The sequence below is a fragment of the Hordeum vulgare genome, chromosome 4H (genome assembly GCF_904849725.1).
Source record: "Hordeum vulgare subsp. vulgare chromosome 4H, MorexV3_pseudomolecules_assembly, whole genome shotgun sequence".
NCBI lineage: Eukaryota > Viridiplantae > Streptophyta > Magnoliopsida > Poales > Poaceae > Hordeum > Hordeum vulgare.
Window position 1 is genome coordinate 538,345,681 of NC_058521.1, and position 72,089 is coordinate 538,417,769.

The window sequence follows — 72,089 nt, forward strand, 5'->3', positions numbered from 1 at the left end:
ACGTATTCTAGCTAGATCTTGTGAGTTCTCTAGTGACTTTATTCTTCATATAACCCTGGATTGTATCCGGTGGACACTCTCTCTTGGTTATCCTTGATCAATAAAGCACGATATTCATCAAAGAAAATATGCAGTCCGAAAGTCGGTGTGTTCAAAATTTGCAGCGCAGGCGCTCACGATTTTTATGCGTGCTATATTTTACAACGTCTGCTAAAACGCTTTTTTTGTCTGTGACGCAAAAAAAAAGTCGGTTTTTAGCCAGCAGGGTCTTCTTTTGAAGCCTGATGGAGATGACCTTACATGTTGTGCTAGCTTGCACTACAAGTCAAAGGATGTCGCTGCCAGTTGGCTGTTGGGTGCATGTCTGGGTATGTCTACATGTGTGCATGTCCATGTAAGCATGCTCCTCATATTTTTATTATTATTTTTTGCTTTCAGTCTGTGGATATGACACTAGTTACCACATCTTCTTTCTCACACCACCTTGTCGTCGTCTCCGCCCTTGGCATTCCTTTTATGCAAAGCACACCAAAACTGATTCCCACCTCATTTGCAGCATCCTTAAAAGGTTCATTTTGAGGGGTAGGAGCCTCCCAATATAGGATATTATACATGGTGCTTGCACTACTACATGAAATCTTAACACGTGCAAAAGCTCGATCAACGACGAATGGGGGACGTCTGACGATAGTAACTTGTCACTGGTACTTAGTTACCAGTGACAGACAAGCTATTCACCACTAATAACGCAATACATGTGACGGTGATCGGACTAAAGGCAGTCGTGATTGATTCTCCATAAAGGCCAGGCCTATTGGCCTTACCTATGACACTGGTGTTTTTTTGGGTTTGAAAATGTAAAATATTGCATAAGTAAACTTAAGATCATATCACTGGCACCACTGGAAGGTTTCCTCTCTGGTTTGTGATGGTCATGGATGTGTGAAGGATGAGAGCCTCCCCCAAGGTTGGATTTAACTCTCATGGAGTAATTTCTGGATGGTTCCTTGGCCTTTTAGTAGAGCAATTTCTAAAAGGCCAAGGAAATATAACAAGGAGGATGTCTCTCTTCCCTCTCTTCTGCTGGCACCAGAGCACTGTCAGAGGAACCATCATCGCCATCATCGTCTTCATTTACTCAACCACCATATTTCGCAAAATCCCTCATTTATAAAGTGGTCCACTCACCCACAAATCTCTCGAGCCCCCTACTTAAATATGGTGTTTTATGTGATCATTTTTTATCCAAAGATTTTTTGCACTACCATTATGTCTGAGTTTTGTCTTTTGCCTCATGGCATTGGTGATCGATTCTCTCGAGCCCTCTACTTAAACGTGGTGTTTTATTGATGATTTTTTTATCCAAAGATTTGTTTCACTATCATTATGTCTGCGTTTTGTCTTTTGCCTGGTGGCATTGGTGACCTATTATTGGATATGACTTGTATATAAGTGTTATCCTCTTGTGCTAATGTATAAGTGTGCCTGTATGTTGGATCACACTTGAGGGTTAGTAATGTGTTGCGATGAATATATACATAGGGTGGCCAAAGTGATAGATATTATTGTACTTGAGTATAGGAGTCAAAGCATATGGGATAAAAAGGACGAGTGCGAAGTTTGTGTGACCGCGCACCTCGGTGCTCTGAATCCGTGACGTCCAGCAGCACATTGGGATGGTAAGCTGTCTGCTGGCTGTCCCCTGCTAGCTTGTGTTAGGTTGAGGATCTAGGCATCATAGACGTATTGGTTTCGCACACATGTTTCGTAATACATGTGTCTACTGTTCTATTATGACCTCGGTTGAGAGACTGAACGATTAAATATCTAGTTGGAGAAAGGGTGACTGATGAGATAGAAAAGACAAGTCGTGATGGGTGGCCCCGGTGAACGATTAATGAATTTGTGGGCCTCGGCACCACCGCTTGCATGCATACGCAGCCTACAGTCATGCAACGTGGCCGCATTTTTTAATGGGCTAAACCTAATTAGCTTTTAGTGATGCATTAAGGTTTATGTGAGGGTGTGCATGTTTAATTGTTTTCACCCTATTTTAAGTTTAATGTCATCTACGATATCAGATGAATACGTCTCACAAAATATTTTCATATTTAATACATATGCGTCGATACCTCATTAAAAGCTTCATTTATTTATTTCAATACGCCACGTGTATATTTTGTTAGCGCAATATATTTTTTATGCGTTGCATCGATATTTCTCACCAAGGATGGAACAAGGGCTTCATTTACCATACGGTCGATATTTCGAAACTACTATGATTTTATGTAGATATTCGACACCCGCCGTAGTTGGCGGCGTGCATGGATGAACGTTATGTGTATTTGAATATGCATTATTATCCGAGTGTGTCATTTTAATTAGGACAAAAGTAAATAGATGCTCACATAATATTAACAGGGTTGCCACACATAATATTTTCTTCAAAACAAAATTTGAGAATGGCATGCCTCCAGTTTGTTTAACATAAAAAAATAAATTTGATTTCTTCTGTTGGATTTTTTAAGGCCTACACAATTTGGTTGAGTCATCCATTCCTAATTAATTTATTTTCCAGGAGCACTTGGAGAAATGGCGTTTTGGCTCTTGGGTGGAGGCCAATTTTTGAAAATTTGAAAATTTTGGTTTCAATAAAACCTGAAAATATTTTACAACTAAACAAGGATGTGAGCCGTATGTGTGCAAAATTTTAGGTTGAAATACTTTGAAACACGGCCTGTGTAAAAAACACAAATTCATGGTGTGGAAAAATAAATAGTATCATGTGTTAAAAAACCTTAAATTTGTTTTTTTACACAACCCTCATTTTTAACGTATTTAGTCCTGAAAATTTACACGCTTGTACATTAAACCTTCATCTATTAATGTACAATACTTAAAAAAAAACTGAAAACGTAAACATACAATTTTTTGCGAAATTTAAAAAAAAACTGAAACGCTTGCTGATTGTTGTGCACAAGTGGAGGAGGAAGAAGGCGATGTTGCATGCAGGTGGGATGGACGCTTGGGGATAAATGCATTCCCTCGTGAATGGCCTAATAAAAAATAGAAAAGTATTATTGATTTGACCTGACCACTCTGTTGGACCGGATTACACACACTATTTCCACGATGTACACTATTTGGACCTGCGCATTGGTACTGCTCACATGCATGTGCAGATCGTCGATCGTCCTGTTGATGATATGGGCTAGATTCTGCACCGGATTCTCTCCTCTGCTCTAACCCGTAATACAAGGAAAACTGCCTCCTATACGGGGGACAGGCCAAAACAATACGATGACGGCGCGGATCCCTAGCGGGTGTGTATGGACAGGATGCCGAGCACCGACGTGCTCGTCCTCAAATCCGAATTTTCGTCATATATAGGACTTCTCTATGGTTGGGTTACCTTCATAAATTATTAGTATTTGTGGATGACTACGATGGTTTCAATCATAAGTACATGTTACTCAATTGATTTTGCAGTATCCGAGTATATGCCTCTCCCACATATAAACCGTAAGTGTCTATATCTACTATTTTATTTTATTATAGCCAATGGTCTAGGGACAATTCCGCACCACCTTCGCCACTACTTCCACGCTCTCACTCTTTTATTTTATTTGCAACTTGAAACTATACTCCCTCTCTCCCAAAATATTTTGGAACGGATGGAGTAGTGCCTAACTCTTATTTACTTGATCTTTGTAATCTTGCACACTACCTCTTTCGCATTACAAATTATCTCTTTTTCCTTACATGTGTTTTTAGAGAGTCTAGGTAAAGCAAACTCTTGGTGTGTAAAAGGTTGTATCAGTGCAAACAGAGGCTGAAAGAATGGGATTCTTACCTGGGATATTGATGCTTGATACTTCCACATTGAAAAGTGCTACAAAAATTCCATACACTTGGGAATTACCAAGCTCGTTTGTGGTGTTTTTTTACGGAAAGCATAACGCTAGGTTTTAATATTCTCGTGTGCATTTGTGTGAAAGGTTGACAACACAAATGCACACGAGAATATTCAACCTAGCGCTATAGTATGAAGAGCAACAAACTATATCATACTTTTACACAAAACACCATTTGTTTGCTTAGAGAATGGGATGAAAAATTTATGACATAATTTTTTCCTCTTGAAAACATACAGAGCACGTTGCATTGCAGTGTTAGCATAATGTTAATGACACACTAGCATCTCATGTTAAGGATATTATGATACTATGGAGATGCTAGTTAAGGCTATTATAATACTATGGTATAGTATGAATTGAAGAGTTTGTTATCTTTATTGCTATCTACGAGATTCTGACTGTGAGAGAAAATCCTTTTGAGATCCGGAGACATTTTCTAAATCATGATTTTTCCTTTTAAAATTAGCGAACATTTTTAAATTCACAAATATTTCTAAATTTATGAACAATCTTAAAACCCGTGAAGATTTTCGTTCAAATGCGTAAAGATTTTTTATTATTTAAAACGTTTTTAAAACTTTGCAAACATTTTATTATTATTTTGGAACATTTTAAATATTCTCTCTACTTTTAGAAAGAATACTTTCCTTTTTTCATCACTTCCCTGGATGGGCCGAGGACCAATAGGATGAGTGGCCAGCCATCTGAGGCAAGCATCTTGGGGCGTGTGATTTTGGCCATCCTTTGACGCATTGCACGCTATATAGAACCTCCTCTCCATGTGGGTTGTTTTGTTGTCGGGTGAGAGCATGGTTAATAGTATAGCCAACTGTCGGCTATAAGGAGTTTTCATGTCATATATTGCCGACCTAAGAAGTATTACTTTATCACTACATGGTCCATCTTAAATCCTCACAATGTTTCTTGAAGCTCGTGCTACAACCGACTGTTAATATGTAACCCGCTTCTCTTCTCTCTCCTCTTCTCTTTCAACAAACTCACAAAAATATAATGCTTCAATCCTTACAGCCTGCTGCCTGTACCTTATTATACTTGTTGTGGCGGGAATTGGTTTTCTACTTCATGAGTTTGTGAGGGGGTCAACTGATACTTGTGATATACGTTGGGTTTTCTGTGAAGAAGGACGGGTTATCACGACATAATACGGGTAAGTATTTCCCTCGATTAAGAAACCAAGGTTTATCGAACCAATAGGAATAGCAATCATCAACCGTCTTCAGCAGTTGCACACAAAAGAGCAAATAACTTGGACCCAACGCGGGAAAGAGGGTTGGCAATCCCCTTGATCTCGTTATTTGCAAGTGAATGAGGTGTGTAGATAATTGTAGATAGTTGTGACTTGCAAAATAAAATAAAAGACAAATAATAACAATGAGGAAATTATAAGTTTTCTAAATATATAAGTGAATAGACCCGGGGGCCATAGTGTTCTCTTGTGGCATCTCTCATGGAAGCAACATATGATGGGTAAACTAATTATTGTTGGGTAATTGGTGGAAGAATGGATAGTTATGTGATTCTCATGGAAATGATAATGTATATTAATAGTTATCTGAGAGAGTGTAAGCTGCAGAGAGATGTTTAATCTGAAGAGAGATTCGGAGTATTTTTATCTGAGAAATACTATTTTGTTGCGGTATATGGACAATATTTTTATCTTAGAAAGTATATTTTTTTTCTGAAGAAAGATTTAGAATATGGACAGTATTTTTATCTTAGAAAGTATATTTTTTCTGAAGAAAGATTTAGAATATGGATAGTCTTTTTTATCTTAGAAAGTATATTTTTTCAGAAGAAAGATTTAGAATATGGACAGTATTTTTATCTCAGAAATTATAAGGACAGTATTTTTATCTCAGAAATACTATAAAAGTATGAATGTTGCAGTATATGGACATTATATGGACGTCATAAGTCCCACATAAAAATTAACTGGGCTACCACTAAATCCCACGTAAAAAGTGATGGGCAATGTGGCCAAGTCCAAGAGCGTCCAGCAAACAGCCCACTTACATACTGATAATAGTAAAAGCAGTAATATGATAGTTTTGATAGCAGTGGTAATAGTAGCAGTAGTAATGGTAGGAGTGATAGAAGTTTTGTAGCAGTTGTAACAACAGTAGCAACAGTAGTAACTTCACAAGAACAATATGTGGAAAACTCGTAGGCACTGGATCGGTGATATTTCTGGATAATATTCATCATATAACAGTCACAACATCGAGTGTCACATAACGAGCTCCCGTTAATCAGTATCATGTAGGCATGTATTCATTAAATAGTCATACGTGTTTATGAAAAAGAACTTGTGTGACATATTTTATCCTACCCTCATGTGGCAGCGAGGTCCATAACGAAACTAAGGGATATTAATGCCTCCTTTTAATAGAGAACCAGAACAAAGCATTAACACATAGTGAATACATGAACTTCTCATACTATGGTAATCACCGGAAATAGTCTCAATTATTGTCATTTTGGGGTATGCAGGTCCTAACACGTAGTAGGTGCATATAACTTGCAAGATCGAATCAGGAACATAGATATAATGGTGAAAGCATAAACGGTTCAGAGCTGAAATCATGGTACTCGAGCCCTAGTGACAAGCATTAAGCATAGCAAAGCCATAGCAACATCTATCTCCGAACATAGTGGATACTAGGGATCAAGCCCTAACAAAACTAAATCGATTACATGATGAATCTCATCCAGCTCTTCACCGACCAGCAAGCCTACGAAGGGATTACTCACTCCCAGTGGAGAGTATCATGGAATTGGCGATCAAGGAGAGTTGGTGATAACAAAGGCCAAAGATTCCCCTCTCTAGAGCCCCAAATGGACTCCAGATTAGGCCTCCCGATAAAGAAGAGGAGGTGGTGGCGGCTTCGTATCATGAAACGCGATGAAAGTTCCTCTCAGATTTTTTTCTTCGAAAAGAGGATTTTACAGCACTGGAATTTGGGTTAGCGGAGCCACTTGGGCCCCACTAGACACGAGGTCGTGCTAGGAGGGCCTCGCGTGCCCTGATGTCTACCGAGCGCCTATGGCCTCCCATTCGGTGGGTCTTGGTTCTAGTATTTTTCATTTATTCTAGAAAAAATCTTCAAAAAGTTTCGTTCCATTCCGAGAACTTTTATCTCTGCACAAAAATCTCCATGGTAATTGTGCTGAAAACAGCGTTAGTACGGGTTAGTTTCATTCAGATCATGCAAATTAGAGTCCAAAACAAGACAGCAAAAGCACTAGGAAAAGTAGATACGATGGAGGCGTATCAAGCTCCTTCTTCTTCCTTTCTTATTCTTCCATAGCTTTTGTTGTTGTGGTGGGATTTGGGAGTGAGGGACTAGATCACTTCATGTGTTCTTTTCATTGCATTAGTTGCATCGCTCTGCGTTCTCCATGGTGATACATGCAAGTAAAAAGTTGTCAAGTTTATTACTCTTGGGTGTTTGGACACCCTAGAGCTTGTGTCTCTTGGGTGTTTTTGAGTCCTACATGGTTGGTTGTAGCTCGGAGCTCAATCATTGTGGTGTAAAGCTCCGGGCAATCGTCGGGGTCTCTAATTAGGTTGTGGAGATTGCACCGAGCAATTTGTACGGGTTCCAGTGACCGCCCTAAGAGTTACCAAAGTGTTCGTGTCCGGTGACGGCCCCCAAGGGTTGCCATTTGTACGGGCTCGGTGACCACCCTCAAGGGCCCTTTAGTGGATTCATGACATCTTGCATTGTGCGAGGGCCTGAGGAGATCACGGTGGCCCTAATGCCTTCTTGGGGAGCATTATGCCACCACACCGCTCCAAACGGGGATTAGCATGCGCAAGATTGTGAACTTCGGGATACATCATCGTCTCCACGTGCCTTGGTTATCTCTTATATGAGCCCTTTACTTTGTGATAGCCATATTGTTTCATGTTATATATCTTGCTATTACTTAGTTGTTTATCTTACTTAGCATAAGTTGTTGATGCACAAATGTGAGCCTAGTTGTTTTAGGTTTTGTGCTTCGCAAATTAAAAGCTACTTTTATTCCGTATTTGTTCAAGCAAAATCGTAATTATTTCAAAGCGTCTATTTACCCCCTCTAGGCGACACCCGCATCCTTTCGCCTTCGCTTCACATGCCTACTTCTGCCCCGCGCATCCACACCTGCGACGAGGCCAACAGGCATGGGGCGCACGAGCTCCGTGCAGGCCCGCGGCATCAGATGCGACCGTCCGCCCGCGGCATGCAACTCCAGCAACAACGACATCCAACACGCACGCCCGCACGCGGTGGCTTCGGCTGCAGCGGCCAACACACAAGCAAGGCTGCGACGAGGACGCACGAGGTAACCTAGCGCGAAGATGAGGGCGACAGGCATGGGGCGTGCGAAGTCGTCGGCGGCCTCCCCTGATGCGTGGCTTCAGGTGGGACAACCTAGGATGGCTATGACGTGGAGTGTGGTGGCCGGGCGTGAACCCGGCAGCCTCATATTTGAGCCGGGTTTGAAGGGTGCCAGTGAGTCCGGTCGTATAGGGAGCAAATAAGGTGTGTGGTTGGGTCACTTTTTTTTACCAGACGGGCGCTCCGGGCGTTTAGCGATGAAATAGGGGGTCCATAGATAATCTAAGAAGAAAATATGGAATAAGATCAATAGAATTTTCAGAAATAAATTTCTTAATTTTTTGGTAATGTTAATAATATAAATAATATGTTTTGTATGTAAAATAAAGGTCAGAGATACACCTATAGAAATGTATCACTGTCCAAAATGTCACGTATTATGCAATGAAGAGGGTAAATATGAGTAAAAATAACTACATGGTAAAAAATAAATACTTAGCACATTTGATGCATGCCCTAGCAACTCTTGTAGATTAACAAAAGAACATATATAAAAGGGCAATGGTGCTGATATATATAAAATAGGACTGATTTACAAGATGCTCAGTTTGAAGGAGATCATCTCCAAGCAATTACATAGCTAGATGGACATGGGTGACGACAAACCCTTTCCAAAAGAGCAGTAGTACAAGGTTTTAAAAAGTCAGCAGAAAGACAACCACCACCGTACATGGAGTTCCGCATACTATGATTTGCACCGTAGGTGAAGCACACATGCTAGCAAGCATCTAGCTAGATTAAGAAAAGAACTTATGCAGAAGGGCAATAATGAAGATATATATTGTATTGAACATGACCGATTTACGACATATGCTCGACATTATCTTCAAGCAATTGGAATACATACACAGCTAGATGGACAAGGACGACAAGCCCTTTCCAAATGAACAGTACACAAGGTTTCAAAAGGTCAGAAGAAAGACAATCACCAAAGTACGTGGAGCTCCGCATGCTATGATTTGCACAAGCACACATGCAAGCAAAAGCATCTAGATATAGCTAGCTACACAGCTACATGGCTTGTTCCAAACCGCAAGTTGTATTTTGAGCACGTTCTTCATCTATGGTGTTGGTGTCGCTGGTGGGATGACCTTGATCCGCTGCAGGTTCTTCTTCGTTCCTGGCATCGCTGGCGGGGTGACCTTGATCTGCCCGACGTTCTTCTTGGGTGTCGCCGGAGCGAATTTGATCCGCAGCACAGTCTTCTTCTTCAGTGTCCCCGTCTGAACGATCTTGATCCGCAGTACGTTCCTTCTTGACGGCAGCTCTGGCACGTCGTCGTCGGTGTGGAGCTTGGGCGCGAACCACGGGAGTTGGAGCGCAGCGGCCGCCGTGAGCCGCTTAGCTGGGTTGCACTCGAGAAGCCCTTTCAAGACTTGGAAGCCGTCCTGGGACAAGGTCTCCCGGGGGAAGAGGTTTCCCAGCGTGTTGTGCTGCTCCTGCTGCGCCTTGGCCGCGACGAACTCCGGCCAAGGTAACCCAAGAACGCGGAAGATAGCCGAGAGCTGGGCGATCCTGTCGTCCTTTTTGTCGGCCTTAAACAGCATCTCGCCGGTTAGCATCTCGGCCATGACGCATCCCAGCGACCACGTGTCGACGCGCTCGGCATAGTCCGGCTTGCCCAGGAGGATCTCGGGCGCCATGTAGGGCATGGTGCCAGCAAATTTGTACGGCAACTTGGCGGTCTCCAAGGACATGGCTAGCCCGAGGTCGCAGATCTTGAGGATCTTTCCTCCTTCGCCGACGAGGATGTTGTGCGGCTTGATGTCGCGGTGGATGATGTGATGCATGTGCATCTTGCTGGTGCCGGTCAGGAGCTGCCACATGAAGCCTTTCACGATGGCCTCCGGGAGCGGCGGCCTCTCGGACAGGAAGGCGCGGAGGTTCGGCCCGACGTAGTCCATGGCGAGGCAGAGGTTGCGGGTGATCGGGTCGCGGAAGAGTCCACGGGTGCCGACGACGTAAGGGTTCGGGGCGCAGGCCTCGAGGAAGCCGGCCTCCTCCTCGATCTCTCTGTTGGCGACGGCGGGATCGTCGGTGGAGCGGAGGACCTTGATGGCGACGGTCTTGCCGGTGACGCGGTGGCGCGCCTTGAGGACTGCGCCGAAGCTGCCCTCGCCGAGGCAGGGCGTGTCCTGGAACTCGAAGGCCGTCGTGGTGCCGATGCGGACGCGCCTCCTCTTGCAGAAGGTTGCTTCTGGTTCTTGATGCGTCACGTGGCCGGCGTCGAGGACGGCAGCTGGTCGCTTGCCGGCCACCATGGCGCTCGAGGACTGGTTGCCGGCCGGGGTGCGCGATGGATCGGAGGTGGAAGGAGACGAGATCGATCGAGGAAGGCGTGGAGGGAGCTAGGGTTGAGGCGTTGAGCTCTAGCTAGACAAACACATTTCTCTGCATGGATGCGTACGTATATATTGATGCGGGAGCTCGTTTTCGACTAGGCTATGGACACGAATGCACAACTTTTTTCCTTCTGAGGATCCGAAACCCACTCGGATTCCATCTACCAGGCATGCACGCGTCTTCTTTAAGCAAAGCGCGACACATGGAGCAAGCTATGCTATCCCAATTGTGAGTGTAATCGGACTAAATCGAGTCAATTGCATGGCTTAGAGCATCTCCAACACACGCCGCACATTAACAAAATTTTACAGCGTCGAAATAACGTTCTTGCGCATGGCAGCGATGAAGAGGTTTTTTATATACACAAAAATAAGATGCCCAATCCAGCGGCGCCATCTACGGTCAGCACGTACAATCCGGCGAGGATTTTCAAGGGCTGTTTTCGAAGACTGTTTGTCTATTATCCAGAGAACCAATGCTTCGACGGTTAATCGCTCGCCAGTGGGCCTCATTACTGCTAGTATCAAGGAGTTGGCATCGGTCTTCTTGTATGTTCGTTTTAAAGCATCTCCAACAGGCGCACAACCGTGCAACGCGTTAAAATAAGTTTACAGCATCAAAATATTATTTTTTTGCGCATCGAAGAGCGTTAGTTCCAACGGTCGCTGAGAAAAATTGCGCGCGCGCCGCTCCAATAGAAACGCTAAAATTTCAAATGCGTGATATAGATACTACGCAAAAACAAGATGACATAGATAAATTTAAATAAAAAATAATACAAAGGATAGCATTGCATAGATATAAAATACTCATCGGAGATAGATAAAACATACATAATAAATAAAAAATAATAAACTACTACTTATCGTGTCCTACTCCTTCGTCGTGATGAAGGCGTCAGGCCACCGTTCATCGTCGGGGTCCCAAGTCGACGCTCCCTTCATGGCACGGAGGGGGCGAGGCGAGCAGAGACGAGAAAGAGCGTCGGAGAGAACGGCAGAGGCCGCGTGACGAGGCACACAGCGGTGGGAGGGCACGTCGAGGGGCGCTGGATTTATAAAGTGTGTCTGACGCCACACGCCAAAGCTAGCGCGCGTCGGGCCGCTTTTTCACCCCCGTGATCTTTTCCCGCGCGTCAGAATCTCCCGTGTCCGCTGGAGCGCTCGAAACCGCTCCACGTGCGCTAAAACCCATGTTTCCTCGCACACACGTTTTTTACCGTCATTGTTGGAGATGCTCTTAGTCATGTAAATCGTTTGTCGAATGTTGCTGCACGTGATTAACCATGCAAATGACCAATTCCCGTTGACTCTCTAAATAGATATAAGTGAAGCATGAGAGTTTAATTCTTTCTATAAAAGATCATGCTCTAATAAGTATAAGTCAAGCAATAGAGCATTCTACAAACAACGGTTTTCTATGTGAAGAGAAATAGGCAATCCAAACTTCAAATGAAATAAGTGAGGCACATGAAACATTCTATAAAGCCATACTCAAAAGGTATAAGTGAAGTGCAATGAGAATTATATAAATCAACCATGGACTATCTCATATCTGCATGGTGCATAAAAGAAAAAATTAAAAACTAAATGCAGAAGACGCTCCAAGATTTGCACATAACACATGAACGAAGCAAAGACGAAAACATACCGATACTTGTTAAAGAAAGATGGGATGCCTTCCGGGGCTTCCCCAAGCTTAGACGCTTGGGTCTCCTTGAATATTTACTTGGGGTTCCTTGGGCATCCCCAAGCTTGAGATCTTGCCTCTCCTCCTTCTCCTCATATCGAGACTTCCTCGATCTTTGATCACTTCATCCACACAAAACTCAACAGAAAGCTTGGTAAGATCCGTTAGTATAATAAAGCAATTCACTATTCTAAGTACTGTTGCAACCAATTCATATTTTGTTTTCGCATTGTAGATACTGTAATATAACTTTTCCATGGCTCATACCACCGATAAAAATTGATAGTTTTATCAAAATAAGCAAAACAAGGCATAAAACAGAATTTGTCTTAAACAGGACAGTCTCTAGTAATCTTTACATCTACCATGCTTCTGGTACTCCAAAAATTCTGAAACATTTAGACGAAATAACAAATTCGTATAGCAAGAGTGTGCAAAACGTTTTAGAACCTTTTTACGTTCCAGTAAAAAATTAAAATTCACGTGCTATAGCCAAAGTTTCTGTTTCTGCACCGCACATACCAACAAGCAATCTACCCATCCTGAAGGCAAATCTTGGCACATTATTTTTATAATACAATGGATTTGTACAAGGGGATAATTATTTTTGTGAGAATCTTCATGAAAAATTCTACATTGTTTCCATGAACACAAGTGTTCAAGGTCGACCCTCACTTCACCAATGCATCACCTTTTAATCGCTTCTATTTTTGTGAAGTTTTAAGTTCCCCTCAACAGAATTAAATGACTCTCTAAAACTTCCGGGCTGTCTCCCTGGCAGCGTTTCTTTAAAGCCATTAAGCTAGGCATAAAGTTCTCAAGTAATGGATCCACCCGGATCCCAAGGTATATCAAAGCCAATTTTAATTAGCAATGATTTGGCATTTAGTAGTGAGCACAAAGCAACATATATCAAGCAATGAATAAGTCTAACTCTCTTCCTATGCATCGGCATGTCATACAAGAACAATTCATGTACATCAAGTAAAGGCCAATACATAGCATAAGCAGTTTCTTGCAATTTTGTCGTGTTGGAAACATAGAGAGGCGGAGATGTAGTTCCTCTCTCATAATAATTGCAAGTAGGAGCAGCAAGCACATGCATATTATATTCATCAAAATCATCATGTATAGTGGTAAAAGGCAACCCATCAATACAATCCTTAACAAGTGCAAACTTCTCCGATATAGTGTAGTTTGGAGAATTCAAAACGATAATAGGACTATCATGTGTGGGTGCAATAGCAACAATTTCATTCCTAATATAAGGAACAATAGCAAGTTAATCTCCAATAGCATAATTCATATTGGCATCCTGGCCACAAGCATAACAAGCATCATCAAAACGGGATATTTCACACGAATCAACGGGATCATAGCAATTATAATAGCATTCATCCTTCGGTAAGAACGAAGGGACGTTAAACAATGTATGAGTTGAAGAGTTACTCTCATTAGAAGATGGGAACGGGTGATCAATCCGCTCTTCCTCCCTTTGTTCTTCGCTATCCTCATCATCTTTTTCATCAAATGAGCTCACAGTTTCATAAATTCCTTCTTCCATAGGCTCGTGCAAAATATTAGTCTCTTCTTGGACAGCGGAGACTTTCTCAATAAACGCATCAATATCAGAATTTTATTTATAAATATCATAGCAATATTTAAGGATAGCAAAATTTTCAGGTCTATAAATTGAATCATCAAAATCTTCAAACTTTTCAAACAAAGATTCAATTTCATAAGCACCCTTAAAAGCAACAAATTCTTCTATTCGTTCCACATCATAGTAATCATATATACCATTAGCATAAGAAGCCAAGGTTTCATTATCATTGAATTTGCACGAAAAGGGAAGGTGTGGAGCATTCATCCTAGAGCAACAAGTAAAATCATATCTATCGCATAAATTCCAAGCATACCAATGCAACATATCAATTTGATCCCATAACAGTTTCCCTTTTTGTAATCCCTAAAGTATTCACGTTGATCCAACATGTCTCCCATTATCATGTTGAATGGGGTTTTTTCAGGATTATCAAAGTAGTGCATAATATTTTTCACATAACGAGCATCGAGGGTTTTAGAAGGTTCCTCATATCCATGAGTAGCAAGTACCACTATTTTTTTTAGTGTTTTGTGTTCCATATCCATAACTAAAGATAGAGAACAACTTAGAACGGGAAATAAAAACTACTTAGTCATAAAGCAAACAAGCACACACGAGAATATTCACCCCACGCTATTGCTCCCCGGAAACGGCGCCAGAAAAAGGTCTTGATAACCCACAAGTATCGGGGATCATTTGTAGCCTTCTTCGATAAATAAGAGTGTCGAACCCAACAAGGAGCTAAAGGCAGAACAAATATTCCCTCAAGTTCTATCGACGGCCGATACAACTCTACACACTCTTGACGTTTGCTTTACCTAAAAAAAGTATGAAACTATTTTGCAAGAATAAAACTACGAGTACTTTGCGAGAATAAAACTACGAATAAATTGCGAGGTAATAAAAGTTGATAGCTTTTATCAACAAGAAAGTCATTTGTCCCTAGGCAATCGATAACAAGTACCGGTAATCATTCTTGCAATTTTATATGAGGGAGAGGCATGAGCTAACATACTTTCTCTGCTTGGATCATATGCACTTATGATTGGAACTCTAACAAGCATCTGCAACTACTAAAGACCATTAAGGTCGTGAAACCCAATCATAGCATTAAGCATCAAGTCCTCTTTACACCTATACGCCATAACCCACTTATCCGCATTTAGGCTGTTGTCACCCCCGCAACACCGACAATAAGCAAACCATGAACATATTGCAACACCCTACAACGGGGGGCCCTCATGTTCGCGCGACACGGAGGGCACCGTAGGACAACACCATAAATAAAATATGCAATCATACCAACCAAGATCACGATTAACCCATAGGATAAAACGGATCTACTCAAACATCACAGGATAGCCCAATATCATTGGGAAATAATATATGAAAATGAGCACCATGTTTAAGTAGAGATTACAGCGGGGAGAAGGTGTGTTACACCGCTGCATAGAGGGGGAGAAAGTTGGTGTTGACGGTAGCAAGGTTGTTGATGTAGATCGTCGTCACGATCCTAGCCCCGGCGGCACTCTGGCGCCACCGGGAGAGAGGGGGAGAGAGCCCCCCTCCTTCTTCTTCTTCCTTGGCCTCCCCCCAAGATGGGAGGAGAGTTCCCCCTCTGGTCCATGGCCTCCATGGTGGCGGAGGGGCGGGAGCCCCTCCGAGATCGGATCTCCCTCTCTGTTCTCTTCTGTTTCGCCCTTCTTCTCTGTCCCAGATTCTGGCGTTTCACCATTTCTTATATTCCTGGAGATCCGTAACTCTGATTGCGCTGAAATTTCTACACGATTTTTTTTCCATAAACTATCTTTCTTGCGCCAGAAGAAGGGCTTCAACCGACGTTCGAGGAGGGCACAAGACACCAGGGTGCGCTTGGGGCCTATAGCGCACCCTCGTGGGTTGTGAGCTGTGTGGGGCCCCACTTGCATTGATTCCACCTCACAAAAATCACATAAATTCCAAAATAATTCTTCGTAAATTTTTATCACGTTCGGACTTCGTTTGACATGGATTTTCTGCGATACAAAAACATGCAAAAACAGGAACTGGCACTAGGCACTAGATCAATAGGTTAGTCACATAAAACATATAAAAAGTTGCCAAAAGTATGTGAAAGTTGTATAATATTGGCATAAAACATTCTAAAATTATAGATACGACGGAGACGTATCACCTCCCCTCGTCCTAGAGGGAACAATCTTGGTTCTTGGATCTTTAAGATTCTTCATAGTGATCAATAAATAGATATCCCAAGTGACTCCGCGAATATAGCTATGCTCCCCACCAATGACGTCAGAAAACGTTCTCGGTAACCCACAAGTATATGGGATCGCGATAGTTTTTGAGGGTAGAGTATTCAATCCAAATTTATAGATTCGACACAAGGGGAGCCAAATAATATTTGTAGGTATTAGCAGCTGAGTTGTCAATTCAACCACACTTTGAGATTTAGTATCTGCAACACATTGATCAGTAGCACAGTAATATGATAGTTTTGATAGCAGTGCTAATAGTAGCAGCAGTAATGGTAACAGTGATAGAAGTTTCGTAGCAGTTGTAACAACAGTAGCAACAGTAGTAACGTCACAAGCACAATATGCGGAAAACTCGTAGGCACTGGACCAATGATATTTCTGGATAATATTCATCATATAACAGTCACAACATCGAGTGTCACATAACGAGCTCCCGTTCATCGATATAATGTAGGCATGTATTCATTAAATAGTCATACGTGTTTATGAAAAAGAACTTGTGTGACATATTTTATCCTACCCTCATGTGGCAGCGAGGTCCATAACAAAACTAAGGGATATTAATGCCTCCTTTTAATAGAGAACCAGAACAAAGCATTAACACATAGTGAATACATGAACTCCTCATACTATGGTAATCACCGGAAATAGTCTCAATTATTGTCATTTTGGGGTATGCAGGTCCTATAACGTAGTAGGTGCATATAACTTGCAAGATCGGATCAGGTACATAGATATAATGGTGAAAACATAAACGGTTCAGAGCTGAAATCATGGCACTCGAGCCCTAGTGACAAGCATTAAGCATAGCAAAGCCATAGCAACATCTATCTCCGAACATAGTGGATACTAGGGATCAAGCCCTAACAAAACTAAATCGATTACATGATGAATCTCATCCAGCTCTTCACCGACCAGCAAGCCTACGAAGGGATTACTCACTCCCAGTGGAGAGTATCATGGAATTGGCGATCAAGGAGAGTTGGTGATAACAAAGGCCAAAGATTCCCCTCTCTAGAGCCCCAAATGGACTCCAGATTAGGCCTCCCGATGAAGAAGAGGAGGTGGTGGCGGCTTCGTATCATGAAACGCGATGAAATTTCCTCTCAGATTTTTTTCTTCAAAAAGAGGATTTTACAGCACTGGAATTTGGGTTAGCGGAGCCACTTGGGCCCCACTAGACACGAGGCCGTGCTAGGGGGGCCTCGCGTGCCCTGATGTCTACCGGGCGCCTATGGCCTCCCATTCGGTGGGTCTTGGTTCTAGTATTTTTCATTTATTCTAGAAAAAATCTTCAAAAAGTTTCGTTCCATTCCGAGAACTTTTATTTCTGCACAAAAATCTCCATGGTAATTGTGCTGAAAACAGCGTTAGTACGGGTTAGTTTCATTCAGATCATGCAAATTAGAGTCCAAAACAAGACAGCAAAAGCACTAGGAAAAGTAGATACAATGGAGACGTATCAAGCTCCTTGTTCTTCCTTTCTTATTCTTCCATAGCTTTTGTTGTTGTGGTGGGATTTTAGAGTGAGGGACTTGACCACTTCATGTGTTCTTGTCATTGCATTAGTTGCATCGGTATGCATTCTCCATGGTGATACGTGCAAGTAAAAAAGTTGACAAGTTTATTACTCTTGGGTGTTTGGACACCCTAGAGCTTGTGTCTCTTGGGTGTTTTTGAGTCCTACATGGTTGGTTGTAGCTCGGAGCTCAATCATTGTGGTGTAAAGCTCCGGGCAATCGTCGGGGTCTCTAATTAGGTTGTGGAGATTGCACCGAGCAATTTGTACAGGTTCCAGTGACCGCCCTAAGAGTTACCAAAGTGTTCGTGTCCGGTGACGGCCCCCAAGGGTTGCCATTTGTACGGGCTCGGTGACCACCCTCAAGGGCCCTTTAGTGGATTCATGACATCTTGCATTGTGCGAGGGCGTGAGGAGATCACGGTGGCCCTAATGCTTTCTTGGGGAGCATTATGCCACCACACCGCTCCAAACGGGGATTAGCATGCGCAAGATTGTGAACTTCGGGATACATCATCGTCTCCACGTGCCTTGGTTATCTCTTATATGAGCCCTTTACTTTGTGATAGCCATATTGTTTCATGTTATATATCTTGCTATTACTTAGTTGTTTATCTTACTTAGCATAAGTTGTTGATGCACAAATGTGAGCCTAGTTGTTTTAGGTTTTGTGCTTCGCAAATTAAAAACTACTTTTATTCCGTATTTGTTCAAACAAAATCGTAATTATTTCAAAGCGTCTATTTACCCCCTCTAGGCGACACCCGCATCCTTTCGCCTTCGCTTCACATGCCTACTTCTGCCCCGCGCATCCACACCTGCGACGAGGACAACAGGCATGGGGCGTGCGAGCTCCGTGCAGGCCCGCGACATCGGATGTGCCCGTCCGCCCGCGGCATGCAACTCCAGCTACAACAACATCCAACACGCACGCCCGCCCGCGGTGGCTTCGGCTGCAGCGGCCAACACACAAGCAAGGCTGCGACGAGGACGCACGAGGTAACCTAGCGCGAAGACGAGGGCGACAGGCATGGGGCGTGCGAAGTCGTCGGCGGCCTCCCCTGATGCGTGGCTTCAGGTGGGACAACCTAGGATGGCTATGACGTGGAGTGTGGTGGCCGGGCGTGAACCCGGCAGCCTCATATTTGAGCCGGGTTTGAAGGGTGCCAGTGAGTCCGGTCGTATAGGGAGCAAATAAGGTGTGTGGTTGGGTCACTTTTTTTTACCAGACGGGCGCTCCGGGTGTTTAGCGATGAAATAGGGGGTCCATAGATAATCTAAGAAGAAAATATGGAATAAGATCAATAGAATTTTCAGAAATAAATTTCTTAATTTTTTGGTAATGTTAATAATATAAATAATATGTTTTGTATGTAAAATAAAGGTCAGAGATACACCTATAGAAATGTATCACTGTCCAAAATGTCACGTATTATGCAATGAAGAGGGCAAATATGAGTAAAAGTAACTACATGGTAAAAAATAAATACTTAGCACATTTGATGCACTGAGGATGATGCCCTAGCAACTCTTGTAGATTAACAAAAGAACATATATAAAAGGGCAATGGTGCTGATATATATAAAATAGGACTGATTTACAAGATGCTCAGTTTGAAGGAGATCATCTCCAAGCAATTACATAGCTAGATGGACATGGGTGACGACAAACCCTTTCCAAAAGAGCAGTAGTACAAGGTTTTAAAAAGTCAGCAGAAAGACAACCACCACCGTACATGGAGTTCCGCATGCTATGATTTGCACCGTAGGTGAAGCACACATGCTAGCAAGCATCTAGCTAGATTAAGAAAAGAACTTATGCAGAAGGGCAATAATGAAGATATATATTGTATTGAACATGACCGATTTACGACATATGCTCGACATTATCTTCAAGCAATTGGAATACATACACAGCTAGATGGACAAGGACGACAAGCCCTTTCCAAATGAACAGTACACAAGGTTTCAAAAGGTCAGAAGAAAGACAATCACCAAAGTACGTGGAGCTCCGCATGCTATGATTTGCACAAGCACACATGCAAGCAAAAGCATCTAGATATAGCTAGCTACACAGCTACATGGCTTGTTCCAAACCGCAAGTTGTATTTTGAGCACGTTCTTCATCTATGGTGTTGGTGTCGCTGGTGGGATGACCTTGATCCGCTGCAGGTTCTTCTTCGTTCCTGGCATCGCTGGCGGGGTGACCTTGATCTGCCCGACGTTCTTCTTGGGTGTCGCCGGAGCGAATTTGATCCGCAGCACAGTCTTCTTCTTCAGTGTCCCCGTCTGAACGATCTTGATCCGCAGTACGTTCCTTCTTGACGGCAGCTCTGGCACGTCGTCGTCGGTGTGGAGCTTGGGCGCGAACCACGGGAGTTGGAGCGCAGCGGCCGCCGTGAGCCGCTTAGCTGGGTTGCACTCGAGAAGCCCTTTCAAGACTTGGAAGCCGTCCTGGGACAAGGTCTCCCGGGGGAAGAGGTTTCCCAGCGTGTTGTGCTGCTCCTGCTGCGCCTTGGCCGCGACGAACTCCGGCCAAGGTAACCCAAGAACGCGGAAGATAGCCGAGAGCTGGGCGATCCTGTCGTCCTTTTTGTCGGCCTTAAACAGCATCTCGCCGGTTAGCATCTCGGCCATGACGCATCCCAGCGACCACGTGTCGACGCGCTCGGCATAGTCCGGCTTGCCCAGGAGGATCTCGGGCGCCATGTAGGGCATGGTGCCAGCAAATTTGTACGGCAACTTGGCGGTCTCCAAGGACATGGCTAGCCCGAGGTCGCAGATCTTGAGGATCTTTCCTCCTTCGCCGACGAGGATGTTGTGCGGCTTGATGTCGCGGTGGATGATGTGATGCATGTGCATCTTGCTGGTGCCGGTCAGGAGCTGCCACATGAAGCCTTTCACGATGGCCTCCGGGAGCGGCGGCCTCTCGGACAGGAAGGCGCGGAGGTTCGGCCCGACGTAGTCCATGGCGAGGCAGAGGTTGCGGGTGATCGGGTCGCGGAAGAGTCCACGGGTGCCGACGACGTAAGGGTTCGGGGCGCAGGCCTCGAGGAAGCCGGCCTCCTCCTCGATCTCTCTGTTGGCGACGGCGGGATCGTCGGTGGAGCGGAGGACCTTGATGGCGACGGTCTTGCCGGTGACGCGGTGGCGCGCCTTGAGGACTGCGCCGAAGCTGCCCTCGCCGAGGCAGGGCGTGTCCTGGAACTCGAAGGCCGTCGTGGTGCCGATGCGGACGCGCCTCCTCTTGCAGAAGGTTGCTTCTGGTTCTTGATGCGTCACGTGGCCGGCGTCGAGGACGGCAGCTGGTCGCTTGCCGGCCACCATGGCGCTCGAGGACTGGTTGCCGGCCGGGGTGCGCGATGGATCGGAGGTGGAAGGAGACGAGATCGATCGAGGAAGGCGTGGAGGGAGCTAGGGTTGAGGCGTTGAGCTCTAGCTAGACAAACACATTTCTCTGCATGGATGCGTACGTATATATTGATGCGGGAGCTCGTTTTCGACTAGGCTATGGATCAACTTTTTTCCTTCTGCGGATCCGAAACCCACCCGGATTCCATCTACCAGCCATGCACGCATCTTCTTTAAGCAAAGCGCGACACATGGAGCAAGCTATGCTATCCCAATTGTGACTGTAATCGGACTAAATCGAGTCAATTGCATGGCTTAGAGCATCTTCAACACACGCGCAAGCTAAAAAAAATTACAGCATCGAAATAACTTTTCGTGCGTGGCAGCGATGAAGAGGTTTTTCAGATGCACAAAAATAGGACGCCCAATCCAACGACGCCATCTACGATCAGCGCGTACAATCCGGCGAGAATTTTCTAGGGCTGTTTTTCCAAGACTGTTTGTCTATTATCCAGAGAACCAATGCTTCGACGGTTAATCGCTCGCCAGTGGGCCTCGTTACTGCCGGTATCAAGGAGTTGGCGTCGGTCTTCTTGTATGCTCGTTTTAGAGCATCTCCAACACGCGTGCAACCGTGCAACGTGTTAAAATAAGTTTACAGTGTCAAAATATCAATTTTTTGCGAGTCGAAGAGCGCTGGCTCCAACGGCCGCTGAGAAAAATTGCGCGTGCGCCGCACCGGCACCGCTCCAGCAAAAGCGCTAAAATTTAGAATGTGTGATACAGATTCTACTCAAAAACAAGATGACATAGATAAATTTAAATAAATAATAATACAAAGGATAGCATTGCATAGATATAAAATACTCATGGGAGATAGATAAAACATACATAATAAATAAATAAACGATAAACTACTCCTTATCGTCTTCCTTCGACTCTCTCATATCCTGCTCGTCCGTTGTGATGAAGGCGTCAGGCCACCGTTCATCGTCGGGGTCCCAAGTCGACGCTCCCTTCATGGCACGGCGGGGGCGAGGCGAGTAGAGACGAGAAAGAGCGTCGGAGAGAGCGGCAGAGGCCGCATGACGAGGCACAGAGCGGTGGGAGGGCACGTGGGGGGGCGCTGGATTTATAAAGCGTGTCAGACGCCACACGCCAAAGCTAGCGCGCGTCGGGCCGCTTTTTCACCCCGTGTGTGATCTTTTCCCGCGCGTCAGAATCTCCCGCGTCCGCTTGAGCGCTCGAAACCGCTCCGCACGCTAAAACCCATGTTTCCTCGCACACGCGTTTTTACCGTCATTGTTGGAGATGCTCTTAGTCATGTAAATCGTTTGTCGATGTTGCTGCACGTATTCTAGCTAGATCTTGTGAGTTCTCTAGTGACTTTATTCTTCATATAACCCTGGATTGTATCCGGTGGACACTCTCTCTTGGTTATCCTTGATCAATAAAGCACGATATTCATCAAAGAAAATATGCAGTCCGAAAGTCGGTGTGTTCAAAATTTGCAGCGCAGGCGCTCACGATTTTTATGCGTGCTATATTTTACAACGTCTGCTAAAACGCTTTTTTTGTCTGTGACGCAAAAAAAAAGTCGGTTTTTAGCCAGCAGGGTCTTCTTTTGAAGCCTGATGGAGATGACCTTACATGTTGTGCTAGCTTGCACTACAAGTCAAAGGATGTCGCTGCCAGTTGGCTGTTGGGTGCATGTCTGGGTATGTCTACATGTGTGCATGTCCATGTAAGCATGCTCCTCATATTTTTATTATTATTTTTTGCTTTCAGTCTGTGGATATGACACTAGTTACCACATCTTCTTTCTCACACCACCTTGTCGTCGTCTCCGCCCTTGGCATTCCTTTTATGCAAAGCACACCAAAACTGATTCCCACCTCATTTGCAGCATCCTTAAAAGGTTCATTTTGAGGGGTAGGAGCCTCCCAATATAGGATATTATACATGGTGCTTGCACTACTACATGAAATCTTAACACGTGCAAAAGCTCGATCAACGACGAATGGGGGACGTCTGACGATAGTAACTTGTCACTGGTACTTAGTTACCAGTGACAGACAAGCTATTCACCACTAATAACGCAATACATGTGACGGTGATCGGACTAAAGGCAGTCGTGATTGATTCTCCATAAAGGCCAGGCCTATTGGCCTTACCTATGACACTGGTGTTTTTTTGGGTTTGAAAATGTAAAATATTGCATAAGTAAACTTAAGATCATATCACTGGCACCACTGGAAGGTTTCCTCTCTGGTTTGTGATGGTCATGGATGTGTGAAGGATGAGAGCCTCCCCCAAGGTTGGATTTAACTCTCATGGAGTAATTTCTGGATGGTTCCTTGGCCTTTTAGTAGAGCAATTTCTAAAAGGCCAAGGAAATATAACAAGGAGGATGTCTCTCTTCCCTCTCTTCTGCTGGCACCAGAGCACTGTCAGAGGAACCATCATCGCCATCATCGTCTTCATTTACTCAACCACCATATTTCGCAAAATCCCTCATTTATAAAGTGGTCCACTCACCCACAAATCTCTCGAGCCCCCTACTTAAATATGGTGTTTTATGTGATCATTTTTTATCCAAAGATTTTTTGCACTACCATTATGTCTGAGTTTTGTCTTTTGCCTCATGGCATTGGTGATCGATTCTCTCGAGCCCTCTACTTAAACGTGGTGTTTTATTGATGATTTTTTTATCCAAAGATTTGTTTCACTATCATTATGTCTGCGTTTTGTCTTTTGCCTGGTGGCATTGGTGACCTATTATTGGATATGACTTGTATATAAGTGTTATCCTCTTGTGCTAATGTATAAGTGTGCCTGTATGTTGGATCACACTTGAGGGTTAGTAATGTGTTGCGATGAATATATACATAGGGTGGCCAAAGTGATAGATATTATTGTACTTGAGTATAGGAGTCAAAGCATATGGGATAAAAAGGACGAGTGCGAAGTTTGTGTGACCGCGCACCTCGGTGCTCTGAATCCGTGACGTCCAGCAGCACATTGGGATGGTAAGCTGTCTGCTGGCTGTCCCCTGCTAGCTTGTGTTAGGTTGAGGATCTAGGCATCATAGACGTATTGGTTTCGCACACATGTTTCGTAATACATGTGTCTACTGTTCTATTATGACCCCGGTTGAGAGACTGAACGATTAAATATCTAGTTGGAGAAAGGGTGACTGATGAGATAGAAAAGACAAGTCGTGATGGGTGGCCCCGGTGAACGATTAATGAATTTGTGGGCCTCGGCACCACCGCTTGCATGCATACGCAGCCTACAGTCATGCAACGTGGCCGCATTTTTTAATGGGCTAAACCTAATTAGCTTTTAGTGATGCATTAAGGTTTATGTGAGGGTGTGCATGTTTAATTGTTTTCACCCTATTTTAAGTTTAATGTCATCTACGATATCAGATGAATACGTCTCACAAAATATTTTCATATTTAATACATATGCGTCGATACCTCATTAAAAGCTTCATTTATTTATTTCAATACGCCACGTGTATATTTTGTTAGCGCAATATATTTTTTATGCGTCGCATCGATATTTCTCACCAAGGATGGAACAAGGGCTTCATTTACCATACGGTCGATATTTCGAAACTACTATGATTTTATGTAGATATTCGACACCCGCCGTAGTTGGCGGCGTGCATGGATGAACGTTATGTGTATTTGAATATGCATTATTATCCGAGTGTGTCATTTTAATTAGGACAAAAGTAAATAGATGCTCACATAATATTAACAGGGTTGCCACACATAATATTTTCTTCAAAACAAAATTTGAGAATGGCATGCCTCCAGTTTGTTTAACATAAAAAAATAAATTTGATTTCTTCTGTTGGATTTTTTAAGGCCTACACAATTTGGTTGAGTCATCCATTCCTAATTAATTTATTTTCCAGGAGCACTTGGAGAAATGGCGTTTTGGCTCTTGGGTGGAGGCCAATTTTTGAAAATTTGAAAATTTTGGTTTCAATAAAACCTGAAAATATTTTACAACTAAACAAGGATGTGAGCCGTATGTGTGCAAAATTTTAGGTTGAAATACTTTGAAACACGGCCTGTGTAAAAAACACAAATTCATGGTGTGGAAAAATAAATAGTATCATGTGTTAAAAAACCTTAAATTTGTTTTTTTTACACAACCCTCATTTTTAACGTATTTAGTCCTGAAAATTTACACGCTTGTACATTAAACCTTCATCTATTAATGTACAATACTTAAAAAAAAACTGAAACGTAAACATACAATTTTTTGCGAAATTTAAAAAAAAACTGAAACGTTTGCTGATTGTTGTGCACAAGTGGAGGAGGAAGAAGGCGATGTTGCATGCAGGTGGGATGGACGCTTGGGGATAAATGCATTCCCTCGTGAATGGCCTAATAAAAAATAGAAAAGTATTATTGATTTGACCTGACCACTCTGTTGGACCGGATTACACACACTATTTCCACGATGTACACTATTTGGACCTGCGCATTGGTACTGCTCACATGCATGTGCAGATCGTCGATCGTCCTGTTGATGATATGGGCTAGATTCTGCACCGGATTCTCTCCTCTGCTCTAACCCGTAATACAAGGAAAACTGCCTCCTATACGGGGGACAGGCCAAAACAATACGATGACGGCGCGGATCCCTAGCGGGTGTGTATGGACAGGATGCCGAGCACCGACGTGCTCGTCCTCAAATCCGAATTTTCGTCATATATAGGACTTCTCTATGGTTGGGTTACCTTCATAAATTATTAGTATTTGTGGATGACTACGATGGTTTCAATCATAAGTACATGTTACTCAATTGATTTTGCAGTATCCGAGTATATGCCTCTCCCACATATAAACCGTAAGTGTCTATATCTACTATTTTATTTTATTATAGCCAATGGTCTAGGGACAATTCCGCACCACCTTCGCCACTACTTCCACGCTCTCACTCTTTTATTTTATTTGCAACTTGAAACTATACTCCCTCTCTCCCAAAATATTTTGGAACGGATGGAGTAGTGCCTAACTCTTATTTACTTGATCTTTGTAATCTTGCACACTACCTCTTTCGCATTACAAATTATCTTTTTTTTCCTTACATGTGTTTTTAGAGAGTCTAGGTAAAGCAAACTCTTGGTGTGTAAAAGGTTGTATCAGTGCAAACAGAGGCTGAGAGAATGGGATTCTTACCTGGGATATTGATGCTTGATACTTCCACATTGAAAAGTGCTACAAAAATTCCATACACTTGGGAATTACCAAGCTCGTTTGTGGTGTTTTTTTACGGAAAGCATAACGCTAGGTTTTAATATTCTCGTGTGCATTTGTGTGAAAGGTTGACAACACAAATGCACACGAGAATATTCAACCTAGCGCTATAGTATGAAGAGCAACAAACTATATCATACTTTTACACAAAACACCATTTGTTTGCTTAGAGAATGGGATGAAAAATTTATGACATAATTTTTTCCTCTTGAAAACATACAGAGCACGTTGCATTGCAGTGTTAGCATAATGTTAATGACACACTAGCATCTCATGTTAAGGATATTATGATACTATGGAGATGCTAGTTAAGGCTATTATAATACTATGGTATAGTATGAATTGAAGAGTTTGTTATCTTTATTGCTATCTACGAGATTCTGACTGTGAGAGAAAATCCTTTTGAGATCCGGAGACATTTTCTAAATCATGATTTTTCCTTTTAAAATTAGCGAACATTTTTAAATTCACAAATATTTCTAAATTTATGAACAATCTTAAAACCCGTGAAGATTTTCGTTCAAATGCGTAAAGATTTTTTATTATTTAAAACGTTTTTAAAACTTTGCAAACATTTTATTATTATTTTGGAACATTTTAAATATTCTCTCTACTTTTAGAAAGAATACTTTCCTTTTTTCATCACTTCCCTGGATGGGCCGAGGACCAATAGGATGAGTGGCCAGCCATCTGAGGCAAGCATCTTGGGGCGTGTGATTTTGGCCATCCTTCGACGCATTGCACGCTATATAGAACCTCCTCTCCATGTGGGTTGTTTTGTTGTCGGGTGAGAGCATGGTTAATAGTATAGCCAACTGTCGGCTATAAGGAGTTTTCATGTCATATATTGCCGACCTAAGAAGTATTACTTTATCACTACATGGTCCATCTTAAATCCTCACAATGTTTCTTGAAGCTCGTGCTACAGCCGACTGTTAATATGTAACCCGCTTCTCTTCTCTCTCCTCTTCTCTTTCAACAAACTCACAAAAATATAATGCTTCAATCCTTACAGCCTGCTGCCTGTACCTTATTATACTTGTTGTGACGGGAATTGGTTTTCTACTTCATGAGTTTGTGAGGGGGTCAACTGATACTTGTGATATACGTTGGGTTTTCTGTGAAGAAGGACGGGTTATCACGACATAATACGGGTAAGTATTTCCCTCGATTAAGAAACCAAGGTTTATCGAACCAATAGGAATAGCAATCATCAACCGTCTTCAGCAGTTGCACACAAAAGAGCAAATAACTTGGACCCAACGCGGGAAAGAGGGTTGGCAATCCCCTTGATCTCGTTATTTGCAAGTGAATGAGGTGTGTAGATAATTGTAGATAGTTGTGACTTGCAAAATAAAATAAAAGACAAATAATAACAATGAGGAAATTATAAGTTTTCTAAATATATAAGTGAATAGACCCGGGGGCCATAGTGTTCTCTTGTGGCATCTCTCATGGAAGCAACATATGATGGGTAAACTAATTATTGTTGGGTAATTGGTGGAAGAATGGATAGTTATGTGATTCTCATGGAAATGATAATGTATATATAGGCATCACGTTCAGAAGCAAATAGGTCGACTCCTGCCTGCACCTACTACTGTTACTCCATCCAAAGACCGCTATCGAGCATGCATCTAGAGTATTAATTACAACAGAGTAATGCTTGGAGAACAATGACATGATGTAGACAAAGTAAACTCAATCAATATGAATAAACCCATCGTTTTATCCTTAATGGCATCAACACAAAGATGCAACTTGTCCCCTTCTGTCACTGGGATATAGAAACTCTTCAGGTTGAACCAACAACAACGCACCCCTCTCATTGAAGAAATACCAAACTACTTGGCCAAATAAATTGAATAAACCGGGGAGAATTACGAAGCTATGATGATCATGCAAATAATAATCATAAAAATCAGAGAAGACTCAAATACTTTTCATGAATAATCTGAACATAAACCCATAATTCATCGGATCCCAACAAACACACCATGTAAAAGAATTGCATTGATAGATCAAAGCGAAGTTGCGATGGTCATTGTATTGAAGAGAGAGAGAGAGAGAGAGAGAGAGAGATAAAGAAAGAGAGAGAGAGACATCTAGATACTAACTACAGACTCATAGGTCTGTGGTGCACTACTCACACATCATCACGAGGGAAGCAAGGTTGATGAAGAGGCCCTCCGTGATTGCCCCCCCCTTTCGGCAGGGTACCGGAATGGAGCTCCAGATGGGGTCGCCATAGAATAGAGACCTACGTCGGCGTAAAAAGTGTTTGCGTATGATATTTAGGTTTTCTAGAACATTTGGCAGTTTATAAGCCACAAAACGAGGCAAGAGGGGCCACAAGGGCGTGCCAAGTCATCAGGGCACTGCCACCCCCGGCCCTGGCCAAGCCCTGTTGCCTTAGGGGCCGATGTGTGGCTTCTGGTTTCCTCCCGAAGCTTCTAGGTCTTATTTTATTCTAGAAAAAATCATAAAAAAGTGTCATAGCAATTGGACTTCGTTTGGTACTCAAAACCTAAAAATCAAACAAAAAAACACGCAGAAAACAGCAACTCGCACTAACAATTGGTTAATAGGTTAGTGCTCAAAAATAATATAAAATGGTAAATTATGACCCAAAAATGCCTAGGATGTTAATATAACATCATGGTACAATAAAAATTTATAGATAGATTGGAGACGTATAAAGCATCTCCAGGCTTAATTCCTGCTCGTCCTCGAGTAGGTAAATGATAAAACAGATTTTTTTTATATGACATGCTATCCAATATGTAATCTTTTTAATGTATGCTCCTTAAAAAATGATGAATCAACAAACATCAACATAGTAATAATTATAAGCATAAGCAAAAATATCATCAATCTTTCAAAGTATACGATCCCAAAAAAATGTTTACCCCCATTAATCTTTCATATTAGCAAAGCATGGCTCCGTCTTCACCACATTAATGCAAATGTTAAGCACCATGTTGTCCAAGTCAGGCAATTAGATCATACTTTTTCATAGTGAGTCAACGTTTTATTCTTCGCACAATACATGAGCGTGAGCCATGGACATAGCATAAGGTGGAATACAATATGGTGGTAGGTATCAAAGGGGTAAAAGTGGAGAAGATAGTCTCACATCAACTAGGCGTACCAACAAGCTATGGAGATGCCCATCGGTAGATGTCAATGCAAGGTGTAGGGGTTGTCATGTAAATGATGCACTAGAGCTATAACTGTATGAATCTCAAATGAAGCTAAGTGGGGTGTGCATCAAACTTGCTTGCTCATGAAGACTTGCGGCATTTGAGGAAGCCCGTGATCGGAATATGCAAGCCAAGTTTTTAATAATGATAATATGATTCCCACTAGCATATGAAAATGACATATCATGAGACTCGCTATATGAGGAACATGTTGCCACTTTGAGGCACAAGTGTGGTAAAGGATAGTAGCAAAGTCCCTTCCCTCTTTTTCTCTCATTCATTATTTTCATTTTTTATGGTGGGCTCATTTGGCCTCCTCCATTTTTATTTTTCTTCCGGAGTATCTTCCCGACTTGTGAGGGGATCATAATCTCCATCATTCTTTCCTCACTCGAACAATGCTCTAATAAGTATGATCATCACGTTTTTATTTACTTACAACTCATGAATGCTTGATATGACTCAATATGAATGCCTCTGGAAGTGTACCAAGATGTGCAATGATCTAGCATGACATGTATGAGCAATATAATGAATGGTGTCTTTGCCAAAAATGCTATGTCAGCTCTATATGATCATGCAAAGCAATATGATGATGAATAAACTAGTCATATGATGTAACGATGGAATTTGCATGGCAATATATCTTGGAATGCCTATGAAAATGCCATGATAGGTAGGTATGGTGGTTGTTTTGAGGAATATAAAGAAAGGTTTATGTGTGACAGAGCATATCATGCCATGGGGTTTGGATGCACTGGCGAAGTTCGCACCAATCCTCGAGGTGAGAATGGGCAATGGACGTGTGACAGCCCGATGCCGACGTTCCAGAAGATTCCTCTTTATTTCCGTTTCCGTCGTGTAGTTATTTTTTTTCGTTCGTTGCATCATCGCATCATGCATGGCATCATGTCAACTGTGTTTTGTCGGTGTTGCTTGTTGCCGTGTTGTTGGGTGTTAGTGCTTTGTGAGTGGCGTTGTTTTGGAGTGATGAGAGTGGGTGCGTGAGAGCCACCTCAAAGCCCTATTGCACCGCGGACCTAAAACCTTCTCTCCCCTCTTATTCCGTTTTTGTGGTTTTCCTTAAGTCTTCGTTTAAACCCCTAATTAAAAAAGGGTTCGTCTTCTTTTAATAAAAGTCCTTTTATTAAATGTGGGGGCCACCCCTTGGGTTTTCTTTTATTTCTCCTCTTGTTTTATTTTAAAAACAGTCTCATTTTATTTTCTTCTTTATAGAGCCTTTATTTTATGATTTAAATAAAAAAGGGGGTTTATATTATTCTTTCGTAAAAGGGTTTATTTTAATTCTTCAAAAGGTTCTTTTATTCGTTTTAAAAAAAAGAAAGCCCAATCTATTTTTAGAGCTGGGGTTTATTTTTAAAGGAGCAAAGGCATTCTCTTTATTTTATTATTTATTTGTTTTCCTTTTCTTTGTTAAAAGCCTTTCTTTAGTTAAAATTTTCTGTTTTAAAAGTTTTTAAAGAAAAAAAAACAAAACTATTGGGGGAGGGAGCCCAGCCAAGCAGGCCAAGGCCGAGCGCCCCCCCCTGCCCTAGCGCCAAGCCCCGATGCCTCTCCTCCTCCCCATCTCCCCGAGCACCGTCATCCCCTCTTCTGCGCGTTCCCTCGCCCGAACCCCTCGCCATGGTCGCGCCGCGAGCCCCGCGCCTCGCCGTGCTGCGCCCCTCGAGCCGCCACCTGCAGCAGGCCCAGGCGCCGCCACCTCCCTCTTCCCCGTTGTGCCACGGCCTCCCGCGCGCCCCGGCGTGCCGCTCGCCAGGCCTCGCCGCTGTTCCCCTCAGCTGCGTCGCCTCCGCGCGTGGCCCCGCGCCGCCATGCTTGCCTGGCCGCCGGTTGCCCTGCTGCTCCACCTCGCCGTTCCTCCTCAGGAGCTGCCCGCCGCCGACAGCGCCCCCGCGCGCCAAGCTGCGCCTCGCCGGCCTCCCGGGCGCCGCCTCGCCGCCAGGCCCAGACCGCCTCCTCGCCGTTCTCCGGGCTTGCCTTGCTGCCGCCTTGCCGGCGTCAGCCCGTGCCCTGCCCGCCGTGGTCGCCAAGTCCTCCAGGCTCAGCCTCCTGCTCCTCCTGCCGAGCTGTTGCTATTGTTGTGCGAAACTGTTGTGCCTGATTGCATTGCCTGCTTGCTGCTGCACTTGTTGTTGCTATTGCCTGTAGCTGCTGCGTTGCTTGCTGCTATGGCTGTGCCCGCTTGCTTTCTGTTGCTGTCAGTAGTATGGCCATTGCATATTGCTGTTGATGAGCTTGCCTGCGCGAGATGTGCTGCCGCCTTGGCCTCTCCCATGCCTGCCGATGCGGTTGCTTGCCGTTGCCTGCCCTGCTTGCTGCTGCTTGTTGTTTGCCTGCTTGGTGAATGCTAGGATAGGTTGCTGCCTGCTTGCTGCTTGGTGCCTTGCTAGCTTGCTCCTGCTTGTGTTTTGTTGTTGTTATTGTGGTAGCTTAGTGTTGTTGCTTGCCTGATGTTAGTTGCCATGCGTAGTTTGCTGTTTGTTGCTAGGTTAGTTGCTTGCTGCCGTCACCGACGAGTGTTGCTGTTGTGTCGCCTGCCGTCGCCGCGTGCACCATCCCCGCCTGTCGGGAGTCATCGACTAGTTCGCCGAGTACCACGACGTCCTCGACGACCCCCGGAAACGAGTTTGACTTCCTCGACGTCGCCGAAGACACGTGATCGACTACCGACGCCGAAGACCGTGAACCACGACGCCGAGCGAACGACTACCATCGACGAGACCGAGTACCTCGACTTCCATGACGACCACGACCTCCACGACGTCCGCTTCGACCGAACCCCTCTGATTCGCACGCGTCGAAGGTATACCGATGAGACGAGTCGTGTAACGAACGAATGTGATGTATGAGTTGTATCATGTGTTGCACTGTATGTTGCCCGTGGCACGTTGTGTTCCTCTTATGTTGTGCCCCGACACATGGGAACCCAGTATCGGGATCACCCCATTCTTTAATTACCATTACTATCATTGCCATGCTAGTTTTACCGTTGCTACCGTTTATGTCTCGTTGCCTACCACATGTTAAATATCAGCCTCTCAACAATGCCATGATTACCTTCAACATGTTCGACCTAGCAAACCACTGATTGGCTATGTTACCGCTTGCTTAACCCTGTTGTTAGCGTTGCTAGTTGCAGGTGCAGATGCTTCCATGTGAAAACATGGGTTCTTTGTTATATCACCATATTAAATGCTATTTAATTTAATGCACCTATATACTTGGTAAAAGGTGGAAGGCTCGGCCTTTCTAGCCTGGTGGTTTGTTCCACCTTTGCCCCCTTAGTTTCGGCTACCGGTGTTATGTTCCATAATCGAGCGCTCCTAACACGATCGGGGTTGTTATGGGGACCCCCTTGATAATTTGTTTTAGATTAAAGCTGGTCTGGCAAGGCCCAACATTGGTACTACATTTTCCCAACATAATAATTTTGTTAATACTGAAAGCATAGGGCGTCATGAACCCGAGGAGTAATTTCACATAATACAGGGGGGCAGTGCTGTTGGTGCTGGTCCAAAACTAGAGCCATTTGCGGGGCCAACCCAGGGCAAGTCGGGAGATTTATATCAGGCCACCGTACGCTGTGCTTATCCGTCGTGTCCTGAGAACGAGATACGCGTCTCCTATCGGGATCGTCGACACGCCGGGCGGCCTTGCTGGATTAGTTTTACCTTTGACGAGATATCTTGTGCATCGGGATTCCGGTGATGCTTTGGGTAATCTCAGAGTTGAGGTTTTCCACTAGGGAATCCGACGAGATCGCGAGCTTCGTGATGGAGGATTTCTATGCGGCTTGTGGTAATTTGTGATGGACTAGTTGGAGCACCCCTGCAGGGTTAAATCTTTCGGAAAGCCGTGCCCGCGGTTATGTGGCAATGTGGAAATTTTGTTTAACACTGGTTCTAGATAACTTGAAGTTAACTTAATTAAAATATGCCAACTGTGTGCGTAACCGTGACTGTCTCTTTCGTGAGTTCTTTCTCCGATCGAGGACACGGTGGGGTTATGTCTGACGTAGATAGGTGTTCGGGATCATTCATTTGATCATCAGTAGTTCACGACCGGTATGCGTAGTTCACCCCCCCCCCCCCTCATTTCTGGTACTCGTAAGTTTAGCCACCAAATATGTGCTTAGCCGCTGCTGCAACCTCACCACTTAACCATGCCTCACCCATTAAGCTTTGCTAGTCTTGATACCTTTGGAAATGAGATTGCTGAGTCCCCTGTGGCTCACAGATTACTACAACGCCAGTTGCAGGTACACGTAAAGGTTACTTGACACGAGCGCGTTGATTCTTCATTTGAAGTTGCTTCTTCTTCTTCTTCTTCATCGATCTAGGATGGGTTCCAGGCCGGCAGCCTCGGGCTCGCGGCGGGGTGGAGCGGGCACTCGGTCCAGATCGGGCCTGGGGCGGGCCAGATCTGGGTCCGGCGGGCCAGATCTGGGTCCGGCGGGCCATGGCTAGGAGGTGGGAGAATGGAGCTCCGGGCAATCGTCGGGGTCTCTAATTAGGTTGTGGAGATTGCACCGAGCAATTTGTACAGGTTCTAGTGACCGCCCTAAGAGTTACCAAAGTGTTCGTGTCCGGTGACGGCCCCCAAGGGTTGCCATTTGTACGGGCTCGGTGACCACCCTCAAGGGCCCTTTAGTGGATTCATGACATCTTGCATTGTGCGAGGGCGTGAGGAGATCACGGTGGCCCTAATGCTTTCTTGGGGAGCATTATGCCACCACACCGCTCCAAACGGGGATTAGCATGCGCAAGATTGTGAACTTCGGGATACATCATCGTCTCCACGTGCCTTGGTTATCTCTTATATGAGCCCTTTACTTTGTGATAGCCATATTGTTTCATGTTATATATCTTGCTATTACTTAGTTCTTTATCTTACTTAGCATAAGTTGTTGATGCACAAATGTGAGCCTAGTTGTTTTAGGTTTTGTGCTTCGCAAATTAAAAACTACTTTTATTCCGTATTTGTTCAAACAAAATCGTAATTATTTCAAAGCGTCTATTTACCCCCTCTAGGCGACACCCGCATCCTTTCGCCTTCGCTTCACATGCCTACTTCTGCCCCGCGCATCCACACCTGCGACGAGGACAACAGGCATGGGGCGTGCGAGCTCCGTGCAGGCCCGCGACATCGGATGTGCCCGTCCGCCCGCGGCATGCAACTCCAGCTACAAGAACATCCAACACGCACGCCCGCCCGCGGTGGCTTCGGCTGCAGCGGCCAACACACAAGCAAGGCTGCGACGAGGACGCACGAGGTAACCTAGCGCGAAGACGAGGGCGACAGGCATGGGGCGTGCGAAGTCGTCGGCGGCCTCCCCTGATGCGTGGCTTCAGGTGGGACAACCTAGGATGGCTATGACGTGGAGTGTGGTGGCCGGGCGTGAACCCGGCAGCCTCATATTTGAGCCGGGTTTGAAGGGTGCCAGTGAGTCCGGTCGTATAGGGAGCAAATAAGGTGTGTGGTTGGGTCACTTTTTTTTACCAGACGGGCGCTCCGGGTGTTTAGCGATGAAATAGGGGGTCCATAGATAATCTAAGAAGAAAATATGGAATAAGATCAATAGAATTTTCAGAAATAAATTTCTTAATTTTTTGGTAATGTTAATAATATAAATAATATGTTTTGTATGTAAAATAAAGGTCAGAGATACACCTATAGAAATGTATCACTGTCCAAAATGTCACGTATTATGCAATGAAGAGGGTAAATATGAGTAAAAGTAACTACATGGTAAAAAATAAATACTTAGCACATTTGATGCACTGAGGATGATGCCCTAGCAACTCTTGTAGATTAACAAAAGAACATATATAAAAGGGCAATGGTGCTGATATATATAAAATAGGACTGATTTACAAGATGCTCAGTTTGAAGGAGATCATCTCCAAGCAATTACATAGCTAGATGGACATGGGTGACGACAAACCCTTTCCAAAAGAGCAGTAGTACAAGGTTTTAAGAAGTCAGCAGAAAGACAACCACCACCATACATGGAGTTCCGTATGCTATGATTTGCACCGTAGGTGAAGCACACATGCTAGCAAGCATCTAGCTAGATTAAGAAAAGAACTTATGCAGAAGGGCAATAACGAAGATATATATTGTATTGAACATGACCGATTTACGACATATGCTCGACATTATCTTCAAGCAATTGGAATACATACACAGCTAGATGGACAAGGACGACAAGCCCTTTCCAAATGAACAGTACACAAGGTTTCAAAAGGTCAGTAGAAAGACAATCACCAAAGTACGTGGAGCTCCGCATGCTATGATTTGCACAAGCACACATGCAAGCAAAAGCATCTAGATATAGCTAGCTACACAGCTACATGGCTTGTTCCAAACCGCAAGTTGTATTTTGAGCACGTTCTTCATCTATGGTGTTGGTGTCGCTGGTGGGATGACCTTGATCCGCTGCAGGTTCTTCTTCGTTCCTGGCATCGCTGGCGGGGTGACCTTGATCTGCCCGACGTTCTTCTTGGGTGTCGCCGGAGCGAATTTGATCCGCAGCACAGTCTTCTTCTTCAGTGTCCCCGTCTGAACGATCTTGATCCGCAGTACGTTCCTTCTTGACGGCAGCTCTGGCACGTCGTCGTCGGTGTGGAGCTTGGGCGCGAACCACGGGAGTTGGAGCGCAGCGGCCGCCGTGAGCCGCTTAGCTGGGTTGCACTCGAGAAGCCCTTTCAAGACTTGGAAGCCGTCCTGGGACAAGGTCTCCCGGGGGAAGAGGTTTCCCAGCGTGTTGTGCTGCTCCTGCTGCGCCTTGGCCGCGACGAACTCCGGCCAAGGTAACCCAAGAACGCGGAAGATAGCCGAGAGCTGGGCGATCCTGTCGTCCTTTTTGTCGGCCTTAAACAGCATCTCGCCGGTTAGCATCTCGGCCATGACGCATCCCAGCGACCACGTGTCGACGCGCTCGGCATAGTCCGGCTTGCCCAGGAGGATCTCGGGCGCCATGTAGGGCATGGTGCCAGCAAATTTGTACGGCAACTTGGCGGTCTCCAAGGACATGGCTAGCCCGAGGTCGCAGATCTTGAGGATCTTTCCTCCTTCGCCGACGAGGATGTTGTGCGGCTTGATGTCGCGGTGGATGATGTGATGCATGTGCATCTTGCTGGTGCCGGTCAGGAGCTGCCACATGAAGCCTTTCACGATGGCCTCCGGGAGCGGCGGCCTCTCGGACAGGAAGGCGCGGAGGTTCGGCCCGACGTAGTCCATGGCGAGGCAGAGGTTGCGGGTGATCGGGTCGCGGAAGAGTCCACGGGTGCCGACGACGTAAGGGTTCGGGGCGCAGGCCTCGAGGAAGCCGGCCTCCTCCTCGATCTCTCTGTTGGCGACGGCGGGATCGTCGGTGGAGCGGAGGACCTTGATGGCGACGGTCTTGCCGGTGACGCGGTGGCGCGCCTTGAGGACTGCGCCGAAGCTGCCCTCGCCGAGGCAGGGCGTGTCCTGGAACTCGAAGGCCGTCGTGGTGCCGATGCGGACGCGCCTCCTCTTGCAGAAGGTTGCTTCTGGTTCTTGATGCGTCACGTGGCCGGCGTCGAGGACGGCAGCTGGTCGCTTGCCGGCCACCATGGCGCTCGAGGACTGGTTGCCGGCCGGGGTGCGCGATGGATCGGAGGTGGAAGGAGACGAGATCGATCGAGGAAGGCGTGGAGGGAGCTAGGGTTGAGGCGTTGAGCTCTAGCTAGACAAACACATTTCTCTGCATGGATGCGTACGTATATATTGATGCGGGAGCTCGTTTTCGACTAGGCTATGGATCAACTTTTTTCCTTCTGCGGATCCGAAACCCACCCGGATTCCATCTACCAGCCATGCACGCATCTTCTTTAAGCAAAGCGCGACACATGGAGCAAGCTATGCTATCCCAATTGTGACTGTAATCGGACTAAATCGAGTCAATTGCATGGCTTAGAGCATCTTCAACACACGCGCAAGCTAAAAAAAATTACAGCATCGAAATAACTTTTCGTGCGTGGCAGCGATGAAGAGGTTTTTCAGATGCACAAAAATAGGACGCCCAATCCAACGACGCCATCTACGGTCAGCGCGTACAATCCGGCGAGAATTTTCTAGGGCTGTTTTTCCAAGACTGTTTGTCTATTATCCAGAGAACCAATGCTTCGACGGTTAATCGCTCGCCAGTGGGCCTCGTTACTGCCGGTATCAAGGAGTTGGCGTCGGTCTTCTTGTATGCTCGTTTTAGAGCATCTCCAACACGCGTGCAACCGTGCAACGTGTTAAAATAAGTTTACAGTGTCAAAATATCAATTTTTTGCGAGTCGAAGAGCGCTGGCTCCAACGGCCGCTGAGAAAAATTGCGCGTGCGCCGCACCGGCACCGCTCCAGCAAAAGCGCTAAAATTTAGAATGTGTGATACAGATTCTACTCAAAAACAAGATGACATAGATAAATTTAAATAAATAATAATACAAAGGATAGCATTGCATAGATATAAAATACTCATGGGAGATAGATAAAACATACATAATAAATAAATAAACGATAAACTACTCCTTATCGTCTTCCTTCGACTCTCTCATATCCTGCTCGTCCGTTGTGATGAAGGCGTCAGGCCACCGTTCATCGTCGGGGTCCCAAGTCGACGCTCCCTTCATGGCACGGCGGGGGCGAGGCGAGTAGAGACGAGAAAGAGCGTCGGAGAGAGCGGCAGAGGCCGCATGACGAGGCACAGAGCGGTGGGAGGGCACGTGGGGGGGCGCTGGATTTATAAAGCGTGTCAGACGCCACACGCCAAAGCTAGCGCGCGTCGGGCCGCTTTTTCACCCCGTGTGTGATCTTTTCCCGCGCGTCAGAATCTCCCGCGTCCGCTTGAGCGCTCGAAACCGCTCCGCACGCTAAAACCCATGTTTCCTCGCACACGCGTTTTTACCGTCATTGTTGGAGATGCTCTTAGTCATGTAAATCGTTTGTCGATGTTGCTGCACGTATTCTAGCTAGATCTTGTGAGTTCTCTAGTGACTTTATTCTTCATATAACCCTGGATTGTATCCGGTGGACACTCTCTCTTGGTTATCCTTGATCAATAAAGCACGATATTCATCAAAGAAAATATGCAGTCCGAAAGTCGGTGTGTTCAAAATTTGCAGCGCAGGCGCTCACGATTTTTATGCGTGCTATATTTTACAACGTCTGCTAAAACGCTTTTTTTGTCTGTGACGCAAAAAAAAAGTCGGTTTTTAGCCAGCAGGGTCTTCTTTTGAAGCCTGATGGAGATGACCTTACATGTTGTGCTAGCTTGCACTACAAGTCAAAGGATGTCGCTGCCAGTTGGCTGTTGGGTGCATGTCTGGGTATGTCTACATGTGTGCATGTCCATGTAAGCATGCTCCTCATATTTTTATTATTATTTTTTGCTTTCAGTCTGTGGATATGACACTAGTTACCACATCTTCTTTCTCACACCACCTTGTCGTCGTCTCCGCCCTTGGCATTCCTTTTATGCAAAGCACACCAAAACTGATTCCCACCTCATTTGCAGCATCCTTAAAAGGTTCATTTTGAGGGGTAGGAGCCTCCCAATATAGGATATTATACATGGTGCTTGCACTACTACATGAAATCTTAACACGTGCAAAAGCTCGATCAACGACGAATGGGGAACGTCTGACGATAGTAACTTGTCACTGGTACTTAGTTACCAGTGACAGACAAGCTATTCACCACTAATAACGCAATACATGTGACGGTGATCGGACTAAAGGCAGTCGTGATTGATTCTCCATAAAGGCCAGGCCTATTGGCCTTACCTATGACACTGGTGTTTTTTTGGGTTTGAAAATGTAAAATATTGCATAAGTAAACTTAAGATCATATCACTGGCACCACTGGAAGGTTTCCTCTCTGGTTTGTGATGGTCATGGATGTGTGAAGGATGAGAGCCTCCCCCAAGGTTGGATTTAACTCTCATGGAGTAATTTCTGGATGGTCCCTTGGCCTTTTAGTAGAGCAATTTCTAAAAGGCCAAGGAAATATAACAAGGAGGATGTCTCTCTTCCCTCTCTTCTGCTGGCACCAGAGCACTGTCGGAGGAACCATCATCGCCATCATCGTCTTCATTTACTCAACCACCATATTTCGCAAAATCCCTCATTTATAAAGTGGTCCACTCACCCACAAATCTCTCGAGCCCCCTACTTAAATATGGTGTTTTATGTGATCATTTTTTATCCAAAGATTTTTTGCACTACCATTATGTCTGAGTTTTGTCTTTTGCCTCATGGCATTGGTGATCGATTCTCTCGAGCCCTCTACTTAAACGTGGTGTTTTATTGATGATTTTTTTATCCAAAGATTTGTTTCACTATCATTATGTCTGCGTTTTGTCTTTTGCCTGGTGGCATTGGTGACCTATTATTGGATATGACTTGTATATAAGTGTTATCCTCTTGTGCTAATGTATAAGTGTGCCTGTATGTTGGATCACACTTGAGGGTTAGTAATGTGTTGCGATGAATATATACATAGGGTGGCCAAAGTGATAGATATTATTGTACTTGAGTATAGGAGTCAAAGCATATGGGATAAAAAGGACGAGTGCGAAGTTTGTGTGACCGCGCACCTCGGTGCTCTGAATCCGTGACGTCCAGCAGCACATTGGGATGGTAAGCTGTCTGCTGGCTGTCCCCTGCTAGCTTGTGTTAGGTTGAGGATCTAGGCATCATAGACGTATTGGTTTCGCACACATGTTTCGTAATACATGTGTCTACTGTTCTATTATGACCCCGGTTGAGAGACTGAACGATTAAATATCTAGTTGGAGAAAGGGTGACTGATGAGATAGAAAAGACAAGTCGTGATGGGTGGCCCCGGTGAACGATTAATGAATTTGTGGGCCTCGGCACCACCGCTTGCATGCATACGCAGCCTACAGTCATGCAACGTGGCCGCATTTTTTAATGGGCTAAACCTAATTAGCTTTTAGTGATGCATTAAGGTTTATGTGAGGGTGTGCATGTTTAATTGTTTTCACCCTATTTTAAGTTTAATGTCATCTACGATATCAGATGAATACGTCTCACAAAATATTTTCATATTTAATACATATGCGTCGATACCTCATTAAAAGCTTCATTTATTTATTTCAATACGCCACGTGTATATTTTGTTAGCGCAATATATTTTTTATGCGTCGCATCGATATTTCTCACCAAGGATGGAACAAGGGCTTCATTTACCATACGGTCGATATTTCGAAACTACTATGATTTTATGTAGATATTCGACACCCGCCGTAGTTGGCGGCGTGCATGGATGAACGTTATGTGTATTTGAATATGCATTATTATCCGAGTGTGTCATTTTAATTAGGACAAAAGTAAATAGATGCTCACATAATATTAACAGGGTTGCCACACATAATATTTTCTTCAAAACAAAATTTGAGAATGGCATGCCTCCAGTTTGTTTAACATAAAAAAATAAATTTGATTTCTTCTGTTGGATTTTTTAAGGCCTACACAATTTGGTTGAGTCATCCATTCCTAATTAATTTATTTTCCAGGAGCACTTGGAGAAATGGCGTTTTGGCTCTTGGGTGGAGGCCAATTTTTGAAAATTTGAAAATTTTGGTTTCAATAAAACCTGAAAATATTTTACAACTAAACAAGGATGTGAGCCGTATGTGTGCAAAATTTTAGGTTGAAATACTTTGAAACACGGCCTGTGTAAAAAACACAAATTCATGGTGTGGAAAAATAAATAGTATCATGTGTTAAAAAACCTTAAATTTTTTTTTTTTACACAACCCTCATTTTTAACGTATTTAGTCCTGAAAATTTACACGCTTGTACATTAAACCTTCATCTATTAATGTACAATACTTAAAAAAAAACTGAAAACGTAAACATACAATTTTTTGCGAAATTTAAAAAAAAACTGAAACGCTTGCTGATTGTTGTGCACAAGTGGAGGAGGAAGAAGGCGATGTTGCATGCAGGTGGGATGGACGCTTGGGGATAAATGCATTCCCTCGTGAATGGCCTAATAAAAAATAGAAAAGTATTATTGATTTGACCTGACCACTCTGTTGGACCGGATTACACACACTATTTCCACGATGTACACTATTTGGACCTGCGCATTGGTACTGCTCACATGCATGTGCAGATCGTCGATCGTCCTGTTGATGATATGGGCTAGATTCTGCACCGGATTCTCTCCTCTGCTCTAACCCGTAATACAAGGAAAACTGCCTCCTATACGGGGGGCAGGCCAAAACAATACGATGACGGCGCGGATCCCTAGCGGGTGTGTATGGACAGGATGCCGAGCACCGACGTGCTCGTCCTCAAATCCGAATTTTCGTCATATATAGGACTTCTCTATGGTTGGGTTACCTTCATAAATTATTAGTATTTGTGGATGACTACGATGGTTTCAATCATAAGTACATGTTACTCAATTGATTTTGCAGTATCCGAGTATATGCCTCTCCCACATATAAACCGTAAGTGTCTATATCTACTATTTTATTTTATTATAGCCAATGGTCTAGGGACAATTCCGCACCACCTTCGCCACTACTTCCACGCTCTCACTCTTTTATTTTATTTGCAACTTGAAACTATACTCCCTCTCTCCCAAAATATTTTGGAACGGATGGAGTAGTGCCTAACTCTTATTTACTTGATCTTTGTAATCTTGCACACTACCTCTTTCGCATTACAAATTATCTCTTTTTCCTTACATGTGTTTTTAGAGAGTCTAGGTAAAGCAAACTCTTGGTGTGTAAAAGGTTGTATCAGTGCAAACAGAGGCTGAAAGAATGGGATTCTTACCTGGGATATTGATGCTTGATACTTCCACATTGAAAAGTGCTACAAAAATTCCATACACTTGGGAATTACCAAGCTCGTTTGTGGTGTTTTTTTACGGAAAGCATAACGCTAGGTTTTAATATTCTCGTGTGCATTTGTGTGAAAGGTTGACAACACAAATGCACACGAGAATATTCAACCTAGCGCTATAGTATGAAGAGCAACAAACTATATCATACTTTTACACAAAACACCATTTGTTTGCTTAGAGAATGGGATGAAAAATTTATGACATAATTTTTTCCTCTTGAAAACATACAGAGCACGTTGCATTGCAGTGTTAGCATAATGTTAATGACACACTAGCATCTCATGTTAAGGATATTATGATACTATGGAGATGCTAGTTAAGGCTATTATAATACTATGGTATAGTATGAATTGAAGAGTTTGTTATCTTTATTGCTATCTACGAGATTCTGACTGTGAGAGAAAATCCTTTTGAGATCCGGAGACATTTTCTAAATCATGATTTTTCCTTTTAAAATTAGCGAACATTTTTAAATTCACAAATATTTCTAAATTTATGAACAATCTTAAAACCCGTGAAGATTTTCGTTCAAATGCGTAAAGATTTTTTATTATTTAAAACGTTTTTAAAACTTTGCAAACATTTTATTATTATTTTGGAACATTTTAAATATTCTCTCTACTTTTAGAAAGAATACTTTCCTTTTTTCATCACTTCCCTGGATGGGCCGAGGACCAATAGGATGAGTGGCCAGCCATCTGAGGCAAGCATCTTGGGGCGTGTGATTTTGGCCATCCTTTGACGCATTGCACGCTATATAGAACCTCCTCTCCATGTGGGTTGTTTTGTTGTCGGGTGAGAGCATGGTTAATAGTATAGCCAACTGTCGGCTATAAGGAGTTTTCATGTCATATATTGCCGACCTAAGAAGTATTACTTTATCACTACATGGTCCATCTTAAATCCTCACAATGTTTCTTGAAGCTCGTGCTACAACCGACTGTTAATATGTAACCCGCTTCTCTTCTCTCTCCTCTTCTCTTTCAACAAACTCACAAAAATATAATGCTTCAATCCTTACAGCCTGCTGCCTGTACCTTATTATACTTGTTGTGGCGGGAATTGGTTTTCTACTTCATGAGTTTGTGAGGGGGTCAACTGATACTTGTGATATACGTTGGGTTTTCTGTGAAGAAGGACGGGTTATCACGACATAATACGGGTAAGTATTTCCCTCGATTAAGAAACCAAGGTTTATCGAACCAATAGGAATAGCAATCATCAACCGTCTTCAGCAGTTGCACACAAAAGAGCAAATAACTTGGACCCAACGCGGGAAAGAGGGTTGGCAATCCCCTTGATCTCGTTATTTGCAAGTGAATGAGGTGTGTAGATAATTGTAGATAGTTGTGACTTGCAAAATAAAATAAAAGACAAATAATAACAATGAGGAAATTATAAGTTTTCTAAATATATAAGTGAATAGACCCGGGGGCCATAGTGTTCTCTTGTGGCATCTCTCATGGAAGCAACATATGATGGGTAAACTAATTATTGTTGGGTAATTGGTGGAAGAATGGATAGTTATGTGATTCTCATGGAAATGATAATGTATATATAGGCATCACGTTCAGAAGCAAATAGGTCGACTCCTGCCTGCACCTACTACTGTTACTCCACCCAAAGACCGCTATCGAGCATGCATCTAGAGTATTAATTACAACAGAGTAATGCTTGGAGAACAATGACATGATGTAGACAAAGTAAACTCAATCAATATGAATAAACCCATCGTTTTATCCTTAATGGCATCAACACAAAGATGCAACTTGTCCCCTTCTGTCACTGGGATATAGAAACTCTTCAGGTTGAACCAACAACAACGCACCCCTCTCATTGAAGAAATACCAAACTACTTGGCCAAATAAATTGAATAAACCGGGGAGAATTACGAAGCTATGATGATCATGCAAATAATAATCATAAAAATCAGAGAAGACTCAAATACTTTTCATGAATAATCTGAACATAAACCCATAATTCATCGGATCCCAACAAACACACCATGTAAAAGAATTGCATTGATAGATCAAAGCGAAGTTGCGATGGTCATTGTATTGAAGAGAGAGAGAGAGAGAGAGAGAGAGAGATAAAGAAAGAGAGAGAGAGACATCTAGATACTAACTACAGACTCATAGGTCTGTGGTGCACTACTCACACATCATCACGAGGGAAGCAAGGTTGATGAAGAGGCCCTCCGTGATTGCCCCCCCCCCCTTTCGGCAGGGTACCGGAATGGAGCTCCAGATGGGGTCGCCATAGAATAGAGACCTACGTCGGCGTAAAAAGTGTTTGCGTATGATATTTAGGTTTTCTAGAACATTTGGCAGTTTATAAGCCACAAAACGAGGCAAGAGGGGCCACAAGGGTGTGCCAAGTCATCAGGGCACTGCCACCCCCGGCCCTGGCCAAGCTCTGTTGCCTTAGGGGCCGATGTGTGGCTTCTGGTTTCCTCCCGAAGCTTCTAGGTCTTATTTTATTCTAGAAAAAATCATAAAAAAGTGTCATAGCAATTGGACTTCGTTTGGTACTCAAAACCTAAAAATCAAACAAAAAAACACGCAGAAAACAGCAACTCGCACTAACAATTGGTTAATAGGTTAGTGCTCAAAAATAATATAAAATGGTAAATTATGACCCAAAAATGCCTAGGATGTTAATATAACATCATGGTACAATAAAAATTTATAGATAGGTTGGAGACGTATAAAGCATCTCCAGGCTTAATTCCTGCTCGTCCTCGAGTAGGTAAATGATAAAACAGATTTTTTTTATATGACATGCTATCCAATATGTAATCTTTTTAATGTATGCTCCTTAAAAAATGATGAATCAACAAACATCAACATAGTAATAATTATAAGCATAAGCAAAAATATCATCAATCTTTCAAAGTATACGATCCCAAAAAAATGTTTACCCCCATTAATCTTTCATATTAGCAAAGCATGGCTCCGTCTTCACCACATTAATGCAAATGTTAAGCACCATGTTGTCCAAGTCAGGCAATTAGATCATACTTTTTCATAGTGAGTCAACGTTTTATTCTTCGCACAATACATGAGCGTGAGCCATGGACATAGCATAAGGTGGAATACAATATGGTGGTAGGTATCAAAGGGGTAAAAGTGGAGAAGATAGTCTCACATCAACTAGGCGTACCAACAAGCTATGGAGATGCCCATCGGTAGATGTCAATGCAAGGTGTAGGGGTTGTCATGTAAATGATGCACTAGAGCTATAACTGTATGAATCTCAAATGAAGCTAAGTGGGGTGTGCATCAAACTTGCTTGCTCATGAAGACTTGCGGCATTTGAGGAAGCCCGTGATCGGAATATGCAAGCCAAGTTTTTAATAATGATAATATGATTCCCACTAGCATATGAAAATGACATATCATGAGACTCGCTATATGAGGAACATGTTGCCACTTTGAGGCACAAGTGTGGTAAAGGATAGTAGCAAAGTCCCTTCCCTCTTTTTCTCTCATTCATTATTTTCATTTTTTATGGTGGGCTCATTTGGCCTCCTCCATTTTTATTTTTCTTCCGGAGTATCTTCCCGACTTGTGAGGGGATCATAATCTCCATCATTCTTTCCTCACTCGAACAATGCTCTAATAAGTATGATCATCACGTTTTTATTTACTTACAACTCATGAATGCTTGATATGACTCAATATGAATGCCTCTGGAAGTGTACCAAGATGTGCAATGATCTAGCATGACATGTATGAGCAATATAATGAATGGTGTCTTTGCCAAAAATGCTATGTCAGCTCTATATGATCATGCAAAGCAATATGATGATGAATAAACTAGTCATATGATGTAACGATGGAATTTGCATGGCAATATATCTTGGAATGCCTATGGAAATGCCATGATAGGTAGGTATGGTGGTTGTTTTGAGGAATATAAAGAAAGGTTTATGTGTGACAGAGCATATCATGCCATGGGGTTTGGATGCACTGGCGAAGTTCGCACCAATCCTCGAGGTGAGAATGGGCAATGGACGTGTGACAGCCCGATGCCGACGTTCCAGAAGATTCCTCTTTATTTCCGTTTCCGTCGTGTAGTTATTTTTTTTCGTTCGTTGCATCATCGCATCATGCATGGCATCATGTCAACTGTGTTTTGTCTGTGTTGCTTGTTGCCGTGTTGTTGGGTGTTAGTGCTTTGTGAGTGGCGTTGTTTTGGAGTGATGAGAGTGGGTGCGTGAGAGCCACCTCAAAGCCCTATTGCACCGCGGACCTAAAACCTTCTCTCCCCTCTTATTCCGTTTTTGTGGTTTTCCTTAAGTCTTCGTTTAAACCCCTAATTAAAAAAGGGTTCGTCTTCTTTTAATAAAAGTCCTTTTATTAAATGTGGGGGCCACCCCTTGGGTTTTCTTTTATTTCTCCTCTTGTTTTATTTTAAAAACAGTCTCATTTTATTTTCTTCTTTATAGAGCCTTTATTTTATGATTTAAATAAAAAAGGGGGTTTATATTATTCTTTCGTAAAAGGGTTTATTTTAATTCTTCGAAAGGTTCTTTTATTCGTTTTAAAAAAAAGAAAGCCCAATCTATTTTTAGAGCTGGGGTTTATTTTTAAAGGAGCAAAGGCATTCTCTTTATTTTATTATTTATTTGTTTTCCTTTTCTTTGTTAAAAGCCTTTCTTTAGTTAAAATTTTCTGTTTTAAAAGTTTTTAAAGAAAAAAAAACAAAACTATAGGGGGAGGGAGCCCAGCCAAGCAGGCCAAGGCCGAGCGCCCCCCCCCCCCTGCCCTAGCGCCAAGCCCCGATGCCTCTCCTCCTCCCCATCTCCCCGAGCACCGTCATCCCCTCTTCTGCGCGTTCCCTCGCCCGAACCCCTCGCCATGGTCGCGTCGCGAGCCCCGCGCCTCGCCGTGCTGCGCCCCTCGAGCCGCCACCTGCAGCAGGCCCAGGCGCCGCCACCTCCCTCTTCCCCGTTGTGCCACGGCCTCCCGCGCGCCCCGGCGTGCCGCTCGCCAGGCCTCGCCGCTGTTCCCCTCAGCTGCGTCGCCTCCGCGCGTGGCCCCGCGCCGCCATGCTTGCCTGGCCGCCGGTTGCCCTGCTGCTCCACCTCGCCGTTCCTCCTCAGGAGCTGCCCGCCGCCGACAGCGCCCCCGCGCGCCAAGCTGCGCCTCGCCGGCCTCCCGGGCGCCGCCTCGCCGCCAGGCCCAGACCGCCTCCTCGCCGTTCTCCGGGCTTGCCTTGCTGCCGCCTTGCCGGCGTCAGCCCGTGCCCTGCCCGCCGTGGTCGCCAAGTCCTCCAGGCTCAGCCTCCTGCTCCTCCTGCCGAGCTGTTGCTATTGTTGTGCGAAACTGTTGTGCCTGATTGCATTGCCTGCTTGCTGCTGCACCTGTTGTTGCTATTGCCTGTAGCTGCTGCGTTGCTTGCTGCTATGGCTGTGCCCGCTTGCTTTCTGTTGCTGTCAGTAGTATGGCCATTGCATATTGCTGTTGATGAGCTTGCCTGCGCGAGATGTGCTGCCGCCTTGGCCTCTCCCATGCCTGCCGATGCGGTTGCTTGCCGTTGCCTGCCCTGCTTGCTGCTGCTTGTTGTTTGCCTGCTTGGTGAATGCTAGGATAGGTTGCTGCCTGCTTGCTGCTTGGTGCCTTGCTAGCTTGCTCCTGCTTGTGTTTTGTTGTTGTTGTTGTGGTAGCTTAGTGTTGTTGCTTGCCTGATGTTAGTTGCCATGCGTAGTTTGCTGTTTGTTGCTAGGTTAGTTGCTTGCTGCCGTCACCGACGAGTGTTGCTGTTGTGTCGCCTGCCGTCGCCGCGTGCACCATCCCCGCCTGTCGGGAGTCATCGACTAGTTCGCCGAGTACCACGACGTCCTCGACGACCCCCGGAAACGAGTTTGACTTCCTCGACGTCGCCGAAGACACGTGATCGACTACCGACGCCGAAGACCGTGAACCACGACGCCGAGCGAACGACTACCATCGACGAGACCGAGTACCTCGACTTCCATGACGACCACGACCTCCACGACGTCCGCTTCGACCGAACCCCTCTGATTCGCACGCGTCGAAGGTATACCGATGAGACGAGTCGTGTAACGAACGAATGTGATGTATGAGTTGTATCATGTGTTGCACTGTATGTTGCCCGTGGCACGTTGTGTTCCTCTTATGTTGTGCCCCGACACATGGGAACCCAGTATCGGGATCACCCCATTCTTTAATTACCATTACTATCATTGCCATGCTAGTTTTACCGTTGCTACCGTTTATGTCTCGTTGCCTACCACATGTTAAATATCAGCCTCTCAACAATGCCATGATTACCTTCAACATGTTCGACCTAGCAAACCACTGATTGGCTATGTTACCGCTTGCTTAACCCTGTTGTTAGCGTTGCTAGTTGCAGGTGCAGATGCTTCCATGTGAAAACATGGGTTCTTTGTTATATCACCATATTAAATGCTATTTAATTTAATGCACCTATATACTTGGTAAAAGGTGGAAGGCTCGGCCTTTCTAGCCTGGTGGTTTGTTCCACCTTTGCCCCCTTAGTTTCGGCTACCGGTGTTATGTTCCATAATCGAGCGCTCCTAACACGATCGGGGTTGTTATGGGGACCCCCTTGATAATTTGTTTTAGATTAAAGCTGGTCTGGCAAGGCCCAACATTGGTACTACATTTTCCCAACATAATAATTTTGTTAATACTGAAAGCATAGGGCGTCATGAACCCGAGGAGTAATTTCACATAATACAGGGGGGCAGTGCTGTTGGTGCTGGTCCAAAACTAGAGCCATTTGCGGGGCCAACCCAGGGCAAGTCGGGAGATTTATATCAGGCCACCGTACGCTGTGCTTATCCGTCGTGTCCTGAGAACGAGATACGCGTCTCCTATCGGGATCGTCGACACGCCGGGCGGCCTTGCTGGATTAGTTTTACCTTTGACGAGATATCTTGTGCATCGGGATTCCGGTGATGCTTTGGGTAATCTCAGAGTTGAGGTTTTCCACTAGGGAATCCGACGAGATCGCGAGCTTCGTGATGGAGGATTTCTATGCGGCTTGTGGTAATTTGTGATGGACTAGTTGGAGCACCCCTGCAGGGTTAAATCTTTCGGAAAGCCGTGCCCGCGGTTATGTGGCAATGTGGAAATTTTGTTTAACACTGGTTCTAGATAACTTGAAGTTAACTTAATTAAAATATGCCAACTGTGTGCGTAACCGTGACTGTCTCTTTCGTGAGTTCTTTCTCCGATCGAGGACACGGTGGGGTTATGTCTGACGTAGATAGGTGTTCGGGATCATTCATTTGATCATCAGTAGTTCACGACCGGTATGCGTAGTTCACCCCCCCCCCTCATTTCTGGTACTCGTAAGTTTAGCCACCAAATATGTGCTTAGCCGCTGCTGCAACCTCACCACTTAACCATGCCTCACCCATTAAGCTTTGCTAGTCTTGATACCTTTGGAAATGAGATTGCTGAGTCCCCTGTGGCTCACAGATTACTACAACGCCAGTTGCAGGTACACGTAAAGGTTACTTGACACGAGCGCGTTGATTCTTCATTTGAAGTTGCTTCTTCTTCTTCTTCTTCATCGATCTAGGATGGGTTCCAGGCCGGCAGCCTCGGGCTCGCGGCGGGGTGGAGCGGGCACTCGGTCCAGATCGGGCCTGGGGCGGGCCAGATCTGGGTCCGGCGGGCCAGATCTGGGTCCGGCGGGCCATGGCTAGGAGGTGGGAGAATGGAGCTGGTGGCTGGCGGATGGGGAGACACGGATCCCGAGGTGGAGCTAGGGTTTTGTCTATTTATAGAAAAACGAGCTAGGGTTTGAAGATTTCATCTGAATTCGGACCGTAGGATCGCGATCGGATGGCTCTAACGATGGCTTAGGGCTAGGCTAGGTTAGTGGGCTGTGTAGAGCGGTGGTGGGCTAAGAAGAGAGGGAATTTTGCGGCCCGACGCAATATTTTAAAACACCAAAAAACGTGTGATGATAAACCGATGATGGTGCCGCTCCGGTCGACCGTTCGAGTCTCAAACGGACTCCGATTGCGACGAAATTTGGCAAGCGTCCTACCTATATTAAAATAAGACCGCACGCCAAATTTCAACCCAATCTAAGAAAGTTTTTATGCACACTTTTAAAAACAATATTTTAACGATGTCGCGGATGCGTGCATGTGTGGTTAGTCTCGAAACGGTCAACGACAAAAACGGAGAGAACTGGCAACTAATAACGGATGCAAGTTTTGGAAATTGGCGGCAATGGAGTGTTGATGCAATGCAGATGATGCGCATGATGCGATGATGAATGCGACAAACAATCTAATCGCACGGCGGCAAAGGAATAAAACGGGAATCTTTTGGAGCGTCGGTTCCGGGCTTTTGCATTCTCGTTCATAGGAAACGCATGCTACCCTAAAAACTATTATCTCTAAGTTTTTCACTTTGAGCTATGGCACCTCTACAAATCCCTGCTCCCCTCTGTGAAGGGCCTATCTATTTACCTTATGCAGATTTTATTTTTGAATTTGAGTCTCCATCTTCTCTTATAAAGCCCCAACTAAGGAATACCATTATCACACTTGAGCATTGGATGTAGTTAATATTTGAGTGTGTTGCATGAATGGGTCAATGATAGAGCATGATGGGCTAGGGATAACGTTCTTTAGCTTTAATATTTTGAAAGACTTTGTTGCTTGTTGATATGCTTGAATATTGAAATCTTCATGTCAAATTATAGACTATTGCTTTGCATCATCTACAAGTCCATATGTCTATGTTGAAAGAAAAATAATATGATGAACATCAGAGACAACATTCCACAATCAAAAATTCTGTTTTTTATCATTTACCTACTCGAGGACGGGCAGGAATTAAATTTGGGGATGTTGATACGTCTCCAATGTATCTATAATTTTTTATTGTTCTATGTTGTTAAGTTATAATTATTGAATGTTTTATAATCATTTTATAGCAATTTAATATTATTTTTGGGACTAACCTATTGACATAGTGCCTACTGCCAGTTGATATTTTTTCTGTTTTTTCCTTCGCAGAAAATACATATCATATGAGGTCCAGTTGCCACAAAACTTTATGAAGATTTTTTTTGGACTAGAAGGAAACTTGGAGGGCCAAGATTGAGCAACAGCCAAGGACCTAGGGGTCCACTATAAATACCCTAATATTCCAGAAACCCTAGAGGATCCGACGAAAAATTGTTTCAGCCGCCGCAAGTTCCACAGCTACGAAAACCAATCTAGAGCCCTTTCCACAGAAGAACACGATCATGGAGGGGTTCACCATATTTACTGTTGTTCCTCCCATGATGCATGAGTAGTTCATATCAGACCTACGGGTCCGTAGGCAGTAGATAGATGGCTTTCTCTCTCGTTTTCTTTCTCAATACAATGGTGAAAGGACGTGGATGTCGCCTAGAGGGGGAGGTGAATAGGTGCTTTAAAATAATTACGGTTTAGGCTTGAACAAATGCGGAATAAAACTAACGTTTAATTTTTCAAGCACAAAACCTACAACAGCTAGGCTCACCTATGTGCACCAACAACTTATGCTAAGCAAGATAAACAACTAAGTGATAGCAAGATATATGACAATAAACAATATGGCTATCACAAAGTAAGGTGCATAAGTGAAGGGATCGGGTAAGAGATAACCGAGGCACGCGGAGACGATGATGTATACCGAAGTTCACACCCTTGCAGATGCTAATCTCCGTTGGAGCAGTGTCGAGGCACAATGCTCCCCAAGATGCCACTAAGGCCATCGTAATCTCCTCACGCTCTCGCACAATGCAAGATGTCGTGATTCCACTAAGGGACCCTTGAGGGCAGTCACCGAACCCGTACAAATGGCAAACCTTGGGGGCGGTCACCGATACCCGTACAAATTGCTCAGGGAAATCTCCACAACCTAATTGGAGACCCCGCCGCTTGCCTGGAGCTTTACACCACAATGATTGAGCTCTGACACACCACCAAGCTTCTAGGACGCCAAAGCATCCACGAAGAACAATATCTAGGGTACTAAGTACCAAAGGTAATAAGCTTCTCAAACTTCACTTCCACGTATCACCGTGGATAACTCAAACGATGCAACTAATGCAATGGCAAGGGCACACGGAGTGCCCAAGTCCTTCTCTCCCAAATCCCACCAAAGCAACTAATGTTAGGGAGGAAAATGAGAGGAAGAATGAAGAAGAACACGAGGATCTCCAAGATCTAGACCCAAGGGGTTCCCCTCACTTAGAGGAGAAAGTGATTGGTGGAAATGTGGATCTAGATCTCCTCTCTCTTTTCCCTCAAGAACTAGCAAGAATCATTGGAGGGATTGAGAGTTAGCAAGCTCGAAGAAGGTCAACAATGGGGGAAGAACACGAGCTAAAGAGATAAGGTTCAATGGGGAAGAAGACCCCCTTTTATAGGTGGGGAAAATCCAACTGTTAAGCCTCACATCCCGCAGAGAGCGGTACTACCGCTCGGTAGGTTCACCAACCATGCTGAGGCCAAAAAGTATGCAAAAAACAGTCCAACGGAGCGGTACTACCGCTAGGGAGCGATAGTAAAAAAAATACTACCGCTCCAGGGGCGGTACTACCTCTCCGGGGGCGGTACTACCGCTACAGGAGCGGTACTACCACTGGATACTGAAACTGTTGTAACTTTCGCATACGGACTCCGAATTCAACGAAACCAAGTTTGTTGGAAAGCTAACGACATGGGATAACACAATCTTGATAGAAATATCAATAATAAGCAAGTGAGAAAAGTCCCATGAGAAAATGGTGAGAACCCTTCTTCGAATAAGACCGGTAAAAACTCCCAACATCGAAAACATCATAGAAGATGCATATGGACTCCGTTTTCGATGAACTCGAGCTTGTCATGAAGATGAACATAAGCTCTAACAATCACAAAGAGAAACACCAAACAAGAACCAAGAAGTAGGATGAAAGGATGCAAATGGTTTGAGCTCTCAACGAACGATACGATCAAGCTACTCACTTGAGAGCCCCCCTTGACAGTACGACAATCTATCCTAAAACAGAAAGACTATCAAGGGCAAACCTATACCTTGCACCTCGTCCTATTGAGCAAGCTGACGATGATCTTGGCTTCCTCAAGATGGACCACCTTTCTTGATTGCGTTGGCTTGATGAAGACTAGTTGATTGATCCCTCATACACACTATGGGTGAGCCGCTCTTCAGCATATATTCACAAGTCCATTGCCACCACAATGGACGGCAAGCATCAAGCATGATATATTCGTGCTAATCCACTTGAACTTGCACACCGCAATCTTGATGACGATCACCACTTGACGTCATACTTCATGGGTTGTATGAGATCTTCCTTTTGACGCAAGCCCATGGAAGCACACCTGACCCCCACATAGAACTCTCACAAAGACCATGGGTTAGTACACAAACACATAATGGACAATGCTTACCATACCATGGGATCACTTGATCCCTCTCGGTACATCTTGTACGCTTTGTGTGTTGATCATCTTGATTTACTCTTTGTCTGACGATCTTGATCAACCTTTTGTCTCTATGACCATTCTTTGGATAATACTTTGAATACCACCTTGGTCATCATATAAACTCCTTGAACCCAACAGAAGGACTTCAAGAAGTGCCTATGGACAAATCCTATAAATATAACTTAAGGCAACCATTAGTCCATAGGAATTGTCATCAATTACCAAAACCACATATGGAGATATATGCTCTAACAATCTCCCCCATTTTGGTAATTGATGACAACCACTTCAAGAGAATTTATATAAGGAAATAAGCATAACCAAGTGCACACATACAAAGAAATAATGCATGCGTGCAAGATGTAAATGCTTACGCAATAAAAGCAAAACCCTCTAAAAATATCCAAAGTAAACTCTCTAACCTTCTCCCCCATTGGCATTGATTGCCAAAATGGACGAAAAGTTTAGAAAGCCAATATAGTAGGTGGTCCTCCAAAAAGTGTGTACTTCTCAGCAAATGAGTGCAAAGAAATACACAAATACAATGATAAGTAGTTGGAGGAAAACAAACTATATTGAGGACCCAAAGATTGCAAAAAGAAGGATCGTATGGCACAAAGACATACAAAAAAGAAGCAAGCAATCAAAAGATACCATATGGAACAAACAATTACATGGTCCTTCGAACCACGTGAATAAAAGATACTATGATAAAGGCAAAGGAGTGTTTTATCAAAACTAGAGAAGCTCCCCATGATTTGTGCACTAATAAGAGATTTTTGTATTTGATACAAGTGCACAAAATAGGATCGTTACTCCCCCAAAATTAATAAAAACACACAACGAGTGCAAGAAGATAGATGATACAATAAGCATATCACTTGCACAAAACAAATGGTTGAGCAACATGTAAAAGAAGCAACTTAGGCTCAACCAAAATAATGTGTGTGAGTCATGGAAAAGCACTTGAGAAGACTAAGATAAGGATGAACATTACTCATCAACATAGTCTTGATGAAATGAGAAACAAAGTGCAAGACATATCATTCCCACACACACATACTAGAAAATGGGTTCACAAGCTTACTAATAAACAAAATAAGAACCAATGCTTGTGACAACCCATGGTGAAGATAGGAAATAAGAACCTTGTCAAGAGGAGGAATACCAATCGAAATGGCAAAACCCTCATCAAGACAAGCATGAGGAAAAATAATCTTCACGGCCAAAGAGTGCATCAAGATGTAGGAAAATAAGATACGCACTCAAGACAAATCCTTTCATGAAGCCACCAAAACTAAAAAAAGGAAATGCAACGGTGGACGTGAAAGAAAAGAGGATATCAATTAGAGATGTAACTTCTCTCATGTGTAAAATATTCTAAGTAGAAGACAATCATGATGATATATATCCACAAAGAAGGATGTACACATGAAATGGTTACAAGAAGGAACAAACAAGATATCCAAAAGGAAGTCATAAATATATCAATAAGATCTTTGCTTGGAAGCATAGCACATGGCCTAATATTTTTTTATTGTACAATATGAAATTCCAACATACGAACATCAAAGACATCCCAACTAGCAATAAGACATCATCGTTTGGATGCTTTGAGAAAGGAAACAAGTACTACAAGAACGAATCAAGAGATTCATGCCATGATGCAACCTGGAAAAGAAAAGACAGGTTTGGGCCTTTGCAAGAAATGGATGCATGAAGTAGATACTTGTTACCGAGACAACAATGGATTGATGCAGTAGATAGTTGTTCGTTGATCATCCTAACTTGGCTCCAATAATCACATGGTCTCAACACCTTCCTTGTAGGTGATCTGAGCATCCAACACATCTCCAATTGTTCCTGGAACAACAAAACAAACAAAATGGTTCCCAAGCTCATTGGGACCAAAGAGTTAGAAAACCAATAATACATAGGACAAACTCCACATAAATATGTGCACAAATATATGAATTTGAACTTCATGCACACTTTAGCCAATTTATGACAAGATGGAGTTTCCCCTATATATTGGGTCAAAGAAAGAAAGAAAGCAAAAGAAGTTATATATAGTAAATATGCATGCTCAAGGCTTTCAAGAATCAAATCAACACAAAGTTGATAATACACCAAAAGACAAGGTATCAAGTGATAATAAGATACCAAACGAAAAACTATCACTTGAAGGATATCAATTAAAAGATACCTCAAGGAATGAGATATCCATTTACACATGCCAAATAAAAGGAAACAAGATACCAATTGAAGGAAAACAAACACGAGGTATCTAGTTTCCAAAAGAGAGCTAGGTTCCAACAAACCAAACCCTCGACAAATTTTCATGATGGCACAAAGCATCATAAAGAGCAAGACTTGCCTCCCATCAACACACACTTGATGGGGATCAAAAGATTTTATGATGGGCGAATAAAGAGAGTGTTCTAAAGAAAATAGGATAGCTCCCCCAAGGGATGTGCATTATATAGAATTTGCATTTAAATACAAAATGCACAAGAAGGGATCATCACTTTCTCTATATCTATAAAAACACTATACATGTTAAAATAGATCCACAAGAGGCAAGGATGACAAACGAAACACAAAATTCAATGTAAAGACGATTAGCAATTCCTACCACATGATGGGAATACCAATTGTTAAGGACAAGAAGTATTTTGGAAATGATACTCATTGGTAGATTGCAAATATATCCAAGATCATCTTTACCCATAAAACGCAAGCAAATGACACTTGTAGAGCAAACATGCCACCTAGGAACAAGATAATTTACAATATCAACACTAAGTGGCAATACCTCAAATGTACACATTCTCTAGGCTTGTAATATGCACATAGCATATTACTCCCCCATAATGTGATAACCCAACAATATTAACAAGTGGCAAATTAAAACCAACAAGAGATAATTAATGGACCATATAGAATTTGAATTTCTCATGAGTAAGACATACCACATAGAAACTAGATAATCTTGAAATATCAATCCTAAGTGGCATTCCCCATGTATACACATTTATAGGATTGTGAGGTGTGCAAAGCACATCACTCCCCCACAATGGGATAATCCATTAATCTCTCACAAGAGCCAACAAAGATACAAACAAGATACAAAAAGGCTCAATACAAGACTCACATGTACATGATATGCAAACCAACATACACATACTCGATTACTCAACATAAGCAAGTTGGAAGCACAACATGTACAAACACATGCAAGGTACAAAACCACAACATGCAAAGGGGCAAGCAAGTAACAATGTAAACAATTTAAGTACAAGTTACCGTAAGGAGGCACATTGGATATAAGATAGAAACTCGATAATCCAAATGACTTGGCTTGAGAAAATATGAATGATGAAGACCCCTTAATTCTTCATTATGTATCCAAGTCTCTAATGTCCTCCACAAACACCTATTGATCAAGTTTGACCTTGTTGGTCCCCAACCACGTTGGGTCCTAAGAAGTTAGTCACAATAGGCTTGGTAACCCAAATGGTACTTTTCTTGACACCACTTTGAGTACCAAAAAACGTGGCAAACACATTGCCAACCTTATCCTTCCCAAGCGAATATATATCATCAATAATGATTGGGTTGGATAAATTACCTCTCGTGCAAGAAGAAGCGAAGTGACCCTTCTCACGACATAAGTAGCAACATCTACCCTTTAATTTCTTCCCTATTGATTTCTCAACATGAGGAGTGTTGGCTTGGGTCTTCTTGGGAAGGGGCCTTTCTTCAACTTGTACTTGAGTATGTGAGTGCACTTGTGGCCTCTTCCCTTGTTGCTTGTGACTTTGGGGCTTCTTCTTTAGTGGGCAAGATCTAACATGGTGCCCTTCAATTTTGCACTTGAAGCAAATAATCTTGGCCGAATTCTTGACTTGTTCTTGGCCCTTCTTCTTGAAGCTTTTGGACTTATTCTTCTTGTTGGAGTTGAATCCAAGTCCATATTTGTCATTTGGGGATTTTTTCCCACACAAGACATTGTTGACAGTGGACATTCCTTCATGACTCTTTTCCAAGTCTTTCTTCAAGGAAGTGACTTGGGCCTTGAGCTCTTTGATCTCCTCTACATGGTTAGTATCAACACAAGTACTAGAGGAAGTATAAGCTTCATTGTTAGAGCAACAAGGCATGGAAAGTAATTCATCACAAGATGTAGCAACATTGTGAGTAGATGAATAACGAGGACCAGCACATGGCAATATAGCTTTTTGACTAGAAGTAGTGCTAATGTCCACATGAGGCTCACTCGATGTTACCTTGGTAGTAATAGCCTCATGAGCTAATTTTTAGCACATTATGGGATACTAGAATATCATCATGAGAGCTTGTGAGCATTACATGACTTTCTTCCAATTTCCCATAATTGCTAGATAGCAACTCGAGTTGAGCCCTTAGCTCAAGATTCTACTTCAAAATGGATGCTTCACAAGAAGTAGAATCAGTAGCACAAGCATCATTATTAACAATAAGAGGAGAAGGCAACTTGGCAAGCTCTTTAGCATATGAAGCTTCAAGTTGAGCATGAGACTCAGTGAGTTCGATGAGCGAACTATTAATAGCCTTTGATCCATTTTCGAGGTGCTCATAGTCCTCAACGAGTTTAGCATGTGCAACTTCAAGCTTATCGTTTTTAGTTCTAAAATCATTAGCCACCTCGAGAGCTCTATCATGGGATTCCTTTAATCTAGATAATTATATAGCAAAGGTTTCCTCGAGAGATTCCTTGGTGGTTTGTTCATTTTCAAGAGCTTGAGATAGCTCCGCGATCTCGTTAGCGTATTCACGCTCATGACCTTCCATTGTCTCAATGGTGGCCTCATGCTCCTCGAGATGAGCTTCCAACTCCTCAATGTATTTCTTGCCCTCAGTGGCAATAGACATGATTTCCAAGAAGTTGGAACAAGCAAGTTTATTCTTATAAAGAGATTTAAAAATCATTTCACCCTTAATTTTTAAGGATGCAATGTTATCACTCTCTTCATCATTATTCTCATCCCCATTATCATCAACATCATCATCATGAGATATATTGGGATTCAAAGTAGGAGATACCTTTGAAGCCTTAGCCATAAGGCAAGAGTGAGTCACAATAGATGATGATGTAGGATCCCTTGAAGCATCATTCAAGGCCACATCTTGTTCCATGGAGTGATGAATTTCCTCTACATTGTTAGCACAACAACTCGAGGAAATATATACATTTTTATCATGGAAACAAGATATAGGAAGCATATCATCATGAGATTTAGTCAAACATTTTTTACATGATATGCAAGGACTATCAACACAAGCATGTAAAACATTTAGAGTGCACGAAGTGTTAATGCCCAAAGATGAAGCATTGCAATAATATAGTGATGAAGGATCATCAACAATAAACCCACTATCATCGTTGCAATGATCACCACTACTCACCACATCATTACCTTGTGGCAATCCACATGTAGGTGAAGTAGATGAAGTTGAGAAGACCACACGACCGGAGGTGGAGGGAGAACAATCATTCCCACAAATCTTGGACATACCATATTTATCTTGAAGATTTGTCCACAACTCATGAGCATCCCGGAATCGCATGAGTTGAAATATAACTACATTGCTCAAAGCATCAAAAAGCACATTAGAAGCTTGAGCATTAAGATAAGAGTTTTTCTCATCCTCTAAAGATATATTTTGAGAATCCTTTGGAGGAGAAAAAAAACCATATCTACAATTCGCTCTAAATTTGGGTCCAAGACCCGAAAGTGATTAAGCATGCGAATTGCCCAAACATCAAAATTTGTGCCATCTAAACTAAGAGTGTCAGTGAATCCTAAACCCCTAGTTGACATCCTTACTCTCTAGGTGGTTAAACCTAATAAAGAGAGAACTAGCTCTGATACCAATTGAAAGGACGTGGATGTCGCCTAGAGGGGGGGTGAATAGGCGCTTTAAAATAATTACGGTTTAGGCTTGAACAAATGCGGAATAAAACTAACGTTTAATTTTTCAAGCACAAAACCTAAAACAACTAGGCTCACCTATGTGCACCAACAACTTATGCTAAGCAAGATAAACAACTAAGTGATAGCAAGATATATGACAACAAACAATATGGCTATCACAAAGTAAAGTGCATAAGTAAAGGGTTCGGGTAAGAGATAACCGAGGCACGCGGAGACGATGATGTATCCCGAAGTTCACACCCTTGTGGATACTAATCTCCGTTGGAGCAGTGTGGAGGCACAATGCTCCCCAAGATGCCACTAAGGCCACCGTAATCTCCTCACGCTCTCGCACAATGCAAGATGTCGTGATTCCACTAAGGGACCCTTGAGGGCGGTCACCGAACCCGTACAAATGGCAAACCTTGGGGGCGGTCACCGATACCCGTACAAATTGCTCGGGGCAATCTCCACAACCTAATTGGAGACCCCGACGCTTGCCCGGAGCTTTACACCACAATGATTGAGCTCCGACACACCACCAAGCTTCTAGGACGCCAAAGCATCCACGAAGAACAATATCTAGGGTACTAAGTACCAAAGGTAATAAGCTTCTCAAACTTCACTTCCACGTATCACCGTGGAGAACTCAAACGACGCAACTAATGCAATGGCAAGGGCACACGGAGTGCCCAAGTCCTTCTCTCCCAAATCCCACCAAAGCAACTAATGCTAGGGAGGAAAATAAGAGGAAGAACGAAGAAGAACACGAGGAACTCCAAGATCTAGACCCAAGGGGTTCCCTTCACTTAGAGGAGAAAGTGATTGGTGGAAATGTGGATCTAGATCTCCTCTCTCTTTTCCATCAAGAACTAGTAAGAACCATTGGAGGGATTGAGAGTTAGCAAGCTCAAAGCAGTACAACAATGGGGGAAGAACACGAGCTAAAGAGATAAGGTTCAATGGGGAAGAAGACCCCCTTTTATAGGTGGGGAAAATCCAACCGTTAAGCCTCACAGCCCGCACAGAGCGGTACTACCGCTCATGGAGCGGTACTATCGCTCGGTAGGTTCACCAACCATGCTGAGGCCAAAAAGTATGCAAAAAACAGTCCAACGGAGCAGTACTGCCGCTAGGGAGCGGTAGTAAAAAATTACTACCGCTCCGGGGGCGGTACTACCTCTCCGGGGGCGGTACTACCGCTAGAGGAGTGGTACTACCGGTGGCACGAGGAGCGGTACTACCGCTGGATACTGAAACTGTTGTAACTTTCGCATACGGACTCTGAATTCAACGAAACCAAGTTTGTTGGAAAGCTAACGACATGGGCTAACACAATCTTGATAGTAATATCAATAATAAGCAAGTGAGAAAAGTCACATAAGAAAATGGTGAGAACCCTTCTTCGAATAAGACCGGTGAAAACTCCCATTATCGAAAACATCATAGAAGATGCATATGGACTCCGTTTTCGATGAACTCGAGCTTGTCATGAAGATGAACATAAGCTCTAGCACTCACAAAGAGAAACACCAAACAAGAACCAAGAAGTATGATGCAAGGATGCAAATGGTTTGAGCTCTCAACGAACGATACGATCAAGCTACTCACTTGAGAGCCCCCCTTGACAGTACGACAATCTATCCTAAAACAGAAAACCTATCAAGGGCAAACCTATACCTTGCACCTCGTCCTATTGAGCTAAATGACGATGATCTTAGCTTCCTCAAGATGGACCACCTTTCTTGATTGTGTTGGCTTGATGAAGACTAGTTGATTGCTCCCCCATACACACTATGGGTGAGCCGCTCTTCGGCATATCTTCACAAGTCTATTGACACCACAATGGACGGCAAGCATCAAGCATGATATATTCGTGCTGATCCACTTGAACTTGCACAGCGCAATCTTGATGACGATCACCACTTGACGTCATCCTTCATGGGTTGTATGAGATCTTCCTTTTGACGCAAGCCCATGGAAGCACACCTAACCCCCACATAGAACTCTCACAAAGACCATGGGTTAGTACACAAACACATAATGGTCAATGCTTACCATACCATGGGATCACTTGATCCCTCTCGGTACATCTTGTACGCTTTGTGTGTTGATCATCTTGATTTACTCTTTGTCTAACGATCTTGATCAACCTTGTGTCTCTATGACCATTCTTTGGATAATACTTTGAATACCACCTTGGTAATCATATAAACTCCTTGAACCCAACAGATGGACTTCAAGAAGTGCCTATGAACAAATCCTATAAATATAACTTAAGGCAACCATTACTCCATAGGAATTGTCATCAATTACCAAAACCACATATGGAGATATATGCTCTAACAAATGGCATCTTGGAGATCCATATGATGTAACTCTTTCTTTTGTGGTGTGTTTGTTGGGAACTGATGAATTGTGTGTTTATGATCAGATCTATGAAAACATATTCATGCTTGATTATTATAGCCTCGTATTTATCCTCCGATATTTGGTTTTTGTCTGGCCAACTTGATCTTTTATCTTGCAATGGGAAGAGGTGCTTTGTGATGGGTTTGATCTTGCGGTGCTCAATCTTAGTGAAAGAAAAAGACATGACACGCATGCATCGTTGCCATTAAGGATAAAACGATGGGGTCTATTCCTATATGAATAAATATTGTCTAAATCATGTCATCGTTATTAAGGCATTACTCCTTTTCTCCATGAACTCAATACACTAGATGCATGCTGGATAGTGGTCGATGTGTGGAGTAATAGAAGTAGATGCAAGCAGAAGTTGGTCTACTTATTTTGGAAGTGATGCCTATATACGTGATCATTGTCTTGAATAGCTTTATAATTATTTCCTTTTCTATCAACCACCCAACAGTAATTTGTCTACCCACCGCTTGTTATTTTCTCGATAGAAGCCACTAGTGAAACCTACGACCCCTGGGTCTGCTTCACATCATCTATTTGCAATCTTTACTTTGATATTTGCTTTTCCACTTTATTTTCTCTTTTGTTTTCAGAACTATATTATCAAAAAACACAAAAGTACCTTGTTGCGTTCTATTTGCTATCACTCTTATTTGCATCAATCAATCTCTTTCTTACCTGCTTGCATTATGGTTAATTCCATATGTATAACAACATTCATTAAAATCCTTTGTGATTGTCCTATGATATTATTGATTCAACATGCGTCTGAATGCACACAATCATGAGTTGATCCTCATAAATTATCTGTCCGACTTAGACGTCTTTCCAAAGAGGACCTCATTCTCGCAAATCAACCTTGATTGATTGTCCATCTAAGTCCATTCAGCTTACTTGTATTTGATCGGAGCATCTGATTCTGATACACCAACCTGGAAATCATAATTCCTTTGGTATTTAAGTATCGATATTACTCAGATGATCTCTAATATGATGACTTGCATTCCTTCTTCCTATCATTGGGTACCGATAGTCACATCAGGTCCTTTGTGGACCGCGAGACCCATTGTTGGGTTATTATCCGATAGCGTCCTTCATATTCAAAATTCTTGTGATATTCTTACCCTAATACATGATGCCATTGGTAAGTTGTGTCTTATCCCTATGATAAGTTCTATCCTATGCTTTTGTCAGCCATGCTCTTCAAGCATGTGTAATTATTCTTGAAGTTTGTGGTATATGTTCCTATGATGCCCCGATGGATTGAACCTATGCCTTCCCTAATCTGTGTGAACCCGAGAGTTTTCACGAGTCTTACTCTTCCGGTGTTTTGCCACTTAATCTTTCCAAGCTACAACCTCATCAAAGGAAAGGAGTAAATGGCAGGTGATGCATTGATGAAGTGGGAGTCGACCTTGAACTTGTGTCCATGCCCATGGAACTGGTGTATGTCTTATCATGGAAGCTTCTCATAACAAAAAAAACTTGGTATAATTTGATCTGGTATATATGATATTTTTTGCAATCGTGGTTCCGACCATGTTTTTCTACTTTGATTTCATTCTCACACAACTTAAACTGCTTGTCTTCACAGATCAATACACTAGTCTAACCTCTATTTTGATCTACCTTCGAGTATTTTCCCTAGTATCTCGAGAATATAGCAGAGCTATATAACTTCTTATGAGCTCCTCATTAACTATGATATTTTGCTGATTGTAGATTCCTCGCGTTCTGAGTTGCTAGACACTCAAGGATACCAATAACTGAATCGAGTATGCATTGCGATTCAACAACTCTTAGTAATCTTTTTTGCTTATGAGTTTGTACTCGATCATGCCATTCCAAGCTGTTAGGCTACATCATCATCGTCATGCTAGAGCTTGACCATGCTATCGGCGTCCTTCATACCCGGAGCACATTTCCATCTCTGTGTTAAGCTTACATCGAGCTTTCAACATCATGTTGGTTGTCTTGAAAGGTAATTTAAATTCTAAGCTAGCAATCTTATATGTGGTTCCGACAACCTTTCACTTCACCATTTCAATCTCATGCATAGCCTATTTTTGTTAAACTGCGGGTGTACCTACCGTTGCACTAAATGCTTAGTATAGGTTGAATAGTGATCCCGAGTGACCCCACTATGTCCCAGTTGCCCCTGCTTCATCATCAAAGACTCGGTGAATTGAAGACTCGATCATCTTCATCGATGAGCCAAACCCGTCACATCACCTCACACCCCTCAGTAGTACGACTCTACAGAACTACTATCGAGTACCAAGGTTGATACCTCGTAATGTACTCCTGATGTTAACTCCTCCTTCACCACTTCCGATAATGACTCTATCGTGCAACACCTCAAGCATGAACCACCGAGGGTGATTACTCCCTGGTCACCTTGACGATTACATCGATTGGAATCCATCGAGGGTGATACCTTGGATTACTTTGATGTTATACACACACAGTTACTTTAACTTGACTACTTGAACATGATGAGATGTGTGGAGCGGGTGGATACCCGCATGATAGTGATGAAATGTGGTCGGGCATTCTTGGCCCTTGCCAGAAGTCATCGAGATGGGGTGATGGGACCACATACCATGGATCATTGCTCGTCATTGCAGTTAACAAATCATTAATGGGTTTGGATAGGTGATCTGAGAAGGCCTCTGGCCTATTTCGCACTAACCACCACACAGGAATAAGTATGGGCACTCTGCATTGTACATTTTCCTGAATGCTCTTCAGATGTCACAATTGAGCGGCACGTGCCCGGCTAGCACGCGTAAGCACCATCTTTGTACAAAGAGGGGCGAGGACTGAAAACGGCCGTCCACGTAATGCGAAGGATTGTGAAGGGAGATTGGCCCATGACCCATTTGCGATTAGGATCTAGACTAGCGTGTGGCCTTTGTGTTGAGACTTAGTAGGACTATGGCATGTCGATAAGCCGAGGCCGGGCATGACCCGGGAAAGTGTGTCTGGCTGGAGTTAATCGAACATGTTAGGTAAGTTTGTGCACCCCTACAGGGAAGTATATCTATTCGAATAGTTGTGTCCATGGTCATGGGCACTCATAGTTGTATCCTATTCTAATACAACTATAATGTGACATAAATTGAAATGTGGCTCCGAGATTGCTTTCTCGGAGGGAGTCAAGGAAGGATCTCTCAGTGTTATTAAATAAATTTGCTACAACATAATTATTACATATGTGTTACTGATCTGCACTCTTCTAATTCTACTATACCTTGAAGATGCTAGTATTCGATAGGACTAGGTCTTCCTCCTCTATTCTGGCATTTCTGCAGTTCAGTCCAAAGATATAGAACAATTCCTTTAAAACCAACGCATAGTTAGCATAGTTCTGATGTAAGTCTTGCGGGTACTTTGGATGAGTTCTCACCGTTGCTTTGATCCCCTTTTCCCTCTTGATATGATTGTCGCGACCAGATGACGGAGCCGAGAAGCCAGTTGATCCCTCTGACGACTACGACTACCCCGAAGGAGTGTACTACTACGTGGAGGCTGCTGAATAGTTAGGAGGCTCCCATGTAAGAGGCGTTTCCTTCTTGATCTGTTGCTTATGTTTGTGCTATCCTTCTTAAGGCAAACTTGTTTACTTATGTGTGTACTTAAATATTAGTTGCTTTCGTTGACTCGTTTATATTCAAGCTTATGTGCTCGAGCCCTCGAGGCCCTTGGATTGTAATATGAAGCTTGTATGACTTTAATTTATGTCTAAAGTTGTGTTATGATATCTTCATGTGAGTCCCTAATCTTGGTCGTACGCATTTGCGTGTATGATTAGTGTACGATCAAAATGGGGCATCACAATTGTTTTGCATCGAGCACTCGGGTCGCTGCTTTCTTCACTTTCCTTTTTGGCTCCTTGGATGGTGAATTCACGGTGGAAGACCCACATCATGTTAGCATTGGAGGGGGGTCTAATAAGAGATGACTAGACCCCATAGATCCAAGCCAACATGAGCACCTATTGGAGAGCTATGGTACCTAGGCTTTGTGGTAGTAGATCTAACCTCAAGGTTGGGAGGCAATTAGGTCGAGAGATTGGAATTCCTCTCGAGACAAAAACAAGTGCAAGGAGAGTGATTCTAAGAGGTAGCGACACGAGTGAATTGGGTTGTGTGTTGGTGTGCATTGTACACGCACCTAGGGCGATGCCTACACATGCTAGTAAAGTAAGGATGGTATAGAAAAGGAAGGTCAATTTTGATGTATATGGTTCGATGGCCAATTCGGTTTATGCAGGACGAAAATTGGCTATGCACCCAAACACAAAAACTAGTATGGAAACATCACACTAAACCATTCAACTCAATTATGTCGATTTTTAGTGTAAAAGTTCTCACCTCTAACGGTAATAGCCTGAAAAAGATGCCCACCAACATTTATTTATTATGGGCTCATTTTGAAGGTTCATTCTACTTTTGATCTTCAAATCAGAATATTTTTGAATTCCCGTTTTTGCGTTGGGTCAAGCATGGGGAAATTGTATGCAATGTTTTTGTTCTTGTATTGAAAACTTGATCACCAACTCAAAAATGTTCTTGTTTTCAAGTTATTGGTCACATATTCAAATTTTGTTAGTGTTTCAATTTTGGTGGGATTTTAAGAATTTTTCTCCATTTCGAAATTTGTTCTAAAAATTCAAAATATGTCCGTGATTTAAAATGTTACCGTTGTAAAAAGTTTGCTCATAATGCGAAAAATGTTCATGTTTACAAAAATGTTCACAATATTAAAAACAGTCCCTTTTTTCAAATGATGTTTGTATTTTCAAAATATGTTTGGGGATTTTCAAAAATGTTCCTGCTTCTCAAAAGTTGTACAACAATCCAAAAAATGTTCCCATTATCAAAAACAATTCAGAATATTAAAAACTGTCTCACGAATTCAAATATTATTTGTGTTTCTAAAAAATGCTCGAGACTTTTATTAAATGTTCAACAATACAAAACGAGTTCCCATTATCAATTTTTTTTGTCAAAATTCAATAAGTGTTTGAGTTTTTATAAAATGGCTGGAATTTCAAAAAATGTTTGCACTTTTCAAGAGTTGTTCCAATTTTCAAAAATAATTCTCAAAATTCAACAAATGTTCAGGAATTTCAAATTCTTTCTGTCAAAAAATGTTCCATTTTTAAAAATCTTTAAAATTATCGGAGTTCTTAAACAAATTATCACAATTTCCAAATCAAGTTTGAAAAAAATAAAAAACCTGTCCGGACTCTACTTTGGAATTAGTTCTCATACCATCACGCTCCCCTTTTTACACGAATGTTTGTTAACTCCTTTCGTTAGCTTCTCCCGTATATAAGATGGAGGTCCAAAGTTTGAATCCGAGTCCATATTTTGCATGCTTCTTTTTCTTTCTTGCTGCGCTATTGTACAGCAAACATGGCAAACCCTATTTAGCGCGGCAGGCGCCGGTTAAACGCAAAATGTGCTAACAGCCGCCTGCAGCCCTCCTCACTGGGCCAGCCCATCTAGAAAATATTTATGAACTTTATTAGCCCGTGAACTTTTTTTGAAATCGGTGAACTTTTCTAAAAATCATTGAACTTTTTTTTGAAATCAGTGAACTTTTTTGAAAATCGATGAATGTAATTTAAAATTCATGAAACATTTTGAAATCAGTGAACTATTTTTAAAAATTGATGAACTTTTTTTCAAAATCGATGATATTTTTTTGTAATTCTGTGAACTTTTTGAAAATTCATGAACATATTTACAAAAACTGTTGAACTTTTTTTCATAATCATTGATTTTTTTCTCGCAAATCTGAACTTTTTTTGATTTTTTTAATAACCAACGAATTTAATATGGACCAGCCCACGAAGAGGGCCGCTGCAGGCGCCCGTTCCCCTAGTGGCGCCTGAAGCGCCACATAGGAGGTCCTAGCAAACAGGCGCTACAGCGCCCACTATTAGGCCGGCCAATTCGTACGGTTCTGTGTGCGCCGCATGGCTGTTCGATGCAAAACGCGTCGAATAGGAGCTCCCGAATGGACGGGGTGGTTTTTTTCACCCACCCCCAACTGGTAAGGCCCGCATGTATAGAATTCGGTCGAACGAGCCTCCTCTCCATTGTCGATGATGCAGCAAAGTGATGGGCCTCACATAGAAAGAAATGGGTCAAACAAGGCAACAACGAGGTGAAGACCAAAGTTGGGCTATCGACGCGCAGGGGCTTTAGTCCAGTTTCTTCGCTTGAGTTGCTGGCACATCCATAACTCTACAACTAAAGATTTGAGTTGTTGGTGAGTTTACTCATCCCATACCCCATGTACATGTGAGACCTATTACAACATCAGTATAAATAAAATATGTGTCTGATGTAATTCAAACCCAGCATGTAGATCCTATTTTTTCTATCTAGACTCTACACACATGTATAAAAAAACTGTGACAACTCATTTGGATGCGGGGCCACCTGATTAATGATATTGTAAATATAATGATGACATTGTTTACATACATACGTATTGTTTAATATCTAATAAATAAACTAATGAAATTGTCCAATACCAAGCTAGCTAGGAAGTCCATTTCTTGCCGTTGGAGCCATGGTTCTGCCTGGAGCGAGCAACTTGGCCTCCGGCCATGCTCGTGCACCATTCCACATGGTCGCAGCTGCCATCTTGAATATCAGCCGTGAGCGGGCAGCACTGGCCGCTCGGACCTACGCCACCGGCGCCCTAGAGCTCAGGCCATCGACTTCCCCTACGTGGCTAGCTTGGCATTTTACACATTCAAGTTATTCAAATAGCGTCTGATTGTATGTAATAATTATATGCACGCGTCTTACTAAAAAAACAATATGAGAAAATTATATTAGCAATAAAGTCCTTGTATTGTACTAAATTAGTAGAACATAATAATTAACATTGAATCTATTGTAAATCTGTAATAGCGGTGCGTGAACGTGATAAACCAAAGATATTTCACACTGCTATGTTATGCCAAAAACTTTGACAAATTTCATCCAAAAAAGTCAAGTTATGTGTCATCAGATGACGCAGGTTTATCTGGCCAATTACATAGCTGTAACATTTACTACTTGTATTACTGGTAGAATCGGGCATGCATTGCAATGTTAGAACGAGCAGAAACCTACGGGCATTGAGCAACTAGCATGGAGAATCATCGTAAGAGCATTTGGACATTTTTTAATCAAGCACAAGAAATCACGAACTGAGCTCAACATGCCTTAATTGATATTATCATTTTGTCTATATTATTGCATTGAGTAATTATGTCATAGCCTAGGTTGCCATTGCACATAACTGATGATTAATAGTACAAAATAATTAAACTTATTTTAAAAATTATGTTTACTTTTCATTGGTCATACAGTAAGATATGAGCAAGTTATTTTTGTTGCTCCGTAGCAATGTACGGGCACTATGCTAGTTTGAACAAAATTCAATTCGGAGCAACAACCGAATACGGGAGATGGATAGCGGCACAAACCTAAATTTTTTCTTCTTTTTCTGCATACCATAGTAATCTCTACTATTAAAGCCGGATGTGCTGTCGTGATGGTTCAACCTCGCTTATGGTTCGACCTCCCAGCTCGATCCCCACCCCTCGTACGACATGGGCCACATCATTCCACCCCCACCCCCACGGTACGACATGGCCCAGAAAACAACCCACAATTCCATCCCCCACGCACGTATCCCCCTTCCCCAACTCCCAACTCGCTTCCGCTCTCCATCTCGTCCCCCCCCCCCCCGCCCACCACTGGTCCCCCTCCAACGCCGCCTCCCTCGTCTCCGGCGACGGCGTTGGCCCCCTCCCCGACGGATCAGCCCAACCCCAAGGCCCCCACGCCTCCACCACATCGACTTCCCCGGAGCCACAAGGAGCGGAGATGCATGGCGGGGGCGGCGGTGGGCTGCGAAACCCGTGCCTGACGATGCACCAGCCGTGGGCGTCGCTGCTGGTGCACTGCATCAAGCGCGTGGAGGCCCGCTCCTGGCCGTCGCCGGTCACAGGCCGCTTATGGATCCACGCCGCATCCAAGGTGCCCGACCCCGACACCGTCGCCGCCATGGAGGACTTTTACCGGGAGATCTACACCGTCGACGGCATCCACCACATCGACTTCCCCCGCCACTACCCCGTATCCCGCCTCCTCGGTCCGTCCCATCCCAATCCTATCCATCGTCTTCCTCCTAAATCCTATTCTTGCCGACGCCATTGCCGACTATATATATATTCTCAGGGTGCGTCGATGTGGTCGGCTGCGTCAGGTCCGAGGAGCTCGTCTGCTGGGAGGACGTGCCTCAATCAGTAAGACAGCTTCATTCCCTTTCCTCTCCTCCTGTCGATGGCCTGGATTTGTGCAGCTTGACGGATTTGTACAGCCCACTCAAACCATCGCTAAAATGGTGCTTCTTGAATTGATTGATTGCAGGTCAGGCTTGAAGGCTTGACTGACTTTTGCTGGCTGTGCGAGAATCCACAGGTAAAACACCCCCCAAAACCACCGATGTATCAGTTAGTCGCAATTACTATGCTGTCATTGGCTACATTCACATCCCACCTTGTTGTTGATCGTTGCACCCACCTTATATGACCGAGACTGAGATGCCTGTTTTCTTCTTCCTATTTTTTACAATTTGCCATGCACTTCGAATTCTGCAGAAGCTGGTGGTTCCCTTTGAGATGCGCGGTTACCAGGGTGTGTACAATTTGGAGAGAAGGGTTAGTTACCAATGGTTGCTGCTAATATATTTAAGCAATGTTTTGCATCCTTCTTTTCTCACTGTATGAATATCTTGAGCTTATTATGTATCGTCCTGTGTTACATTGCAGGTCTACGAGGGAGCAGCCAGGGGCCTTTCGCCTGTTCAAGGTCCACTGTCAGTCAAGTTCCCGCTTCTAGATCCCAGAAACCCCTTGTCTCTCAAGCCGGGATCTCTCAATTTTGACTCTTCAAAGTCCGCCCTGGTCAAGCCTGAGAGTGTTTCTGCAGCGATAGCCGGGGCTAGAGCTGCCGCGACTCAGTATTCGAGGAAGGGTAGTAGTGCTGGCAGGATCTCGTCGTATGCAAGCCTTTGCTCATGGTGAGGCTAAGTATGGCGCTGCTGCGAGGCCAAGTGCGTGGAGGAGCACCTCCATCCCCCAAGTACGACTTCCCATATGACGCCCATGAAGCGAGTACTCTGCTTCTCTCTATTGCCTACATGGATAGATTTACGTGGAGTAGAAATTATAGGATTATAAGGTTGAATATAAGGAGGAACGGAACATATGGCTAGCTAGATATTTGTTCGGGAATATTTTCATGTCAACCTATGAGAACCCTTTTCTGCCATGGATTTGGATTCTTTGCAGATGGCGTAGAAGAGAGATGAGAAAGATATCCAGACAACAAAGTCTCTCAAATGGATATGAACAGTTTGGTTCCTCCCTCTGTTATGGTTCCACAACCTGAGATTTCCAACTCCAAACTTGACCTCCCTACTGTACCTTTGTTTCCATTTCCTTAATTGTACCTTTGTTTATAGTGTGAATGATATCTGTAGACTTCAATGATCAAACAAACTTACCCATATTTTCTTTAGACCATAATTAGCAAGATTTTGTTCTACAGTAGTGTGTACAGTTACATTTTTGAAGTGGCTACCATTGTATCTAAGAAACTTTAACATATTGGCATATATATATTGCTGGTTTACTACCTCAAACACATTAATTTATTGGTG

General features: G+C 43.4%; 4 protein-coding genes across 4 annotated transcripts; 1 reads left to right on the top strand and 3 right to left on the bottom strand.

The window, feature by feature from the left end:
• Positions 1-9,381: 9,381 nt before the first annotated feature.
• Positions 9,382-10,581, bottom strand: LOC123447727 (putative cyclin-dependent kinase F-2). The gene has a single exon (XM_045124368.1). The coding sequence runs from the start codon at positions 10,579-10,581 to the stop codon at positions 9,382-9,384; it is 1,200 nt and encodes a 399-aa protein (XP_044980303.1).
• Positions 10,582-19,858: 9,277 nt separating this feature from the next.
• On the bottom strand, positions 19,859-21,058 carry LOC123447718 (putative cyclin-dependent kinase F-2). The gene has a single exon (XM_045124353.1). It carries the CDS (start codon positions 21,056-21,058, stop codon positions 19,859-19,861), a length of 1,200 nt encoding a protein of 399 aa, XP_044980288.1.
• Positions 21,059-35,990: 14,932 nt separating this feature from the next.
• LOC123447726 (putative cyclin-dependent kinase F-2) lies at positions 35,991-37,190 on the bottom strand. Its single transcript, XM_045124367.1, has one exon. It carries the CDS (start codon positions 37,188-37,190, stop codon positions 35,991-35,993), a length of 1,200 nt encoding a protein of 399 aa, XP_044980302.1.
• Positions 37,191-70,249: 33,059 nt separating this feature from the next.
• LOC123450712 (activating signal cointegrator 1-like) lies at positions 70,250-71,451 on the top strand. The gene is made up of 5 exons (XM_045127833.1): positions 70,250-70,517; positions 70,604-70,671; positions 70,796-70,846; positions 71,026-71,085; positions 71,197-71,451. The coding sequence occupies exons 1-5, from the start codon at positions 70,250-70,252 to the stop codon at positions 71,449-71,451; spliced, it is 702 nt and encodes a 233-aa protein (XP_044983768.1).
• The last annotated feature ends 638 nt before the right edge of the window (positions 71,452-72,089 follow it).

Coding starts and splice junctions, on each gene's coding strand:
- LOC123447718 (XM_045124353.1), bottom strand. CDS start 21,058: ATGGTGGCCGGCAAGCGACCAGCTGCCGTCCTCGACGCCGGCCACGTG.
- LOC123447727 (XM_045124368.1), bottom strand. CDS start 10,581: ATGGTGGCCGGCAAGCGACCAGCTGCCGTCCTCGACGCCGGCCACGTG.
- LOC123450712 (XM_045127833.1), top strand. CDS start 70,250: ATGCATGGCGGGGGCGGCGGTGGGCTGCGAAACCCGTGCCTGACGATG. Junction 70,847..71,025: donor GGCTGTGCGAGAATCCACAG/GTAAAACACCCC, acceptor CGAATTCTGCAG/AAGCTGGTGGTTCCCTTTGA. Junction 71,086..71,196: donor TGTACAATTTGGAGAGAAGG/GTTAGTTACCAA, acceptor GTTACATTGCAG/GTCTACGAGGGAGCAGCCAG.
- LOC123447726 (XM_045124367.1), bottom strand. CDS start 37,190: ATGGTGGCCGGCAAGCGACCAGCTGCCGTCCTCGACGCCGGCCACGTG.